At 46.9% G+C, this 53,138-nt stretch overlaps 2 protein-coding genes across 4 annotated transcripts; both read left to right on the top strand.

The window, feature by feature from the left end:
* Nucleotides 1–1,021: 1,021 nt before the first annotated feature.
* Nucleotides 1,022–13,607, top strand: IFT52 (intraflagellar transport 52). 2 transcript variants are annotated; one of them, XM_034067007.1, is made up of 13 exons: nucleotides 1,022–1,317; nucleotides 2,755–2,842; nucleotides 3,091–3,151; nucleotides 4,164–4,239; nucleotides 4,322–4,393; nucleotides 5,275–5,401; nucleotides 7,953–8,039; nucleotides 8,798–8,866; nucleotides 9,531–9,685; nucleotides 10,649–10,736; nucleotides 11,979–12,087; nucleotides 12,601–12,746; nucleotides 13,312–13,607. In XM_034067007.1, the coding sequence occupies exons 1-13, from the start codon at nucleotides 1,199–1,201 to the stop codon at nucleotides 13,393–13,395; spliced, it is 1,281 nt and encodes a 426-aa protein (XP_033922898.1). In that variant the 5' UTR covers nucleotides 1,022–1,198; the 3' UTR covers nucleotides 13,396–13,607. The 2 variants fall into 2 exon arrangements, with proteins under 2 accessions (XP_033922898.1, XP_033922897.1); XM_034067006.1 differs by having other exon boundaries at nucleotides 3,091–3,220.
* Nucleotides 13,608–19,968: 6,361 nt separating this feature from the next.
* MYBL2 (MYB proto-oncogene like 2) lies at nucleotides 19,969–35,538 on the top strand. 2 transcript variants are annotated; one of them, XM_031047660.2, is made up of 14 exons: nucleotides 19,969–20,066; nucleotides 20,698–20,791; nucleotides 21,940–22,011; nucleotides 22,378–22,470; nucleotides 24,524–24,744; nucleotides 24,904–24,952; nucleotides 25,819–26,088; nucleotides 27,300–27,683; nucleotides 29,851–29,990; nucleotides 30,966–31,065; nucleotides 31,689–31,802; nucleotides 32,355–32,471; nucleotides 32,891–33,037; nucleotides 34,802–35,538. In XM_031047660.2, the coding sequence occupies exons 1-14, from the start codon at nucleotides 20,053–20,055 to the stop codon at nucleotides 34,925–34,927; spliced, it is 1,941 nt and encodes a 646-aa protein (XP_030903520.2). In that variant the 5' UTR covers nucleotides 19,969–20,052; the 3' UTR covers nucleotides 34,928–35,538. The 2 variants fall into 2 exon arrangements, with proteins under 2 accessions (XP_030903520.2, XP_005147561.2); XM_005147504.3 differs by having other exon boundaries at nucleotides 24,904–25,060.
* The last annotated feature ends 17,600 nt before the right edge of the window (nucleotides 35,539–53,138 follow it).

Raw genomic sequence — 53,138 nt, 5'->3', positions numbered from 1 at the left:
TAAGTGGACTGTGCAGAAGCGACCATGAAGGCTGTTAAGTAGAAGCCAATTTGTGGGAGGAAAGGGCAAGCTGCTTGGAAAAAAACAAAACTAAGCTTCTGGCCAAATCTGGCTTGGGGTGGGGACTTCTTTCATGGTACACAGGCCTGAGGCACACAAACACTCCTGAAACAAGCATGACCTGAAGCACGGTGGAGCAGAGGACAGCACACGTTGATGAGGCCCTGCATTCTCTGAATGTGCCACTGATGCAGAACAGCATTCTGGGCTCAGCAACCTACGACAAATATGTTATTTTGCCTTAATTTAAATGCTGGTGTACTCACTTGGTGTCACTTTTGACTTTTTCTAAAGTTGTTCTGTTGCTGTGGGTTGGAAAAGCTCATGAGCTTCATCAGCTATAAGCTGCTCATGGCCCCATGGGTCCAAACACAGGGTTTCCTGAAAGCTATGTGATGCTTGTCCTGGAGCAGTCGTTTGTTTTACCAGTTACCTTGTACCTGCTGCAGGCATCTGCGCTATAGTGTGGTTTGTACTAAAGCGCACACATGCCCGTCCTGCCACATCTGCTCCGCGGGTAAGGGGGGCTGAGGGGAGCGGTGCATTTGCCGCTGGTTTGTAGCGCGGATGGAGCCCGACACGTGCCTGCACGCGGAGTTACTGGGACTTTTTCAGCTTAAATAACTAAAGCATTCCCCTTTCAGGCTCTCAGCACTGGGTTTGGCTGGTCCTATGGCCCAGCAGCTTGCTGCTGGAGGGGATACGAGCCGGCCCTGCGCAGCTGCCAGGGCCAGGCTGGGCGGGGGCTGGCCCCAAGCGCTGAGCGGCCAAGGCTGGGCGCTGCCCTGAGCCGGCCTCAACCTGACGGAAACGAGAGGCGGGGCGGACCTGGGACAAGTGCCCAGCCCGGTAGGACGGTGCGCGGAGCGCCGTTTCCCCCCAAGTCTGTCGCAGTGGTATCGCCCTGGCCCCCCTCCCTGCCGGCGAATGGAGCAATCCGTCGCAGCGCTTTAGCCTTCGGGGTGATACACCCCGCGCATGCGCCTCCGCTGCCTCGCGTTGCCAGGTGGTGGTGGGCGATTGCTGTGTGCGCGCTCCCTCCATCAGGAAAGTGGGCGCGGGGGCTTAGGTTCGGTTCACTTCGCGTGGTTGGAGCTGCCGTCCTTCGGTGCATCCTGTGTCAGCCCCGGATCACCACATGGAGGGGGGCCTGCGGAACTCCATCGTCTTCAATGCGTCCAAAGGGGAGGCTTTCACTCTCGCCAGCGGTTACAAATCCCTGCGGAAAAGGCTTCGCGGTAACTGGAAGGTTCAGAGGTGAGGAGCAGTGTCGTGACCAGCTCAGCTGATGGGCCGCACCTGAGGGAAGCGGCTGGGCTCCTCACCCCCACCGCCCTGGTTTACCGGCAGAGATCCTAAGATGTATGTGGTCCTTTTTGAGTGCCCAAATAGTTTTTGGGAATGGGTATCTTAAGCAAAGATCTTTTTTTGCAGTGACTGCGCTCTGTGTCATTAGCTGCAATTCCCTTGTGCATTGATGACTGAATCTGCCAGCTGTGGTATCTGGTCCTACCCCTGGATTGGGTCAGTCCCAAGCACAAACACGCTCTGGGGAAGACTGGATGGAGCCGCCCTGAGGAGCAGGACTTGGGGGTGTGGGTCAATAACAAGCTCCCCATGGCCTGGCTTCAGTGTGCTCTGGAGCCTAGAACCCCAACACCCCCCGTTCTGAGCTGCACCACCGGAGTGTGAGTAGCAGCTCAGGGTGGGGATCCTGCCCCTCTGCTGTGCCCTGGGGAGACCCCCCTGCAGCCCTGATCCAGCTCTGGGGCAGCAGCACAAGAGGGACGTGGAGCTGTTGGAGCCAATCCAGAGGAGGCCACGGGGCTGCTGTGAGGGCTGGAGCAGCTCTGCTCTGGAGCCAGGCTGAGAGAGCTGGGCTGGGGCAGCCTGGACAAGAGAAGGCTCCTGAAGGGGAGACCTCAGAGCAGCTCCAGTGCCTAAAGGGGCTGCAGGAAACCTGGAGATGGGCTTGGGACAAGGGCCTGTAGGGACAGGCCAAGGGGAATGGCTTTAACCTGCCAGAACGGGAGACTGAGATGAGCTCTTAGGCAGAAGCTCTTCCCTGTGAGGATGCTGAGGCGCTGGCACAGGGTGCCCAGAGAAGCTGTGGCTGCCCCATCCCTGGCAGTGTTTAAGGCCAGGTTGGGCACAGGGGCTTGGAGCAAACTGCTCCAGTGGAAAGTGACCCTGCCCGTGGCAGGGGTTGGAGTTGGATGAGCTTTAAGGTCCCTTCCAACCCAAAGCCCACTGGGTTTCTATGATCTGTGGAAGAGATGGAGTGTAAATTATAGGTTTTGAGCCTATCTTGACTTAAATCTTTGAGATAAAAACATAGCAGCCCTTGTACATATGATATTGCCTCTCTGTGCACTACAAAATGTGCCCAGAGCAAAAACTAAAAAATAAGAAAAGAATATGGGGAAGCTCATTAGAGGGCAAGTTTAATAGCAGATGTGGCAGTTTATGCCAGTACTGGACCTGCCACCATACTTTGTTAGAGGAGCTTTACCTTTTAGTGGGTTGAAATTTGTAAGGATTGATTTTGCTTGTCAGCTTTAAAAAAGATGCAAAGTGACTGAAATTATTTGCTTTGTGTTTGGCAGTCCTTTAAAAAAAAAACCTAACTATATAAAGAGAGAAAAACTGTAGCCCAGGATTAGATCCAAGAATAATATGTGTCTTTATTTACAGCTTAAAAGATGAGATCACATCTGAGAAACTGTTTGGGGTAAAATTGTGGATTACAGCAGGCCCAAAAGAGAAGTTCAGTGCTGCTGAGGTAAGAAGTCAGTAGTTGTCTGCAAATTAAGTATGTTTTAAGATTTGCTTAATGTGGAATAGAAAAGAACAGCCCAGAAGAATTTGCATTGTACTGCTTTAAATGAATCTACACCAATTGAAATATGAATTTCTCACAGAGTAAGTGAATTGCAAATGGTCAGAATCATTCGCGTTCCGTCCTCTCCTTATAACTTCCTGCAGTCTTTTGTGTAGCTTTTCACATGTTTGTTCTTTGTTGTTTTCCAGTTTTCCGTTCTGAAGAAATTCCTGGAGGATGGTGGAGCCATCCTGGTGATGCTGAGAGAAGGTGGCGAGTCCCAATACGGCACAAATATTAACTTTTTGCTAGAAGAGTATGGGATTGTTTTCAATAATGGTAATGGGGCTCACTGATAGCTCTTGTTCATCTGTTCTCAGCAAAATCTAAAGAGCAGGTACAGCCTTTGTAGATGTAAGCCAGGCGGATCCCTCTCACAAAGTACATATTGGTCTAAGATTTTTTTTTTTCTTGAAATCTAGATATACCTGTCAGTGTAATACTGGAGCACACTAATGGCTTTCCATGGGCAGAATGCCTTAATAACGTAGCCATCTCCCTTCCTTTGATCTAGTACTTTTAATGGTATTTACTAACAAAAATTAATTCTAGTGACATTTCTTGGATAAAAAGCCACTTATTTAAAATATTTTTCCGTATGTTTTATTGGATTCAATCACTCACACTGAAAAAACAGTGGTCCTTTTCTTTAGCAGACCAATAAAATGCCACTCATTAGTTTTTCCACTGCCAATATGGAAAAATACCCAAACAAAGCAACTATAAAATACATACAATTGTACATAAAATATTTTCAGGGTCTTTGGTGGCATCTAGACTAACCCTTTTTTGCATCAATAGTGTTTGATTCGTCATGCTTTTGTAAGATGTATAAAAAAAGAACTAACTTAGAATCGTAGAGTGGTTTGGGTTAGAAGGGACCTTCAAGATCATTTAGTTCCAGTACCCTGCCGCTTATAAAACTTGATACATACTCTTTACTGGATCCTTTTGCCTCTTCTGCTTTGCAGAAGACGCAGGAGATGTGCTTATTTTTAATATTTTTATTTGAACTTGCAGATACATTCTTAATCTAAATCTGGATGTCCAAAAGGAAACAGTAGTGAAGGCTGATTTGTGTCCTTTTGGGAGCCACATATCAACTTTCTGATGTTAGAAGCAAACACTCAGGAAATCCAAGAGCTAAACTCATTTTTCATTGCTGTATCTAGCACACTGATCAGCTAAGATGTAAATTACTTAATCTTTTTCTTTCTTCAAGATGCTGTAGTACGAAATGTGTATTACAAGTACTACCACCCAAAAGAAGCACTAATCTCTGATGGAGTTTTGAATAGGTAAATATTTGGGGTATATAAATCTTTAAACTCTTACAATCCGTATTGTTTTCAGTAAGTTTTGCTTTTCAACATCTTGTAGGGGAATCAGTGAATCTGCAAGAAAAACAGTGCTTGAGACAATAGATGAAGATGGAAGCAGACGTGACTCACAGTAAGTGTTTTCTCTTGAGGAAGCTGATGTGAAAATACTGTGAATAACTCAGAATTACCCAGTTTGTAACCTACCAGGAGTATATTGTGCTTGTGTTGAGGTTTTCCAAATGTATTTCTCTCTCAGCTTCTTGCTCCTCAAGGCTTTATCTGGAAAGGAAGATCTGTTTAGTAGCTCTTGATAACCAGCAAAGGAGCAGGAGTGACAGATTTTGAAGGGAATTCTTACTCTCACAACCGGATCTTTTTTGTCCCTATTCTGTGGAATTGAATTTGATTAAACAATGTAAATACGAGTAACCTCTCAATAAGGGTTGGTCTGGCTACAGGCATGAGCAGCCCTACATGTTTTTGAAGAGTCTTAAGCCAGAGTAAGATAAATATTTCTTGCAGTTTCTAGTTTTCCATCCCTTTGTGCTACAGAGGAGAGAAAAGGCATTGAGAAGAATACAGCTTTTCTGTAACTATAAATGTTTGTATTCTTCCTTGCTAGTTATTTCCTAGAACTAAATGATCATGTGGTTGACTACAAGGAAAAATGTAAGTGTGAAACCATTTTGGGCTGATTTTTCAGGGTTTTTTTTTTGTTTTGTTTTAAATTTTATTCCAGAATATATATTCATCTGTGAGTTAAATATCCCTCAGGGACAAGAGTGTCCTAACAGAAATCGAGAGTGTTCTTTGTTCCTTATTGAAGACAAATCATCAACCTGGAAAAACCTGTAGGAGAGACTGAAATATCATTATAATGATATAATTCTTGGAAGGCATTGACATTTCAGCACTAGCCCACAGTTACAGTTACCTGTTCAGGCAAACAGACTGAGTTTTATGCCTACCTGATCCATGCAGATACTTAAAGAGTTCCTGTATTTTCTGCAGAGCTCTCACTTTTGTGTATCCATTTGGTGCCACACTGAATGTGATGAAGCCAGCAGTGGCTATTCTGTCAACAGGATCTGTCTGCTTCCCACTCAACAGGCCTATTCTTGCTTTCTATCAGCATGAGGTATGATTCTGCATATAAAAAACCATGCATTCTCCTACCCCCCCTAGGAATTGTTAGTGTCTTCTGGGAGTACTTACAGACCAAGTTCTTGCTGGCTGAACATGAGCCTGCAGTATGACCAGGTAGCCAAGAAAGCCAGCAGTATCCTGGCCTGTATCAGCATAAGTGTGGCCAGCAGGACCAGGGCAGTGATTGTCCCCCTGTACTGGGCACTGGTGAGACCACATGCAGAATCCTGTGTTCAGCTCTGGGCCCCTCACTACAAGACAGACATTGAGGTGTTGGAGCAGGGCCAGAGAAGGGCAGTGGAGCTGGTGAAGGATCTGGAGCACAAGTGTGATGAGGACCCTGGAGGGGCATTTAGTCTGGAAAAGAGAAGCCTCGGGGGGGGGGACCTTATTGCTCTCTACAGCTGCCTGGCAGAAGGATGGAGCCAGGAGGGGGCTAGTCTCTGCTCCCAAGGCACAAGGGATGGGATGAGAGGAAATGGCCTCAAGCCATGCCAGGGGAGGTTTAGATGGAGATGAGGAGCAATTACTTCACCAAAAGGGTGCTGAGGCCTTGGAATAGGCTGCCCAGGCAGTGCTGGAGTCACTGTCCCTGGAAATGTTTACAAACTGTGTAGATGAGGCCCTCATTGGTATGGGCTGGTGGTGGCCTTGGCAGTGCTGGAGAACAACTGGACTTGATGATCTTAAAGGTCTTTTCCAATCCATCTGATTCTATGGTTCTGATGTATCTGCAAACTCCTGATGAGCCTGTCTCTTTTATGGTAAACTTCTTTGCATGGGGTTCAGAGGATAATTTGATGGCCAGCAAAGTTTATATTCTTTGGTTGATAGATGGATATTTTTAGTTCTTTGAAATTTGAGTTTTTTTGCCCACTCCTTTACCATTCAGTTATTAAGTGAGATTATAGTTAGTTTCATCAATACACCATATTATGTTAAGGAAGAGGACTGTCACCTTGGAACCAGTAGATGTTGTCCTGGTTAACTTATAAACCCAACCATAAATCTAATAGTAATTAATAAGTGCAAACAAAGGATTAATATCGTTGACAAAGGTAAATACATTAACATATTTTTACTATGTAGCTGAGTTTCTAAGGCTACTATGTTTTTTTGATATCTTTGTTATTTGGGCATGTAAGGATGCCCAAGTTCATCTCCCTCATGTTGTGACTGAATAAAGTCCATAAACAAACAAAATACAGCAGCATGAAGTGAATGTACAAGTACACTTACTGTTTGCATTTTGTTTGCAGCTGTCAGAGTAAGATATAATAAAAATCCCTCCATGCACACAGTATTTGCACATAGATCCAATGGACTCCCCAGGCTCGTGCCTAGTTTTGAAGCCATGATAGTCTGAGGTTATGTGCATTAATGATGAGGTTGTCTTTTTGCAAGATAAGTCATCTAAGTTCTGCAAAGCCTTAACTCAAGGCCAGGTTAGATGAGATTTGGCCAGATCGGATGGGTTCAAAGCCAGGTTGAATGGGGCTTTGGGCAACCTGGTCCAGTGGAAGGTGTCTCTGCCCATGGCAGAGACTGAGTAATATTTAAGGTCCATTCCAACCCAAACCATTCCATGATTCTGTATGAGAACTCTACCAGGATTATAGCCTTGCTGGTTGATGTTCTTCAAGACTGTGCCTGTTTATGTGGGGCCTCCTGTGCTCCACCTAATGTGTATGGAGAGGAGTGCTTTCTTATGAGAATTATAGCAACTACATTATGCTGCAAGTGAAATCTATGTAATGTGAAGTTCATGAGTTGGTTACTGAAGTGTTCTTCCTTTGATCTACTACTGTGACATGAATGTCAAATAGGTGGCATCATTTTTCCTGTCTACCTCAAGGAAATTTTAAGCACAAGGGTAGAAGATGAAGGCAGAGACAGAAGTTCTCAGGCAGAGCAGAGAAACTTGGTAGAAGGAAAACAAGATTTTGGAATGAAAAAGAGATACAGTAAAGAATAGCAACTGAAAGTGCTGTCATGGGTAAGGCATGTAGAACTTGGGTTAAAACTTTGCAAAACAAGGAGTACAAAACAAACATTTTTTTGAACAAACTGGAGCTTTGTTTCAGGTATCTTCAAATTTGTTATAGCAGTATGTATGGTTATATCATGTGATGAGTTTCATGGTGCAGGAGCATTACAGGGTTCCTTGTCCTCTTGAAAACTTACGGTTTCTTGTGTATGTCTTCCTGGAAGGATTAAGGGTAATCTTGGAGAAGAATTCCAAAGATGTCTCATGAGTATCCTCTTAAGGCTCGGTCAGTTCTCTGTCTACTCTTACGTAATGCAGATCAGTATTTTTAATAAATTTGTGAACCATAACAGCATAAACACTTAGAATGCTGCTGTGTCGTGCTCCTGTGAGCTTGCCAAGTTTGAAACTGCTTTGCTACTGCTTATTCCGAGATTTCCTATTTCTTTGCTTCTTTAAATCACTTTCTAATTAGGTGGCATTAACAATTTCTCCAAAACTGTGATTTGGAAGATCTGGAAGGATTTTTTGCTATTTTATTATTCTTTGTTGATAGAATCAGGGTGGAAAAATGGCAGCATTGGGCTCTTCCCACATGTTCAGTGATCAATATTTAGATAAAGAAGAAAATGGGAAGATTATGGTAAGTTTTTTGTTTGTTTTGGGTTTTTTGTTTGTTTATTTTGGTCTGAGTTTGGGAGTTTGGTTTTTTTTTATTTTTCCTTAAGGTTTTCTTTAAAAAAAAAAAAACAAACCCCAACAACACCTCCACCCCAAAAAAAAACCAAAAAACAGGCTCACTCACAAGCTTCATGTTAGAGCAAGATAGCTTTGAAATGAATTCAGTATGGAGATTCTAACCCAGAACTAACCTCCTGAGGAGGTTGTCACAGCACAACTAACAGGAAGACGCTTTTAAAGATGGAGTTTCTTATTTATCTTGTAGGACTTTGAAAAGTTTTTCCTACTTCTGTTCACTTCTTTAGTTATTAATATTAAAGTAATTTGCTGGAGTTTTTTGTTTACTGCTTTTTCTTAGCTTCTTTAGTGCTTCATTATGGCCACTCATTAATAATAAACCTTTACATATATGGCTCCTGATACCTGAAGGTTGTAATGCGCTTTCCAAAGTGGCATATGTCACCTGCTATGTAAGAAGGGGAGTTTCCTGCTGAGGTGTTTTTGGAAGTATGCACCTTGTACATGCACATTGCTGTGGCTCGTTGCTTCCATATGTAAATACAAATCAAGTTCTTATTTTCCCCATAGATATTCTTTGATATAGTACCCTTTTTTTCCCTTCTTTTTAATAGTATGTTATGGAATGGATTTAATATGAATGTTTAAGCATAATATAAGATTACTTGAAACCTCCTGAAATTAAGTTTTGCCCTTCTCCAGGATGTGCTTTTCCAATGGCTCACAACATCAGATATCCATTTGAATCAGATGAATAAGGAGGATCCTGAGGTAAGAGATCCATCGTAAGGATGTAGCAGCACCAGTTTTCACAAACTGTGTTTTTAGCAGAAAATGGTTCACAGCTGCATGGTGGCTGCTGTTGCAGACCCTTTATTCAGGGTCAAATGCTGAGTAGATAGTTTAGGCATAAAAAGTAATGGCATTGTCTCTCTTAGACTTAGGTTGCTATTCTTTATGAGATTTCATTTGTGAAAGTCTTTCCTGTGAGTCCTCAAACAAGATTGTGCATGAAGTGAAGGCAGATTTTCTGTGTATGGATAGGGATCAACTTGTTGTCAATTTTAATTGGTTTTGTTGGGGGCTTTATAACTGACATATGCAAATACTATTTTTATTTGGAAATACCATATGGGATAAAATTTTATCCTCTGTATACATAAAAAGAGCAACAGTCTTGCACAGTGGCTAGTAAGCTGCTTCTTTTAATTCCAAAGAAGTAACAGTGGCCCTGTGGCAAGCAGCTTTACAGCTGAGGGAATACTTGTGCAGATTCCTAGTCTAATAAGCTGTGCTTCGAAGGGTCCTACCTGGTGAAAAGTGAAATAATTATTTCTAAATGAGACTTTAGGTGAGAGATAAACTAGAGAGAGACTATGTAAATGGATTGGACTTCTTAAACCATAAGTGTGCGTATCTGAGTGTATGTTTTCAGATTTCAGACTATACCATGCTCCCAGATACAGCCGCACTGTCTGAGCAACTGCGAGTCTGTCTGCAGGAAGGAGATGAGAATCCAAGAGACTTCACAAAGCTGTTTGATATGTCCCTTTATCAGATGGATACAACTGCCCTTCCTTCAGTTATCAAGTCAGCAGCTGTGATTTCCTTTCCTTTCAATTCTTGTTCCTTTACCTTTCCTTTTCCATTCCATATTATGCATTTTCTGTTCGTGCTTAAAAGCAGATGGGACTGAGCTCTGGGCAGCATTCTGAATATGGACGTACCAGAAGATTGACTGTACAAGTGTGACAGTGATATTTTCTCTTGCTTCTTGTCTTAGCTGTAGTTTCTGATGTTGTTTATTTCTTTTTCTGACTACTGCTGATTTAGTGAACTGATATTTTAGGAGAATTATCTGCAGTGATGTTGAGCACTTTCTGGAGTGATAACCAAGAGCTGATTATTTTTCCATTTTTAATTACTTGGCATTTATTGAATGGCATTTTCCAATAATTATGTCTGAAGCTTGCTACTGTTTTACCAGGTCTGTATTGCTGGCAGCTTTGTCCCTCATAAATCCTTCGTTGCCCAGCTCATGTATGAACACATTAAGTAGCAGCAGCCTTAAAACAGATTCCATTAAATTCCACTCTGCTGCAGACACTCTTTCTTCTTACTCTGTATTTTTTGTATTTTCACTAGATGTGAGATCTCCTGATCCTGTAACATTTTTTAGATAGTTTTTGCTAGTGGGATTCCTCAAAAGTCTTTTTGAAGTCCCAGGCCTGCTGTTTTCGAACGGGATCACTTTGTCCTGATGCCTCTATTTAAAAGTTGTTTTAACTATAGAGGTGCAGTACCTTTATTTTTTTATCACGTTACATATCAATTTATCATTATTCTTTGTTGTAATTTTAACTAATTTGCTTGCTGTAGAAGTCAGTTATTACTCATGATAAGTTCTCTGGGGTCCTTCTAAAATCAGATACTCCTGAGGTATTATGCTGTGACTGTGCATAATGTCGTAGAGACTCTGCATCTCTCTAGCCTGCAAGTGGAAATAGATGTTGTAATTTCTTTTCTCACACTTGGTCTTTTTCTGTGCTGCAGAGCTTATGAACAGCTGAATGTGAAACATGAACCTCTCCAGCTCATTCAGCCTCAGTTTGAGACTCCACTACCTGTCCTCCAACCAGCTGTGAGTAATCTCCTGGCTAACACAGCCATGGAGAACCCTTGTTTCATGTGTTGTATACATAGTTCTTAAGAGCCCAAAAAAACAAACCACACACAAAAAAAAGGAGAACCAGCCCCCCAAAAAATCCCAACATAAAAAATAACAGTCCCTCCCCACCAAAAAAAAAAACAAACCAAAACCCAAATAGTGGGAAATGCTGTAGTAATAATTAATCACTTTGGAGTTGAATACATTGCAGGACTATTATTTTTGGGAAGTTAGGGAAGAGCACTGATTTACACTTCTAATTTTATCGATAGAACTTGAAAATGTAACACCTGGTACCAGAGCAGAATGTCTTGTGTGTATAAACCTTCAGCTTCTTCCAGTTTTGTGAGATGCTGGTTCGGCCTTTGCTGTCAGAGAAAAAAACGTTATAGTTTAGAAGGCAATGTTGGTATAAGTTGTGCTAACTGCTGCTTAGGGAGGAGCCAAGCTGGCCACTCTTCTTTCATCTCCAAATCCTCTGGGGAGGTAAAAAGTGGAGTGTTGGTCTTTTACAGCAAGGGCTGGCCAAACTTTTACCAGCAGAGATTTGGGCTGGCAACAACAACATAGTTTTGCCATCATGGCTCTGTTCTTCCTTACCTTTGCAACTGAGGAAGATAATCACTGAGATCCTTGTAGTTGCAGAGGTGCAACTAGCCTCATGTGCTGCTATTAAAAAACACAAGACCACCTTCGCGGAATTGTAGAATGGTTTGGGTTGGATGGGACCTTAAAGCTTATCCTGTCCCAACTCCCTCAAGGGAGCAGGGACACCTTCCATTAGACCAGGTTGCTCAAAGCCTCATCCAGCCTTGTGGCATATGTGGTGATTGCATGCAAAAGAAAATACTCTTACCAGAATGAATGTGATGTATGTTTCCAGATTAAGGTGTTACGGTGAGCTTAGAACCGCAGCTCCCTCAGCCATCACCTGGGTCTCATGGAGCAAAACTAGAAGCAAACTGCTGATGTAGTATGTCTAGCTGTGATGCTGGGTGATGACTGTGGCATACTTGACTATTTTGGAATATTCAGTTATTTTTACAACATATAAATGGAATTTTTGAAGAGTGGTCCCTTTGTACTGTGGGCTTTGGGGTTGCATTTGACTTTACAAAAGATTTCTTAAGTCCGTTCTAAGTCCCAAACTGTTCTTTTAGAGATGTGTAGAAAAAAAATATATGTCAATAAACCATGCAAATTCTTCTCTTCAAGGTTTTTCCACCTGCTTTCAGAGAATTACCTCCCCCCCCTCTGGAGCTGTTTGACTTAGATGAAACATTTTCTTCTGAAAAAGCTCGTCTTGCAGAGATTACAAACAGATGTAAGCAGAAAGACTGATTGTTTATACATTTCTATAGAAAGTCCAAATTTTGGGGGAAATATTGTTGTATCTGATTTTAAACATTGAGCCTCATTTATGAAAATCCACTACTATCATTCTGAACTGTAAAACTGGAAGGTCTTGGAAATTGCTAATAGGACTTTGTGTACCATGCCTTTTTACTTTGTTTCTTACATAACATTTTATTACATTTCTGCCTGCTGTCTCCCATATCATGCATGAATTGCTGTGCGCCCTTGCTAATTATTATTTTTATGCTTTGAAGTTAAAACGTGAAGATTATTCTAAATACACCTTAAGTCCAAACAAGATGAGAAAGTACTAGCTGGAGTAGTACTGATGGAGTACGTCATGGCTAGTCCACTCACCTTAGTTATAGAACTTAAGATCCCAGAATGCCAACACCAAACAGAGATTTGTAGTAAGCTTTTGCTCAGTTAATACAGAGATGTGTGATATTCAACTGCCGCCTTCTCTGGGATGCTTGTTTAGGTACTGATGATGACCTGGAGTTCTATGTACGAAAATGTGGTGATATCTTAGGAGTAACAAGTAAACTCCCAAAGGAGAAGCAAGATGCCAAGCATATCCTGGAGCACATCTTTTTCCGAGTGGTTGAGTTTAAGAAACTGAACCAGGTATTTTCAATAACAGCATTACAAGTGAATAGTTGATAGTATCAGCACTGGGCTGATGCATCTTTGTAGCAGCTATGCTTCTCACAGGCAAGAGGTACAGTGAGGTGTTAAGATGTTTGTTGTACAATAAATTAGACCAGTGAAGTGTGGACTGTTGATCTGTGTAGAATGTGTAGTGCTCAGTTTATTAATTCTGTCACTTATTTTAATTGGAGGATTAATATGTGCAAGTATAGTTGTGCAAGTATAGTTTTGATAATTTCAGCTAAATACAGTTCATCAGTAGTGCATGGAGTAAAAGCAGTGTGCCCTCATGAATGGTCACAGGGCTCCCTAGGGCTACAGTGTGGATGCAAAACCAGCAGTGTTACTCACAGGTGCTACTGTATGTAGAAATAATTCTTAATAAGTTTGCTTCAAAATTTGGAGCTTATCAGCAGATCTTCCATTTGTACTAACAAGTATTCCCTATTTCTCAAATAGTCTAATTCAGCAAAAAATCAGATCAGATCAGTTTCTACTGTATTGTTAATTATTTTTTTTTTCTCCTTTTCCCTTTCGTAAGGAACATGATACTGACATGAGTGAAGCTGGATTCCAGAATGGTAACCGAGATGTGACTTTCCTTAGTTTGAGACAGGCATTTTAGTCAAAATATACTTTTGCTTTGGGTTTTTTTTTGGTTTATTTTTTTACAACCTCCATGTTCACTACTGATTGGGACCATCTCAGTAGTTTGCTGAATATTTGAATAATTTATGTGTAGTTGGATAATTAATGCCTTTTGTGGAAGAACTTGTACTTTGAAAGCACTTCCAAGTAATTTTCTATTTTTCTACTTCTTTATTAAAACTGTAAAAAGAACTTGTACAAAGAAAATGTGGGTTGGCTCCTTCTTCCTGGGTCTGGTGTTTATTTTCTTGTAGTAAAGTTTACTGTGGATTCTGTTTGTACACATAGCCTTTAACTGGGGGAAAGATTGTTCTTCTGGTTGGTGAAATGTGCAAAAGAAAATACAGCCATAAATACAGGAGCTTCTAATAATAATGCCTGTTTGTCACCCTGAGGCATCTCCTGTTGTCTCTGCCAAACTGAACCAAGGAGAGGTGTGTTTGTTACAGAAGGGAAGAATTGAAAGTAAGCAGTAATACTATTGCAGATTGCTGTCTCACATAAGACTGTAACTACATTGTTTTGAAATAAAGTGAGACAGCATTAGGTTGGAAAAGAATTTAAGATTCAAATGATTATTATTAAGAAAATGTGGTACTTGCAGAAACTCAGGAATATTTTTGCTTACAATTACATGATCTCTAACCAGAGATAGTGAGCTAGATAATGCACAAGAGCGGAAAGTCAAGTGCAATTTACTGACCATGAAATGTTGAAGCTTCAGTGCACAGCCAAACTAGAGCCAAGTGTATGATTAACGAGAACAAAAGATTTGTCAGCATCATTAATACTGAGTGTCTTTGTTGCAATGACTTGTAGGATTGCACTTTTACACCACGTTTTGGATGTCAATTTGATAGTTGAACTGCTAAACATAAATTCCTCCCCTACACAAGTCTTCTATGTGGCCTGTGTGACACCTGGGCTTTATCTTCTTCTGCCATGGTTTTCAACATCAAAGCTGCTTTTTTGCAAGAGATTTGTTCATCATTCATCCTACATTTTACACTGCTTCATATGCCAGCTTGGTACAGGTTTTTCCAGAGGTGTCCCAAAGCACCAGCAAAATTACTGACCAGTGGAGACATGTTCAGACAAGGTTAGCAGAGGTGGTTTTATATTGTTACACTGCAGGCATGCCTTTTTCATAGCAGCATCTTTGATATTTTTCTTTTCCATTTACTTTTCTTTAAGGCCATGGTTGTTTGTCACACAGAATACTTTGCATATTGCAGCCACAGATTTACATGATACTCTTAATTTTCCCTCTGCAGTATCAATGCCAAACACTCCCCTGCCCAGGCTGTAGTTGAACTAAACAACCATGTGATGCTCTTGCTCATTATGGATCTATTTCATACTGTCCTGTGGTGTTTACAGTTGTCATGGTTTAAGCCCAGCTGGTGACTCTAACCACCCAGCTGCTCGCTCCCTCCCTCCCATCATTGCTCATCCTCCCAGAGGGATGAGGAAGAGAAGGGGAAGAATGTAAACCCCAGGGGCTGATATAAGAGCAGTCTGATAACTAGACTATAATACAAAACTAATAATGATAAGAGAAATAATGAGAGAATATGAAACTATAAAGGGAAAGGGAAAGAAACCAATAAACAGAATTAATGCCCAATAGAATTGATCAGCAGCCAAACCTAAGCAGTGATCTGGGCCTTCAAGGTGACTTTCCCCATTTCTATCCTGGACATGATGTGCTGGGGTATGGAATACAGCTTTGGTTACTTTGGGGTCAGGTGTCCTGTCTCTGCTTCCTCCCAGCTTCCCATGCTCCTCACTGGCAGGTCATGAGACTGAAAAGCACTACTGAGCAACAACTAAAACATCAGTGTGTTACCAGCATTGTTCTCAGACTGAAATTGAAAGCACAGCATTGCACCAGCTACTAGGAAGGAGAAAAATAACTTACAGCGGAACCCAGGACAGTAGTTCAAACTATAAATACTGCGCCCTCTCTCTTGAGTTGTCGCCTTTTCCTGATGTAATGTGGTTTAGAAAGAAGTCAGCTGGGCAGCCCAAGAATACAAGCAATTCCGTGTACTATTTGTCTGTAGTGCCTCTTACAGCTGAAGTAAAAGAACAGATTTTTCACTGAATAGATGTTTTTTTGGCCGGAAGTTCTAGTGTGAAATGCATGTGGAGGAAATAGCTTGCATCTCTTTCAAAGTTATCCCTTTGTCCCTTTGGAAGTATTTAAACTGTTATTTGGTAAACAGAAGTGCTGAGTTTGGTCATGTGAGTGTAATAGAAGTGACTCAGGGCCAGGCTGGACGGGGCTTGGAGCAAGCTGCTCTAGTGGAAGGTGTCACTGCCTGTGGCAGGGGTTGGACCTGGATGAGTTTTAAGGTCCCTTCAACCCAAACCATTCTATAGTTCAGTGATGATTCTGTGGCTGCTCTTCTCTTAATCTACCCCTAGAAGAAGAGGGAGCAGCATATATTGGCTCTTAAGCAAACCATAAAGGCCCTAGGCCATGGTTTTAACAAGTAATTCCCCAGGTCTGTGGCTATCGCAAGCAGCCACAGGAGAGGGAAGAACAGGCTGTGCGAGGTGGGGAGCTCTGACAGGAGAGCAAGAAACTGCGGGTCAGGGGCTGTTGGGGAAGGCTTGGTTCCTCTTCCCAGCCCGGGCTGCGGGCGATGCAGAGCGATCTCGGGCCGGCAGCTGGGGCGAGGATGAACCAGGACGGAGGCCGCGGGTGCTCCCGGGTGGCAGCAACTTTCCCCGTGCCAAGCGGCGCGGTGCTGCGGTGCCGCTGCCCGGCCGGTCCCCGACGCTCAGGATGCTTTTCTCCCCGCGTGCCAGAAGAGGGATCCCCAGCCGCGCCGCCTTCCTGCCCGAGCATCCCGTGGGCAGCGCCGCCATGGCCGGACGGCAGAGGCCAGTGCCGGGCTCCGGTCCCTGTCCTTCGCCAAGACCTCCCGGGCCTCTCCGACAGGTAACGGCGGGCGGGGCCGCGCCGCGGGAGCACAGCCGGGGGCTCCCCGCCCGGGACTCGGCCATCTTGTCGCGACGTCTGCCTTTCCTCAGCCGGGCCCGGAGGTCCGTGGCGGCCCCGCGGCAGTCTCCGGCGCAGAGAGGCCGCGGGATCAGCCCGGGCTCTCCTCACGGGTGGGGAAGGTGCTGGAGGCAGCTGTGCTTGCCGGTAGCAGGGCCCCAGCCGGCTCAGCGCCCGCATGTAGCAGAGCTCAGCCTTAGGCCGGGAGTAGTAGAGACCAGGCACGGGGTGAAGCTCATACCTTTATTGAATTCATACAGAAGTCAGTGGTCGGGGAGGAGGGGGGCGGGTCCACGGGCAGTCACCCCACAGGGGTCACCCCGCGGGCCACCACTGCAGTGAGGAGCTGGGGGAGCCTCATGGAGCCTGATGCAGAAACACAGGGACAGGGTCCAGATCCTTCAGCTGGGCATCAGGGGTGTCAGATGTGCAGGTCAATGCAGGTGGCCTCCTGAAGGCACTAGGCCAAGACAGAGAAATTCCCTGAGAGATCTCCAGAGATGGTGTGTCTGGGTTGGAGCATATCAGGAACCTCAACTCCTCGGTACTCACATCCAGGGACAGCCTGATACCCAGGGGGGCTTTTATTCCAGAGATCTTCCATGTGGCTGCTGGCAGCTTCCCAGGGGTTGAGAGGTCACTGGTGAGCTCCGTGCTCTTGGAGAGCAGGCTCCCCAGGGGTTTGGAATGCTTTTCTTTCTTGCATGGCATTGAGGTGTTGTGCAGCAGCAGCGCATCCATCAGGCAGCCAGCTCTGCTGTGGTGCTCCCCAGGCAAAGTGGACAAGTCAAAGGCAGCCTCCCTGTGGTGGGGCTGCAGAAGCAGATGAGGCTGAGGTCAGAGATGCCCTGGATCAGGCTGTGCAGGTTAGGCTTCCCACAGCTCCTCAGAGACTCTGCTTAACAACACATGGAGAACTGCCCTTTGTTATGTTGTCCAAGGCCATGGGAAGGCCCCATGTGTCTGGTTTGGAAGCACTGCTGGAGTCCATGTGATAAGTGCAGACAGCAGAATGGGTATGGCTGAGGGGTACTGCAACAAACGCATTTTCTAGGATTTCCTTTATGGTCAGGATGTTGGTACCATGCTTCTTGGTGGACAGCATGATGCAAAGTCCCACCATTGTCAGGTTTATAGAGATCAGCACATCCCTGTCAGAATAAAGAGGTTACTGTTCATTGCTGTTCACTAGCAAATTGTATGCTTGGAGTAGCAGGACCGCTCTCAGCTTGCTTTGGAGATCAAGGAGCTGAGCAGGCTCCAGGATAGGTAGGTGGTCATCTGGCCTGTTACTGTCTTGTAGAACAGGTCAGTTGCACCACAGCCAGCTTATTGCTTAAAGATCATAATTGTCCTCATTCCTCAAGTCCCTTTGGGGGGGAGGGGGGGAGGCTAAACCCAGGCTCTATTTATGATGGGAGAGGCTGAGTAGCATCTTTCATCTTATCTTAGTCCCACACATGATACTCCCCTGCTCCAGACCTGAAGGGGTCCCACAGCCCACACAGGGCACCAAGGGAGGTCCTCATGGGGAGGTCCTCCAGGCAGACCCAATGCCATACATTGCTCCCCCCTCTACCTGGGAGGGATGGAGGTTCTCACCACCAGCTCAGTCAGCAGTTGCCTTCCAGGCACCCCTAAAGGGGAGAGGGAAGGAGAAGACAGCCACTGCGGTCCAAAAACATTTTTACACTGAACACATTGAAAGAAGCAATAAAAAGCTCTTAAATTTACTGCAAAGGAGAGATGTATGGTCAGAAAGAAGGAAAGTTTTATTTAAAATCTAAAGTACTTTTTCCCTTAAAGGTAACTTAAATACATCAGTTTATGAGAAATGTTAGAGAAATGAAAGCTACATACCAAAAGAATGGACTAAAAGCACTGCTTACCCCCAGCTTCTGCAGAAACACCCCTCAAAACCTTGAGCCTTTATTACTTGTGTTACTTTAAGGGGTTTTATACTTCTGATACTTCATTAATAGGCTAATTGCCCAATAAAGTTAGTATGGGAGAGTGAGGGGCTTTTGTTTGCTTCTTTTTAAGCCTAGGGGCAATGAGGGTCAGCCATGGCCAACTGCTGGAGGTTGACAGATTCCTGCAAGGGCCTGGTTTATTGTAGCTGGTCACTGACCAGCCCTGGAGAGTAGAGGAGTGTGCCCATGGCCTGTGGTCATCTGCTACTGCCTCTGTATCAGCAGAAGAAGGAAGATGACACACAGAGCCTTCTTCCCTAGACCAGCACTCAGGCAGGGTCCACAACAAATGAGTCCACTCTGGTGAGACCCCCCACTGCTGCAGTCCTGATCCAGCTTTGGGGCCAACAACACAAAGAGGGACATGGAGCTGTTGGAGCAAGTCCACAGTGGAGGCCACGGAGATGCTGCAAGGGCTCTGCTCTGGAGAAAGGCTGAGAGAGCTGGGCTGGGTCAGTCTGGAAAGGAGAAGGCTCCTTAAGGGGAGACCTGAGAGCAGTTCCAGTGCCTAAAGGGGCTGCAGAAAATCCGGAGAGGGACTTTGGGCAAGCAACTGGAGGGACAGGCCAAAGGGAATGGCATTAACCTGCCAGAGGGGAGACTGAGATGAGCTCTTGGGCAGAAGCTCTTCCCTGTGAGGGTGCTGAGGCACCAGCACAGGGTACCCAGAGAAGCTGTGGCTGCCCCATCCCTGGCAGTGCTCAAGGCCAGGTTGGACACAGGGGCTTGGAGCAAGCTGCTCCAGTGGAAGATGTCCCTGTCCGTGGCAGGGGTTGGAAATGGAGGAGCTTTAAGAACCCTTCCAACACAAACCAGTCTGTGACTGTATGATCTCTCTTCGGTTTTGTTGTGTTTGCTGTTAAGTATTGGCAGAGGAGCATCCATGCATGCAGGCTGAACACGGATGTTGGCTATGGTGTGTGCTTTCTGTGCACAGGCAGCATGCGAGCAGCAGGGCTCCAAAATGCAGGTGTGTGAAGGCGTGGGGTGTTCAGGGCTGGCTGTCTCCGGGGAGCTGCTCCTACACTGCATGCCAGGATGACAGTGACAGGGTGGCAGTGCCGCTGCCGGCTGCTGGACCAGAGCAGAGCTGAGCTTTTCTGCACTGACTGCCTCTCCTCTCTTCTAGAACGTGCCAGGCCTGTGCTGAGCCCGGAGCGCATCCCCGGAGCGAGCGGTACTGCCGAAGCAGTGCGTAGGAGGTATTTGATTCTTATTTTTCTGTCCGATTTGAGGCAGGCAGTGGCTGCCGGGGGTCCCGCGGTGGGGGCATGGGGTGGCCATGGGGAAGCAAACCCCTTCCCGGAGCTAAGCCAGGCCACGTCCTTAGGGGTTCCCTTTGCACCCCAAACCGCATTCCCGGAGGCCTGCTGAGGATATTGTCGGAGGGGAGGGGGGGGGGGGGTACGGAATCCTGCCCTGCGCCCAGGGCTGCCTGCTGGAAGAGGCACTGGGATGTTCGGAGACGGGACGGACGGGCTCTAGGACTGCCGGGAGCTCCTCGGGACGGGGTGGGCAGGCGCTCTTCCGGGCGCGCGTCTTTGTGCGGGCGGGCTGTGGCAGTACACATGCGCGGCCCGGCCCCGCGCGGCGGGGGACGCCGTTGGCGCGAGATAGGAAAGCGCCGTCGTCGCCGCCGCCCGGTCCCGCCATGTCGCGCCGCGGGTGAGTGCCGCTGTCCCGGAACCCAGCCTGCCGCCTCCTGCCCCGCTCCGAGCAGCCATCCGCCCCGGGAGGGCCGTTCCCGCTCTCCGGCGGGCTGCGGAAGGGCCGCGGCCTCGCACCCCGGCCTCCGTGTTCTTCAGGCCCCGCTCTAAAGGCTCTGCTTGGCTCTATCTGTGAGCGGGATGTGGGCCTGGCGTTAACTCCCCGGGAGCAGGGCAGCGGTAGGGCACGTCTGAGCCGCTACTGCAGGCAATGGGCAGAGCTGGAGGGAGGGGTGGTGTGTGCACTGCTCCTATCCATTTTCTTTAGTCCAGCAGGCCGGGAGGTCGGTGAGCTGTAAGGAGGGGAAATGGTGCCAGTCCCTAGCCTTTCCAGAGAGGCAGAAGGGGAAGGAAATCAAGATAAATGTGCCTTCCCCTGCTCCCAGCAGCATAAAAATTGCTGGTTTGCACTGAGAGTCCAAAGCTGAGGGAGTGCTTTAAACTTGGGGTGTCAATGTGAGGTTTTCGGGGCACAGTGCTGGAATAGAATAGAACCAAGGCTCTGCTTTTGGGAAGTGCATGTTGCTTTTGGAGCTCTGCTGTCTTTTTACTAGAGGTGATAATTATAATTCTCATTTATTTATCTCTAGTGAGGACCAGGATGAGCTGCATTACCAGGACACTGACCAGGATGTACCAGAGCAGCGGGATGGCAGGTGCAAAGTCAAGTGGACACAAGAAGAGGTGAATGGCACTAGCTTGGCACTAGAGGCTTGGCACTAGCTGAGAGCAGGTACCTTGAGGTAGGCCTCTGGCATGGCATCTGGGGCTTGGGTGCCTCCACCCCAGTCCTCACCTGCCAGCCATGACGCCACCTCCTGGTGTCTTGCTACTGGAGAAGACCTTTTGTCTGTTCTGCTGGTGTGAGCCGAGGTCTTGATGAGGTCAGGGGACTCGGGGGGGGTCTGAAGTGTAGCCTGGAGAACAAGAGCAGCACCAACCTCTTTAGCTTAAGCTTGTGAGCCCTGAGGAAAGGAGCTGGTGCCTGCAGCACTCTGGTCAGCAGAGAGGTTCCAGAGGATGGCTGAGACCTCCAGCAAGCTGAGTGTGAAAATGTTCTCCTTTTTTTTCTAGCAAAAGAAGGGGGTGTTGAGACTACTGGGATCATGGCGTAGGCATCCTGGCTGAGAGACTGAAATTAGTTGGAATATGTTATCTTCTGGCCTCCCAGATCCTCCATGTTTGTTCTATGTGAAAACTGAAAGATGTCCTGTTTCCTCTGGGGTATGAACACCAGCTAAGGTGGTCTTATGCAGGGATCAAAGCCTTGGGCTCGTGTGGGACAGGGAGTAATTTAATGCTTCTGTTTGTCCAGCTGGAGCACACAGGCAAGGCTTTTTGTGAGCTGTACCCCACACCTGGACTATTAACTAGGTTTGTAAGAGAAATGCTGTGGAGCCTCATAGTGCTGAAAGACAGTAAACCACTGGACTGGTGCTGGTACACTTAAACCATTTAGCTGTCTTGGGCATTCAAGAGCAGTGGCTGAGCTGGGAAATAGATTGTCTGGTCAGGGTTGTACTGGGGCTGGATAAGAGGTAGTCTTGGCCACAGGATTTGGACCAGACTGTACTGGAACAGAGTTGAGCTTGTTTTACTCCCTGTATGAGCTCACCCTAGTACAGAGTCCAGAAACAGACAGTGTATTCCAGTTGGGTTCCATGTACTGGAGCACTGCTAAAGGATGGTGCGAGCTATCTTTGTCATCCGAATGCAGAATGCCAGAAAAATCCCTTCTTGACAGTTTAAAAGATCTAGCTCATTCTCGATGCTGTCAGCCTAGGGGTGCCTCCGGTGGGTGTTGCCTTAGTGGATGTCTTTGTTCTTTGCAGGATGAGCAACTGAAGATGTTAGTAAGACATTATGGGCAGAATGACTGGAAGTTCCTGGCCAGTCACTTTCCTGTAAGTGACCCCTTTCTCAGATGGGAATGTCAGTATTTGCATGTTGTTTCTTGTGCTCATTGCTGGTTCTCTGTGTCTGTGGAGCACCTTACACAGTGGAACTCTGCTCTGTGACTGAAGCCCCAGGCTGTGAATTGGTGCCCCTGCAGAGCAGGGAGGCATCTTTCTTGTAAAGAGGCCTTTCAAAGGCAAGTTTGTTTGAGGTGGGGTGAGAAATTGACGCTTCTGTGCCCTAGTCATAGTATGTGTTCTCCATGTGCTTCTGCAGGCTTCCTGTGGGCCAGTCTGTGTGTGTAGTCTGTAAGTGCTATAGGTGTTGTTGGAGCCTCCAGTCAAACACGTGGCTATTCTTGTGTCTTTTCCTAGAACCGCAGTGATCAGCAATGTCAGTACCGGTGGTTGCGAGTGTTGAATCCAGACTTGGTTAAGGGCCCTTGGACCAAAGAGGAGGACCAAAAGGTAGGTCAGGGCTGAGAGGATTTAAGTGTTGGACTGTGACTGTCTGGGAAGAGGAAGAAGGTGAAAGACCCTTGGGTCTTTTAGTAAACTGTACATAGTTTTTTCCAAAGGTGGATAATGGTTAAAGTGGCAGTCTGACTTGTTCTGGGCAGCCTAATGCAACCATGGCTGCAGTGTGCAAGAGCAGGTCTAGACCTCTTCAGCTAAGCATCATTCCCTTTCACACACGGTGCTGGTACAGTAGGCTACCAAGTGAGGGAGCAGAAAAGGGAATTCATCTGTCTGCTGGCAGATGTCCACTGGCCGTGTTGGATCTAAGAGAAAAGAAAACTGTTATTTCCCGTGCCTGCTAGGTGAACTGATTTCTGTGAGCCTCTTTCTCTGCTGATTCCAGAATGAACTGAGAAGGGGCCAGCTCAGGCTCATCTTGATGGACTTAAGAGAAACTGGAATGAATTCTAACTTCTACCAAGTTTTTTTGCTGCTAAATGTCCTACTTTGGCAGATTCTCTGTAACACTTCTGCTCCCCTCTTTCTTTCCCTTTTGATCCCATTACAGGCTGTTGCAGTCCTCCTTGCCTCTCATGTGTTTTATGTTAAGCACACCATAGAGAAGCTTCTCATTATGTCCTTCTGCCTTCCTACAACAGAGCTGTCGCTGCCTGCTTTGCTCTTCCCTTTGCATGTCTTGACTCTGCCACCCATCCTGGCCAGGCCAGGCTTCAACTTTCCCTTGACTCAGCATATTGCTTTGCCCTGCAAGCACTCCAGCTCCTTTGCCTGTGCCTCAGTTTGGTGTCTTTGGTCCATCTTTCTGTGCTTGATAATCAAGAGTCTGAAGTAGGAACATTTGTTATGAGCTAAAAGCTCTGTGGTATCACCTATCTACCAGCACCTTTCAGTTGAGCACAGCTGGCCAGAGTACAAATGCTCTTTGAGAGTTTTTCAGCCTCTTCTCTAAGATTTGGGGAAACCTTATAACAGTCCTTCAGTGCCCAAAGGGCCCACAGGACATCTGGAAAGGGATTTTTGACAAGGGGTGGTAATGACAGGACAAGGGGGAATGGCTTCAAACTGACAGAGGGGAGATTTAGATTAGACATTAAGAAGATCTTCTCTGTGAATGTGGTAAGACAGTGGCATAGGTTGCCTGAAGAACCTGTGGCTGCCCCATCCCTGGCAGTGTTTAAGGCCAGGTTGGACACACAGGCTTGGGGCAACCTGCTCTAGTGGAAGGTGTTGGAACTGAATGCACCATGTAAGTACTGGACCGTGGCAGGCATTGGAATTGGATGAGCTTTAAGGTCCCTTCCAACCCAAACCATTCTATAGTTCTATGATTTTTGTGGGCAGAACACTACAGGCAGTAAATTGTTTCATCCTGACTGTGCTGTGGACATATTGCAGGGGCTCAGAACAGATTCCGTGCTCAGAAGCATTTGCACTTGAGCCTCAAGCAGAAGTGATGAAGTGTATGGCTCTTATGTGAATGTGGCTTGTTTATGCTTTGGAGTTCTTACTGTGCATCCTGATGCTAGCAGGGCATGGAGCTGGAGCCCTGGCATGTCCTTGCTGTAGCACACTATTAGAGAGAGGCTGCACCCAGTGGGCAGACCAGTGCAGAGCTGGTGGGGGACTGTTTTCATGTGGCCTTGTCCTTGGAAAGAGGGAAGGCAGAGGAGCCTTGGAGCATGTGGGACTTGGCCCTCACTCAGAAATGGGCTTGTGTTTCTCCATCTGGGGCCCTCTGCCCCTAGTGCCCCATCTGCACCCCAGCTTCTGTGGGCAGTCCTCTGCCTTCACACATGCCATGTGGCAAAATGTCTGCATGGAAACAGCCTCTCTTAGAAATCTGGCTGAACCGTTGCTCTCTCAAGTGTTGGTACATCTGATTGTCAGTGCTGGTTCCCTGCAGCTTTTTCTCCGAAGGGGCCTTTCTCTTGAGTGGCTCTACCTGATCCCAAGAGAGGTGAAGAGCAAAGCTTGAAGATGGCTGTATTGAAGTTCCCTTCCTTTGTTCTATTTCCTTATTTTCCTCCTGCTCTCTTCAAAGGTAATTGAGCTGGTTAAAAAGTACGGCACCAAACAATGGACCCTGATAGCCAAGCACCTGAAAGGGCGGTTAGGCAAGCAGTGCCGGGAACGGTGGCATAACCACCTAAACCCTGAGGTGAAGAAGTCCTCGTGGACAGAGGAGGAGGATCGCATCATTTTTGAGGCCCACAAGGTGCTGGGGAATCGTTGGGCGGAGATTGCCAAGCTGCTGCCTGGGAGGTAGGACTTCTTTGCTCACTGGTGCCTTCACAGCTGGGTGGCCTGTGGAAATCCATGTGTTGAGCTCAAGGATGGTGCTGGAGAGCATGTAGGAGCTATTAGATGTGCTTTAAAGTTGCTGTAAATGGTGACTTCTTTTTCCTTCTGATCTCTTGGCAGGACTGACAATGCTGTGAAGAATCACTGGAACTCCACCATCAAGCGAAAGGTAGACACAGGAGGCTTCCTCAATGAAACTAAGGAGTCCAGGTCACTCTACTTACTTGTGGAGGTGGATGAGAAGGAGAGCCAAAGTCAGACAAAATCTGGGAGCCAGGTACTGCACCAGCACATTTGCAGCATGCACCTGGGCCAGTCCCCTGTTCTGCCAGGTCAGAGCTGTTTATCCACCCTCCTGCATCTCACATTGCCTTTGGCACAGCCTGGTGTCTTCAGAAAGAGTCTGTGCCTTCTCCCAGCCTTTTCCAAGAGACTGGCTCTTGGGAGATCTCTCCCTCTAGGAGCCAGAGGTGTAATGTGAGCCTGAGTGTGTTATCCAGGCGGAGAACAGCAGTGTGCTAGTGCTGGTATCTTGCCAACTCCAGTATCAGATCTATCTCAGAGACAGATTATTTTTGTTTTGGCCATGTAGTGCTGTCGCTGGTGGAAGGAGGCTGCTCCAGACAATGGGGGAGGTATGATGAAGAGTTGTTTTTTTCCTTTCTGATAAGAAAAATGAAGCAGGGAAAGTACACCTTTTTCATGAAGGAAAAATGTAGTTTTCCGAGGCAGGCTCTTGGGAATTAGGAAGTGCAGAATTAGTGCTGCCTGCTTAGCCTATGTTTAACTTTCTCCTGGGATACTGTTAAGTAAAACCTTTAATTAAACATGTTTATCCTTTATGGACTTCTGTTTGAATGGTGTGTGGGACAGAGCAGTGAGGAAGAATAGGAATGGGAAACAAACTGAATGGCTGGTGGGAAAGCAGGTGGAGCAGAATGTGTCCAGGGATGTCCAGGAATGCTCTTTGTCTCTAGGATACTTATTCCCTTAGTTTGTACTAAAGGTTGGACTTCCTTTGTTGTATGTGCAAAGAGCATCCTGCCCAAATGGCCTGTCAATATCTCTGAAATAAAGGAAGAGGACGCCAGTGATGATGAAGTGGCAGGTGTACAGGAGCTGCACTCAGAGCTGCCAGCCACGGAACTGGCAGAGCATAATGCTGAAGGGACTCCAGATGATGTGGTACCTGAGGATACCTCTTCGCTTGTCACATCACCATACAAATGGGTTGTTGAAGCTGCCAACTATTTGTACCCAGCATCTGGACCAGCCTTCAGTGAAGCTCTGGACATGATTGAATCTGTAAGTAACAATCAGTGCTTTTCCAGGCAATGTTGAGAGACTGAATCTCATCCTTTCCCCTTGCTCACGACTAGGCATCCTGAGGAGGACTGGGTCTGTCACTGGCTTGTGGCCTTCCCACTGTGTGCTGTGAAACCTGTCTCTTTGCTAGGGCTAGATTAGGCCTTGCCAACTCTGTGAATATTGCTCTGGACTTGCAAATTCTCCTAGGTTGATGTCCTTGTGCGTGGGCTCTGCTGGTGTCAGAGGCTGTAGATGCTCGTAAACCTGATCTCAACCCTCCTTTATCAGGCAGTGTCACCAGCTCTCCCTTTCCTAAGGGTTCAGGCCTGTGCTTCTTGACTTTCCTTTTCCTCCTATTATGGGATGAGATAGAACAGGACAGACGGGGAGTAGGCCAGGCCCACTTGTAGTGTGCAGGACAGACTCCTTCACACTGGGATGATGACACGGTTTGATTTCAATGGATGTGGCTTTACTGAAACTAGTAATTTTGGGCCAGTCAGGCAGTGCTGGAGGTCCCTAGGGTGACAGGTATGCCAGTTCAGGAGGCTGTCTTTGCTGCCCTCAGAGGGAAGATGTCTTTGAAGCACCCAGCCTGCCTGAGGAGCTTATGAGCTGATTATCTCTGAAAGATCCACTTTGCATTTGTACAGGAGGACAGAGTCCTTTCCCAAGGCTTAATGGCCCATCTGGGGGTCCTTAAGGGCCTGCTTGAATGGTACTTTGGCTGTTGGTAGGGTTGAGCTTTGAAGCAGATGATCTCTAAACTGGTCTGGTTATTTTTAGTCTGCTTTCAGCTGAGCCCTGTGTCCAGCTGTGCTGATGTGCCAAAGACTATGGTTTGGTGTTAGGTGACAGTCACTTCATTCAGCCCCTGTCCCCAGAGCTATTCCCAGCTTCTTTGTCCCCTCTGTGTGTGGGAGCAGCTCTTTGTGCAGCTGTGCTATGAACTGAACTGGGAAACCAACCTTCTGTAAATAGAAGAAATCTGCCCTATGCACAGGCAACAGCTTTCAGTTGCGTCAGTTCCCTGCTCATGTTCTCAGCTGTGCTGGCAGTAGAGAGGAGGGCTTGAGCTTTCCACTAGCCAGGCTTATTGCGAAAGCTGGTGCAATCTCGCATCACTCCCCCCACCTCACTTATTTCACCTCCCAGTTCACATCTGCTTTCCTTCCTGGGCTGCTTCTGATGGTTTCCCTTGTGAGCAGGACCCAGATGGGTGGTGTGATCTGACCCAGTTTGACCTGCCTGAGGAGCCCTCTGCCAGCAGCAGCAGCAACAGCAGCCCGGTGAGGCAAACCCCCAGCAAACCAGCATCGTCCCTGCCCAATGTGACCGAATACCGCCTGGATGGCCACACCATCTCTGATCTCAGCAAGAGCAGCAAAGGAGAGCTCATCCCCATCTCGCCACATGCAGAGATGAGCTTTGGCACACCACCCTCGGTGCTGAAGAGACAGAAGAAGAGGAAGATCACGCTCTCCCCAGTCACAGAGAACGTCACCAGCACCAGCCTTTCCTTCATTGATTCCTGCAACAGTATGACGCCAAAGAGCACCCCTGTCAAGACACTGCCCTTCTCTCCATCTCAGGTATGGAGCAATGGCAGAGCCCAGTCCAGCCGCTCCTCTGCATGGGCTTGGTTGTGAGCTAATAAGCATGTTGATGCTCTATCTACTAGCCTTAATACTACATGTTCCCAGCAGCTCTGTCAGTTTCGTGCTTCTCCTCCCTTGAACTGAGCCAGTGCCAGTGTGCAGCGTATGTCTCTTTGCTAAAACAAGATGTAGAGCCTGCGTACTGGCACTGCTTGTCTTAAGTGCTGCCCTTCCTGTGGAGCAGCAGCTTCTGCCTGCCTCTGGGAGTGCTTGCAGCATCAGGAAGTCTCAGCCACCCTGAGTGGTGGGCAGGGCATGTGCTCACTATGATAAAGAAGCACCACTGTGCAGATGTACATGCCCGCCCACTGCGGGATTGCTTCTGTCCCAGGGCTGCTTTTGTCCCAGGGCATTGCTGCTAGCTGTGGGTAGTAGAGTGGCAACAGTGACAAGTGGCTTTCCCTGTTTGGTTCCAGTTAAGTCACACAGGCAGACTCAGCACCATGTGCCTTGTGCAGATCTTTTGATTGCTGTGGTCAGGAAAATGCTCCTGGTCTTGTGTTCACTGCAAAAGGGACTCTGTTCACCACGTTTGTGGACACTGTAGGAGTCATGACAAAGGCTGAAAGATCAGTCACGGAATCAGCCAGGTTGAAAAAGACCTTCAGGATCACTGCGTCCAACCGTTCTCCCAGCATACATCATCTCTGAGCACTGTGGTGTTCAAACCCACTAGTGTTTCACATATTGATATAGTGGAGTTCTGTCTATAGAATAGAATAAAGGCTGTTGTGCTCTCCAGCACGGTTCCCACAGCTGCTCTGTTGTTCAGACCCTGCCTAGCTGTGCCTTTATTTCTGCCATTTCTGCAGCCCAGGGCAGTACAGGGAAAAGTACTACAGGGAGTTCTGATACCTGTGTTGAGGGTGAGGCCCCCTGCAGTCTGGTGTCCAGCTCTGCGGCCCCCCCCAACAGGAGAGGCATGTGGAGCTGGCTGGAGCAGCTCTGCTCTGGAGCCAGGCTGAGAGAGCTGGGCTGGGGCAGCCTGGACAAGAGAAGGCTCCTGAAGGGGAGACCTTAGAGCAGCTCCAGTGCCTAAAGGGGCTGCAGGAAACCTGGAGAGGGGCTTGGGACAAGGGCCTGTAGGGACAGGCCAAGGGGAATGGCTTGAACCTGCCAGAACGGGAGACTGAGATGAGCTCTTAGGCAGAAGCTCTTCCCTGTGAAGGTGCTGAGGCGCTTGCACAGGGTGCCCAGAGCAGCTGTGGCTGCCCCATCCCTGGCAGTGTTCAAGGCCAGGTTGGACACAGGGGCTTGGAGCAAGCTGCTCTAGTGGAAGGTGTCCCTGCCTGTGGCAGGGGTTAGAGCTGGATGAGTTTTAAGGTTCCTTCCAACCTAAATGAGTCTGAGATACTATGACCTCAAATGCAAAGCCAGCAAGAACTGAGATACCATAGCAGGACCTGAAATGTGCAGCTCTGTAGAGTGTGAAAGGCCTCGAGTGAAACTGAGAAGGCAAACAGCATGTCCTGCCTCATAGGCTGAGCTTCTGCCATCAATGAATGTAACACAGAGCTCTTCTCTCCTGATGGGTTCTTGGGTATAAGCCTCATCCCTTATGGGAGTAAAATTGTCACTTTTTAGCTTTCATGAAGTAAAATCCCAGCTGAGATGAGATAGTTTGTAGTTTTCTCACAGTTCAGGCTGAAGATGGCTCAATGCAAAATCTGTTATCTTGAATGCTGTTTTATGTCCACACTTGTGTCTTCCTTCACATTTATCAGCCTGAGCCAGAATAGACCTTTGGTGGGCTGGGTTTACTCCTCCTTTACCATTTTCCTTGGCCTTATCTGGACTAGTGTAAGGAGAGACTTCTCTTCCACTTTATAGATGCTTGTAGTAGTGTCAGTTCATCTCTTATGGGAAGTAAATAACCTTTAGAGGTGTGAGGCACCTTCTGGCAACTTTCACATGTGTATCCATGCACAGGACTGTGAAAGTCATCAAGGTTTATACTGGGACTGATCAGTCTTGTGCTACTCAGTGTAGGAGGATTGTCCGTATTTCAGGTTTTCCCCCTGTATTTAAGAAAAAGTAATGACTGGTGATACTATGCTGAAATGCTTAAGACTGTCTTCTCTTTCTTTCCTGTGCTTTGCAGTTCTTAAACTTTTGGACCAAACAGGATACACTTGAACTGGAGAACCCATCTCTGACTTCCACACCTGTGTGTAGCCAGAAGGTGATTGTCACCACTCCTCTGCACAGGGACAAGACCCCTCTGCTCCAGAAGAACTCAGCGTAAGTCCTTTCCTCCTCCGCTCCCGAGCATTGTCCTTTTCCACAGAGGAGTTTGGTCCAGTTCAAGCAGACTTGTACTGGCACAGCTGAGAGAGGGCCAGGGGACTTCCTTAAAGCAGCATTTCCCCCAAAGACTGCTCTTCTCTGAGCTGCAGGGATCGAGTGTCCAGGCTGATTGGAGCAATAGCCCAGTAACCATCATTGTGCTTGGCTGCTGGGTGGATTGTTGCCTTCTGTGTTGCCTTTGTTTGCGTAATGCTGCTGTGCTGTGAGCCCTGCTTCCTTCTGTGTGTGCCAGCAGGGAAGGGATTTGATTTCTTTAACAAGAGCTGTTAAGATCCATCCCTTGAGCTCTGTACCCTCTGATTTGCCTGACCTGAGGGGCACTCTAGGTCGATGGTTACCCAGGGCACTGTACCAGGTGGGTGAGAAGGGATGGTCTGCACAGGTGGTGCTTTGCTGGTGGACTGAAGCAGCAGTGTTAGGGGGTTCTGGGTGTGTTAGCAAAACCGCTCTGCTGTTGGCATGGCCCAGAGCAGCTTCTCCACCCAGGTGATGTGAGCTGGCTGGGCTGCTCTCAGTGCATTTACACCCAGGAATTCTGCTCTTCCAGCTCTGTCACAAGCCCAGGCTGTGCCTGAGCAGATCCACCAGCAGAAGCAGTGCAAAATAAGGCTGGGCTACTGAGCTGTGTGTTGCCTGTGTCAGGGTGTTTACTGATTTCTGACAAGTGTGCTTCATAGCTGGTAGGATGGAGCAGTAGAGCTGACATGTCTGGAGGATTATTTTCCCTGCTAAAAGCTCCTATTTTGCCCTGTTTGCACCCTAGGGACAGTCCAGGCAGCAGAGGATGGCTTCTGCTGCTCCTTCCACATGAAACTCTGCAGGTGGCTCATATTATGCAGGGCTTGGAAGGACGGATTTATTTTGTGTGGGTTACAGCAAATCTGATCCTTTGTTTTTTTCTGCTTCCAGGTTTGTCACACCAGATCAGAAGTATGTGGTGGACAACACACCTCACACCCCCACACCTTTCAAAAATGCCCTGGAGAAATATGGACCAATCAGGCCTCTGGTAATTATTGGGCAGGTCTGCCACTTGCTGATGGCAGAAGCAGAATGAATACAAAGGGGATACGGGGTCGATTGCAGCAGAGCTGGGAGCTTGCTATTAACTGCTGAACAGAGCAGTTTTGTAGTGGCAGGCTGAGGTAGGAGGGATGATGGGGACCTTGTCATGGTGAACGTGTCATGGTAAGTAGCCACAGGACTTTCAGCTCCTCCATAAACCAGCTAAAAATGCCAAAACCTGCCCTTGAATCAGGCTGCAGTGCTTGACTACTGATGAGCTTAAGGGAAATCAAGGAAACAATCTACCTAGGCATCCCAGAGGAACTGGGTCTCCTAATGTGGGTGTTGTAGGGATGGCAGTTTCCAGCATCTCAGGCCTTTTGTGCACACTGGTCTCTTGGTGGCGCTTTGGGGTTCAGCTGAGAAGAGCCTCTCATGCTTGGAGAGCCTGTAAATCTGTCAGGCTAGCAGAAATCTCGTTGTTCCAGCTGGGGAGTAAATAAGTTGTGTTTGTCCTCCCACTGTGTGCTCCTGTCACCCTATTATACCTTGAGGGAAATACCTGTGGGTCTGCCCAGCATACAGATTTTGACTGTCTTATGTTCTCTCTCTGCCTTTTCACACCAGCCCCAGACTCCTCACTTGGAAGAAGACTTGAAAGAGGTGCTCCGAAGTGAAGCTGGCATCGAACTTATCATAGAGGATGATGTGAAGCCTGAGAAACAGAGGAGGAAACAAGGAGTGAGCTGGTTTTACATCGAGTACCTGTGGCTGAGCTGCTCTGTGCTGTTTAGGGGTGTCTTGCTGGCTTTGTTCAGACTGCTGTTGATGCCCAAACTTTTTGGCCTGTGGCTGCTGTCTTTTAATCAGCAAGAGGTGCTTGAGGCTAAGGCCTGCTTAAAATCCTGCCAGCTTTGTTCTTGTTTACGCTGAGCTTGGGGCATGCTAGGAGAGACCCATGTCCCTAACCCATAGGAGACACCACAGCACACTTAGAGCATCTGTGAAAAGTTGGCTTGCAGAAGGCTGTGGGCATGTATGCAGTGTCTTTTGGTTCAGTTCTGATGGCCTTTCTTTCCTACTGGAAGAGGCTTCCTCTTATAAATCAGTGTCTCTTGGTGCCAGGAGGCACTCTGGAAGTTGCTGTGCCATGTGGTGGGAAGATGTTAGAGCAGTGCAGATCTGGGCTGACATGAGCTTGGTGTGCACCCTGGGCTGTGAAGATGGCAGCTCACAGGTTGATTCATGCTGACATTTGCTTCACGCTGACACTTGCTTCACTGTGCCCCCCAGTTGCGCAGGAGTCCCATCAAGAAGGTCCGGAAATCTCTGGCGCTAGATATTGTGGATGAAGATATGACACAAAATACACCTGCCCTCCCCAAGACTGTCTGCTTCAAAAGAGCTCAGGTGAGGGGTGCTGTGCTCAGAGCAGGGGCAGAGTAAGCTTCTGCTCCAAAGAATCACAGAATCCCAGACTGGTTTGAGGTGGAAGGGACCCTAAAGCTAAAGGGACCCTCCAGTTCCAACCCCTGCCACGGGCAGGAACACCTTCCACTAGAGCAGCTTGCTCCAAGCCCCTGTGTCCAACATGGCCTTGAACACTGCCAGGGATGGGGCAGCCACAGCTTCTCTGGGCACCCTGTGCCAGTGCCTCAGCACCCTCACAGTGAAACCCTGTGCAAGGGAGTGATGGGAGTTTTGCCACCTAGAGCTGCCTTTGAGCAGCCCATGTGAATGTGGATGAAGGGCTGGAGTTGTTAGCTGGTCTTCTGGCCAGGCCATATAGCAGCACTGTTCAGACAAATTAACTTCTTTCCTTTTTGCAGCCTGTGAATTTCTTGGCAAGGTCCCTAAACCTTTCCTCCTCGAGCAGGAAGAACGACAGTGGTTTGCTCAACAGAGCCTTTGTGCAAGTGCAGCCAGAGAAAATGTCCTGCAGGAAAATGCCCAGCCATTTCAGACCACCAGCACCGGTAAGCCCTGCAACTATTCCTCCCTCAGTCAGAGGTGAGCTGCTAGGGCAACCCTTGTTCCCCCTCCTCAGGAGGAGGAGCAAGGGGTTGAAGCTCCAGAATGTGTTTCTCACCCCTGTAATTTTTAGGGTGTTTCTAGGTTGCAGTGCTGCATACTATAGGCAGCAGAAGTTGGCTTTATCCTGCCGTTTACTTGAACCGGTGATGAGTACAGTGTGCCACCTTGTGGCTTATGCTGGCATTGGTAGTGTTACTGCTGCCGTGTTCCACACAGTTTTATCTGGGTTGAGCTAGACTCACCGCAACCTATAAATGCCCTCTGGGGCATAAACAGTTTCTCGTGCTCTCCTTACAATCTTTGCCACTTGAAGTATTTTCAGGTAGGGTGCATAAGTGTGTGTGGGGTATCCTTGCTTTGCTAGCCAGTGTAGAAGGGGATTTGGACCATGATCGTGCTGGTGTTTGCTTGGGCCAAGTCATCAAGGCTCTCTTGTAGCTTGAATGAGGGTGGAAATATGTGCTCTGCTTGGGGTGTGTGTGTGTGTGTGTGTGTTTGTGAAACTGTAACTAGGGACTAGAGTGGGCGGTTTTCACATCCCAGGAAGATCTAATGTAGTGTTGTCTTCACTGAAAAACATTGGCTCAGTCCTAATGAAACACTGCAGTAAGGGGGTTGCATCTGTCCCTGGATTTGAGCTGTTGTGAAAGCTCTTTCTTCTGACAAATAAGTACTCCTCAGCCAGAGTAAATCCTTCCCCTTCTCAAACCCTACTTAAACACTTCCATGTCTTCTCCTGTCCTGTGTAGGGTCATTGCTCTCAGAGCTAATATATCTGCATAAATAAAGCTTTGGGTCTGACTTGATGGTGACAGTAAGGCAGTTTGTGTGGTTACAGTACAGATATGCAGTGAAACTCCATTGCCCAAGAGCAGCAGAGCTGTCTATGGTATTGCAGGGCTCTTGAGTTTTATTGTACCGGACTGGTGTTGCCAGCAGTGGCATTTTTTTATTTATTAAGCTTATCTAGCCCTGGCTGAACCCAAAGCCATGCTGTTGGCTGCGCAGGCTGTTCTTACTGCAAGCGCTGAAGCTCAAACTCTGGTACCTTGCAGTGCATGTCAGTGAGTATTTCCAGATGAGGACCTTGTGGCTCTTGGCTGCATTTATCAGATACTTTGCAGGTTTTTCCTGGAGTGCAAAACCGTGTCATGGGTGCCCTTTCTGCATGCAGTGACTGAAGCACACCTGGGTTTTCAGATGTTCCTTTGTGCTGAAACTGAAGGCACTAAACTGCAGTTAAGGATGGTCTTTGACTAATCTAGACCTGGGCTGACCATGTCCTGTAGGAATTTAACTGGTTAGGAATAACCCCCAAAGTTGTTATTGGATTCCTTATATCCCTCTGGAATCTCTTCCATACAAGGAGCATTAGCTAGGTTGTGCTTTGTGGGTTTTGTCTCAAGTCAGGTAGGGACAAGCCCCAAAAGGGCACGAGACTTGTTCTGAAATGGAGCATTTTGCTGGGAAGCTCCTGAATGTAACCTTCCTTTGCTTGAAATCACCACCTCAGCTGAGATCAGGAACTGGCAGTGTGCAAGTTCCTCCTGGTTGAAAGATGGGTGTTCCTAAGGCAAATATTTTATTTCTCTTGCATAGCAGATAATAGTTTATTTATCTTTGCAGTCTTTAAAGAAAGGAAGTTGACATAATGTTTGTCCTCTCCCCTCACTGTGTTGTACACTTGCTTTCTTTTCTCTCTGTAGATGACCAGGGCTTGGAAAGTGGTAGCCTGTGGTGGAACCAGAGACCAACTCTTCATGCAGGAGAAAGCTCGACAGTTTTTGGGCATGTTGAAACAGACTCACACATCAAGGACCTTAATCTTATAATGAAGGATTGTTTTACTTTTTTTATTTTATTTTTTTTTTCTATAAGTGGAGGAGGAACCATGGGGAAAAGCTCTCCTGTGCCAGGCCTTAGTGTGGGGTGGATTTTTTCCTTTCTGTTCCCAGGTAGCTCTATATTATAATAAATTGGGCTAACTGCTGGCTGATGTGTGGAATGCAAGTTTGGGGAGCAAGGAGGCAGGGTTGGAGAGCAAACCACAAGACCTCTGTCTGCAAGACCTCGGCAGAAGCAGCAGCAGACAACGGCGTTCCACCTCAGAGCAGTGTGTGCAGCAGGCAGTGGAGGCCGGCCTGGCCTCACCTCTCAGCCTGCCTGGATCTCGTGCCAGTACCTTGGGAATGGCTTCTGTGAAGGTTCCTGCATGTCTGGTGTCTCCTGACTTTCCCTAGGAGATGGAGTGGTCCCCCTTCCCTCTGGGAGGAGGGGGAGGGTGTTGTGTGCTTGTGGAAGATGTGCTTTGGGGTGACCTGTATTGGGAGGTGGCCCCTTGCTTTCTGTGGGGCTGTTATGTCCTAGCATGCTGCAGAATGGGAGTATCAGTTGCTTCTCCTCAGAGCTGTGCTCCCTCTTCAAATAAATGATGGTGCTGACATCACCCTGTCACTCAGACTCTGACTCTACCAGGGCCCTGGAGTGCTCGGAGGAAGAGGCAGTGTTGTGCTGGGTGGTGCTGAGATGCAGCAGAGCACTGTTCTACAGGTGCAATCACTTGCCTGGCATGTTGCTGAATTTGTGTTAGCCTCTTTGTATAGGGAAAAAGGGATGGTTCCCCCCAGCCTTAGTGGATTAATCATCTGTTTAGAAATTGTTTGGTTATTTTATGGGGAGCTGCCACTGTGTTTGAGCTTAGTGTGGCTGAGATTTCTGCACAGCTACAGGAGTGGATGGAGGCTGCAGAGACCGAGAGGCTGGAAAGAACACTGAATATGGGATGTAGCAGAACCTCTTCTGTTACCCTTACTTTGGAAGTCAGAACTGCATTCATGTACTGTTCCAGAGTTGCAGCTGTAGTGCGGTGTCCTCTTTTGACAAAGCCAAGGATGAAAAGGGGTGATTGTAGCAATATGTTGAACATCTGCAATTGGAAAGGTGCTGGGGAAACTGACTCTCTGATGAGATGCTTCAGGTTGTTGGACCTGACAGCGTGTGCTTGCAGCCCAGAACCCCCCTGTGTGCTGCTCCTGCATCCCTGGAGCATGAGCAGCAGGCCGAGGAAGAGGATTCTGCCACTCTGCTGCACTCTGGGGAGATGACATCCTCCCCCGCCCCCACAGTCCTGATCCAGCTCTGGGGCAACAGCACAAGAGGGCTATGAAAATGTTGGAGGGAGTCTGGAGGACGCCATGGAGATGCTGCGAGGGCTGAAGCAGCTCTGCTCTGGAGCCAGGCTGAGCTGGGCTGGGGCAGCCTGGACAAGAGAAAGCTCCTGAAGGGGAGACCTGAGAGCAGCTCCAGTGCCTAAAGGAGCTACAAGAAATCTGGAGAGGGGCATGGGACAAGGGCCTGTAGGGACAGGCCAAGGGGAATGGCTTGAACCTGCCAGAACAGGGGAGACTGAGATGAGCTCTTAGGCAGAAGCTCTTCCCTGGGAGGATGCTGAGGCACTGGCACAGGGTGCCCAGAGAAGCTGTGGCTGCCCCATCTCTGGCAGTGTTCAAGGCCAGGTTGGACACAGGGGCTTGGAGCAAGCTGCTCTAGTGGAAGGTGTCCCTGCCCGTGGCAGGGGTTGGAACTGGATGAGCTTTAAGGTCCCTTCCAACCAAACCAATTCTGCAATCAGCACAGAACAGGTCTCCACGTGAGCTGTGTTTGCAGCTGGGCTGTGCTATGCTGTTGTTTGAAAGCAGGCATGGCAAGTCTGCTGCTGGTGGGGGTGCCTGTTCAAGGTTTTTACTGGGGCTGCTGTCCCCAGTCCTTTTGAGGGTGGGAAAAGAACAGGGCTATATGAACATAACTTCAAGTTGTGGCTTATGTTGGATGTCGAGTAAAACAAATCCTTGCTAAGAAACTTGTCAATGAACTTGTGATCCTGGGAAATGAGGAAGTTTTGGAAGCCCAGCTAATTTTAAATTTCTACAAACTTAGGGCCATGGCAAATCCATGAACTAATTTACATTTCTGTTTCTTGGTGCTGTAATGTTTGCTTTGGGAAAAGGTCTGGTACCAGTGGGCTGAAAGCCTGGCTTCAGCAGCTCCCATCTGGTTATTTTAGGAGAAATCATCATAAAATCATGCCCTGTTTGAGCTTTAGCAGGCTGGGCCATTCTTGCCCTGGGTGACTTTACAAAACTAAGCCCAGAATTGCATCTTCTGCCTGGAGCTTACAGGAGCTGGGAGCCCTGAGCAGGCCAGGTCTGCTGGAGAAGTTGATGTGTGAGACCAGCACAGATGTTTGGAAGCTGCCCCTAAAGGGTTGAGTCTGGGAAGCATTAACTGCTGCTCTAATGGTGTAAACACAGCGCTCACTGTCCTGTGGTGCAGAGCATTTCTTGAAGATTTAGGGGCAGCCAAATACCAAGGAAACTGAACAAGCCCTAGCAGAGTTAATGAGTAAAAGGACAATTAGCTTATAATTGGAAATGGAGCTCCTGGTGTTGGAGTTACCAGCCCAGCCTGGCTGTCCTGGGACTCATGAATAATAGGCACCACAAGGTGGGGAAAAGCCCCACTTCATTTTCATGTTCATTTGAATTCTCTGCTTTGTTTCCATATAAGTGTCTCAGAGGCCAAACTTCCTGCTGGCTGTAGAGCCCATGGTCTGGAGCTGGAGACCCCAGGAGGGAGTTTTGCTGGAGCCTCCTCTCCATATGGATCTCCATGTCCCTGGCTGTGCCCTGGCTGTGGTCCCTTTGAAGCTTCTGCAGTAGCAGCCGTCTTGAGCTGTACAACTTTTGTTCAGAAGGAGAAATCTGGAAAATTAACGGACATGGATTCAAGAATCCCAAGACCGAATGCCACTTGGGAGAGGAACCCCCTCCCAATGCCGTGGGTTCCTGAGAAGCTGCAGAAACTCTGGGTTGTTGTTCTATTTTACACTTTATTTGCTTCCATTCCCTTGCATTCCTCCAACAGAGGTGTTCCCTTGCCTGAATCGAGACAGGGAAAAGGATTGATTTTATTTATTTTATTATGTTTAATCAGGCATGAAAGTGGAACAACAGACCTGGAGCTCCTGGGTCATGTCAGTGCCCCAGCCGCTGGCAAGGATGTTGATCCCTGGGGTCCTTCTCACATTATTGATCTGTGATGCCAAATCAATATTTGTGATTGCTCTGACGCAGGTGCAGGAGCTTGCATTTGGCTTGGTTGGACTTCATGAGGTTGGCATTGGCCACCTCTCAGGAGTGTCAGGGTCCCTCTGGATGGCATTCCTTCTCTCCAGCGTATCGACTGAACCACACAGCTTGGTGTTGCTAGAAGCTCTCCCTGCCCCTATTTTTTTTTACCCACTCGTTTTTTCTCTACCCACCACGTCTTTTGATGATCTCTGTCAATCCCGTAGTCCTTACTTCTCTCTGCCTTGCTCCCTCCCACTGTTTGCCTCTTCCTCTTTCCCTGCTGTGTCTTTCTCCATCTCTGTGCAGATCCCTACCCTTTTATTCTTCTCATGTCCTTTCCCTTTTTCTTGTCTTTCTTTCTTTCTCTGGCCCATTCCCTGTCCCATCGTTTCTTGCTCAGCCTCTCTGTCCAGCTGGCTGTGCCTTCTTTCCCTCTGGCTCTGGAATTTTTCTTTCTCCCACTCTTGACCTGATGCCCAGCAGTTGGTTTTGTCCTCCAGTGCTGCCTTGCTCTCTCTTGCTTCTCTCTCTGTCATTCTGGCCTGCTCTCCCCATTTTTTTCATTCTTTCATCTTGAGCCTGAAGCCCATCAGGATTTTCTGTTTCATTACTTTGTCTTGCATTCTGTCCCTGCTCTTTTCTCTCTTTCCCTTAGTTCTGCTGCCTTTCTCTTCTTTCCCTTCTTTCTCCACCTCTGCCCTGCTCCATCCCTCTGATTTTCTCTCTGTTTCTGTCCTGCTCCCTGTCTTTGCCCTGTCTCCCCATTTTTCTGTCATACTTCCTCTTAGGGCTCCTCACCACCACTACCCTGTCCTGCTCTCTGTTGCTCCTATTTCTCAGTCGCAGCACAGTGTGGTTTTTTCCTTCCATCTCTCTGTCCTCCTGCCCAGCCCTGGCTTTCTTACCTCCAGTTCTGTCCTGCGGCCCATCTCTTATTTTTGCCTGTCTTTGCCTTTGTCCTGCCTTCCTGTCCCATTTTCCCTCTCTCTCACCTGTCCTGCTGCCTTTGCTTTTCTAGGAGAATTGGTGTCCTGCTCCCTTTCCTCATCTTTCCCTCTCTGTCCCCTGCCCAGGGGTGGCATTGGGATCTGGAGGGTTGCCTGGGACCTGCTGTGAATTGCAGTGAATGTGAAATTGAACGTGCCTGAGCTTGAACGAAATCGGACTGATTGCATCTGGTTTTCTTCCTGTCTTCAATTCCAACTGACTTTGCTGGTGCTGATGATCATGAGACCCTGAGCTGCAAGTATACTGACGGCATCACTCGCTTTGGTAATGGGGCAAGTGGTCTGTGATGAGGATGTGTACTTGCGTGCTGGTGCTTTCGTGAACGTTCTCTGGTCTTGCCATGGGCTAAAGCTCGGAGGATGTGACAGAATGAAAACCATCTTTGTAGGGGACCCCAAACATCAAAGGTGTGGATGTGCTGGTGATATCCCACCAGCCTGGAGATGTGGGGGACTTTCAGTGAGAGCCCAGTAAGGATCCCGTTTTATGCTCCGGTAGAGGCTTTTTTTGCACACTGTCCCAGGAGGCATATTAGCTATGGGTGCTTCTTTGAGATCTCAGAAAAGACACTGCATGATGCAGAGACCATGGTGGCATTGCTTGTTTAAGGAGTTCGGTGTTACCTTTTGCCCCTTGCCTTCCGGTCCCACAGTACAATGTGCCCTTTCATGCCAGTGCAACTACCTGGAGCAGCACAGTGAGCAGTGAATGTCTTAATCAGGGTGTTAACACATTCCCATTGCCCTCTGTGGGCTTTTCTGTGGCTCAGGGTGTAAGTGGAGGAGGTTTGTAGTTGCACAGTTTTCTAAAACCTGGATCGGGGTAGTGAGCTGCCTTAGAGCATTTGCAACATGCACTGAAAATAGGTGGCTAGGTGCACAGGTCAGAAGTTCTTGGGCTTGTTGCTGAAGCCTCTGTCTCCTTAAATCATGCATCTAAGGATGCAGTTGATTTTTCTGGGGAGAAGCCAGAGGGTTCCCTTGTGCACGTGGATGCTTTTGTTAACTGTGTTTTTCTGCTTTAGGCCTCATCACGCAGCCAGATGTTTGGCTGCATGTAGCCTTCTGACCAGCAGTGGCAACTCAAGAAACCCTGATGTCTATCAGCAGCACTGGTGAGCAGCTGGGAATTTGTGTGTGTGTCCTGCAGCCTGCTGAGCCCCAGCACTGGTAACTGGCTACCCTCGACTTCCCCCTGCTGTCTCCAGTTCACCACAGAATGGCTTGCCCAGTCCCCATAGCCAACCTGACCCACATCCCACAGCAGTCCTATTCAAGTTATGTTTTCAGTGAGAGTCCTTCCTTAGTGATCATTTCCTGAGAGGACAGTGTGATGATGGAGGTAAAGTTTCCCCCCATGAACAGAAGGCTTTTGTGGACCTTGACAGGGGCAATGCCTTGGAGGACGCCTTCAGAATGGGGAGAGGAGTAAGAGTCTAAAAATTCTTGAGCTGGCATGTGCTATTCAAGGAGAGAGGCTAGGACACAAAATAGAGAAATTTGAGAGTAATCCTCTGTTCATGGCCATGAGTTGTACCAGTGAAACTGGGGCATCCTGAATGTGGTTTTACAGAATCATGGAGTTGTTAGGGTTGGAAGTGAAGTCTGGAGATTTTCCAGTTGAACCCCTTGCCAAGGCAGGGCCACCCAGAGCAAGTTACACAGGAATGTGTCTGGGTGGTTTTGGAATGTCTCCACAGAGGGGGACTCCTCAGCGCCCCTGTGCAGCCTGTTTCTGTGTTCTGACACCCTCAGTGTAAAGAAGTTCTTCCTCATGTTGAGATGAAACTTGTGCTTTAGTTCATGGGCATTGCTCCTCGTCCTGTCACTGGGTAGCACTGAAAAGAGTCTGGCACCATCCTCTTGGCACCTGTCTTTCAGATATTTCTGTGCATTAATGACAATCCCTTCTCAGTCTCCTCTTCTCTAGACTAAACAGGCTGTGATTCTTACACATGATTCTTACACCTTTCAAGTCTTCAGTGGTTTGACCAACGCCTACTCAACACACACATATACTGCTGTTTTGCAAAGCAGCTCTAATTGTGTGGCGTTGTTATCCATCTGCTTCTTTCTTGAGCAAGATATCCCTGCAACTGGTCTTGCTGCCATACCTTATCTCTGCTGCAAGGTGAGGGGAGAGTTTCAGTGGGATGTGGGAGGGGCTGGGCTGCTGCTCTGTTCTGGGTAGTGCAGAGGTATCCTTTCTTCTTCAGAGCTGGGGCTGTTCTTCCCCTTGCAGTGAGCTGGTGTTCTTTAGTTGTGCTGACTGAACCACAGCTATGCAGTTTACAGTGTCAACTGTATAGACCTGAAGAAAGTTCGTACAGCTTCATACTCTAAAGACCAATTGCTACAATAGTTAGGGAAAGAGATTTTCCTGACAGTCCCTCCTTTTCTTTTAATCATCAGGGTCACACTGTACTGTTCACTGTTCAAGGCCTAAGTTGAGTTCATAAGGTCACACAACAGTGAGAAGAGACATACATCGTCAGAAAGCAGAACAAGAGAGGGAGTATGACAACTCAGGTCCTTTTAGTTCACAGTCTTCTACCTTTGTCTGGGAGTCAGGAAGTTTGTCACCAAATAGATTTAGTGGAAATCCCTGCCTTACTTCATGTAAGGTGCCCTGATTCCTAAAAACTCATTGGTAATCGTTAAAAGAATTCCTGTTGGAGGGGTTAAAGCTACCAGCAAAACACGTTATGTAAGTGTCCACACAGCATTGCATTCTTTGCTGTTGGTTTCAGTGTGTGAACTGTTTCAGCGCATATGAGGCATTCAGATTGTATCTTTCTTGCTAAAGCTTCTGTTAATTTTTGTAGTCACTGGGTGGATTTTCATGTATCGGTCCCGAAGCAGACTTACGTTTTTAGGCCTGCTGGGATATGGGGTTCAAACTGCAACAATGGAAACTTTTAAAATGATTCCATGGAGTTGGTTCTTGGGGTTAATTTTTCTGAGAGCCAAGTTGTAGATCCTGTTTTGTCTGCATGAAGAGATTCCTTGTTATATGTGTTTGCTTTTATGGCTTTTATAGCGAAGACAGTTCTGCAGTGTAGTGTAAACTTAAAATTTGCTCCTGTCTCAGAAGAGTCTGATTCTTAGTGTTTGACTTTTTCTTGCATTTGGGGGAGAGGGACAGGATATGTCAGGTATTCTTATGCCCCAAATGCGTGGGGCTTGCATACTGGCTATGATGCTTGCCAGCTGGCAAACCATGCAAACAAGAAGTTCCATTCAAAAGTGATTCCTATTAGTTTCCTAAATTCAGTGTCTGTTTTGGGCAAGAGGAAAAGAACAGTGTCATAAAGTGTATTGCCTCTTGTGCAAGTGCAGTGAAAGAATAGTTAATCCTTTTCAAACCTGAAACTCAGTAAGCAACTTAGCACATTACCAAAAGTTGGTGGCTATCCTCCTGATGCTGTTTTACCTGTATGTGGGGCTAAGGAAAGAATGGCACTGATCTTCTAGCATCGAAAATTTATCAATAATCAGCTTTCTATTCCTGCAGCTGGAAACATTGCAGAAACAGGGGGTAGAGTGCTTAATGTTTGGTCAGTGAGTATGTGGAATCGCAGTAAGTTTTCAGATGGAATAAGTATTTCTTAAAATACTGCAGCATTATCGTAAAACAAATTCTGGCAATTAAGACTTTTTTTTTTTTTTGTCCCAGGGCTCCTCAGTCACGCAAAATCCCAGGAGCAGCTTCTTTCAGGTGACATTTCTACTACTAGTTTTAGTCAGTACAGTGTATGTAACATGGCTAATATTTTGGCACTTTCACGGCTAAGTATGGTAGATACCTGAACACAGTACTGGGGCTTCCACAAGGAAACACTGTTCTAAAGACTAAGATGCTGACAGTTTTGTTATTTCTTTGTCAGATGACTGACTTTTTTTTTTTCACTGAAGTAAACTTGGCCTTTGAGGTGTTGGGACTATCACTGTTCTGCCATAGAAACTAAAGTACTGTATGTGACACCTGTTTGTAATACTAGGGATGTACAGATTGCCTGAAGTTACCTTAATAGTTTGAGGGTTGATTATTTAAGAACACGAAACTGTAGTACAGACTTGATATATTTGATACTTAGGTGGCAGAGAAAATATCTGAGGGCTTTCTATTGCACAGTTGTGTTCTGTATCTGTAAGTCTGACTTACGACAAAGTAGAAATGGGATTTTGGAGGTTTTCTTAGTTGTGCTGAATGACCAAGAGATAACAGTTTGTGTATACAAATAAATGTCCATATTCAGTAGACTATCAGAACGTAATGTTTTGATGTTCGGGTTTTATAATTGATTTTCGGTGCTTTCTGTTGGGTACAAGTGCTTTATTTTAAGTTCTGATCACCTTTCTGCCTCCTCCTAGAAGTCGAACTGAGCCAGTGAGCAGAACATCAGAAGCAGTACGTTAAAACCCAATCTCACCCTTTTTTTCTACACGCTGCACTGAATTCTGAACAATGTAGCCTTGTATTAATTTTCCAAACATTAACTTCATCTGTCTCCCAGTAAAACATAGTACAGATTGTAATTCAAATGTACTGTTTCATCATAGTGAAAACTGAGTCACGCCATCAATTTGCCCAGTTCTGATGTGAATGTTGGGATTTATGCCTAGTAATGCATGGTATTTCCTGCTGCATATGCTAGAATATGTCCTGTGTGACTTTGTGTTGTGCAGATAGTGCCCGATCATCTTTAGTTCATGGTGGTTCCAGATGTGCACAATTGAAGTTGGTGCCATGTTCGAGATCTGTCTGCCTATAGTTAGTAATGTGAATTTGTACAGCTGTTTCTGTGCTTTTTGTAAAAGCTGCACGTCACTAGTAGCTGTCTGCAAACACTGTGGCCCATTCCTGACTAGTGGCCTGAGGACTTCCTTGTGGCAGCTACACGCATAAGCAGCTGTTTCTCTTGAGGTGAAATACAGAGGTTACATGGCAATGCTGAAAAGCCCCTCAAAGTTCAAGGGAAAGCCGGGATTATAAATGTAATGTTTTCTTTTTTCTAAGCCACAGAAATGAAATAAGTCCATAGATCTTTTAATCTGTAAATTTACATGCATATTTTTGTGTATTTCAATATTACTGGAAATGTTTCTGTTTTAACTCTTTTTAATGACAGCTGGCATTTTCAGTATTTTGCATGAAACCAAGACGTTTCTGTTGATCCCATCTATTGAATATTTGTGTGTTTTACTGACACAAGTCTCTGGCTGAGTGTTTGTCGTGGTTTAAACCAAGTCCCCCAACTCCCTGAGAGTTAGGAAGGAAAATCCAAAGAATGTAGCCCTCACAGATTGAGATAAGAACGGTTTAATAGCTAAGGCATAACACAATAATAATGATACAGCCAATAAAAAGCGAAAAGAATACAACACCCCACCAGCCACCGATCCATAACTCACTCCACCCTGCCCGGCCAAGCACCGCACGCTCCCTCCTCCATTTTCCTCCAGAACTCTCCCCCTCCTGCTCTCTCTCTCTCCCGGTATGCATCCTGGGCATCACGTGCTATGGTATGGAATACCTCATCGGCTAGCCTGGGTCAGGTGTCCTGTCTCTCCTCCCTTCTGGCCTCCCCTCCTCCCTGGCAGAACACGTGCCTTGAACAAAAGGCACTTGAACAAAAACAAAGGCCTTGAACATAAACACCCCCAAAACATGCTCACTATCAAGCAACTGTTCCCAGCCCAGAAGTCAAAACACAGCACTGCACCAGCTACAAGAAGGAGAAAAATGACTGCCACGGCTGAACCCATGACATACTTGTAAGAAATATAGTTATGATTCGTGCCAACAGCTTAGAAACCCTTGTAGCCATTGCGCTCGATATGAGGAAAAGACAGTAGAATAAACATTTTATTTTGTATATTTAGAGCTATCACGGTGTAGAATGTAGGACGATATCTAAATATAATCCATCTGTAACCAATATTAACTTGCCTATAACCATTGCACTTGATATAAAAAAAAAATGGAAGAAGAAATAATGGAATAATCCTTTTTTTTTCATGAGTTAAGTGCCATAAGAACTATATAGTAGAATTCAGAACACTTTTGTAAACTTTAGAATATTGTTTAAAAGAAAACCCACTGTAACCACCCAATATTTGCGTACGCAGATATTGTAACCTCAGGCATGTGATATTCAAACAAGGACGAGTAGATATCTTGAAACTAGGTGAAGGTTCAAGGGGGGAAGGTAGCTTGCCAGGATGTGTCAAGAAGATACCTTGAAACTAGATAAAGTTTCAAGGGGGGAAGGTAGCTTGCCAGGATGTGTCAAGTAGATAGGCCGAAACTAAAACAAAAGTCAGAAGGAAGATAGCTTATCTTCATCCCCATGACCACTGGGACAGCCTCCGGCAGCAAGCACCACATGCGAAGATAAGAACAAGAAGGACACGTACATCGGAGGAAAAAGGATATAAAAGGACAGAACCTGTGGGAGGGGGTGTGCATTGCTGGTGGAGCGGAGACTCCCCTGCACACCCAGCGCTGCTTGCTTATTGTCTCTCTTAAATTCCTCATCAGTTGCGAATAAAATCAGTTTGGACAAAACCTGGTTTGCGGTAAATTTTTATGACATACTGTACAAGAATTGGGAAAAAAACCCCAAAACCGAAACAAACAACCCCCCCCAACAAAGCAAAACGACAAACCCCCAAAGTGTAAGACAATGAAGAAATAATAAAAGCTTTTGTGCATCCTTTATAAAAATATCTGAACTCTTTAAGTTGGTGACTAGGATGCAGAAAAAGAACTGTGAGAGCTGAACCCAGGACAACTGTGCAGCAATAGTTGGCAAGCTTTCCAGGAATTTACTCTCACCACACTAAGATCCAGATTCTGCTCTGAAACACATCTAGAAATATATGTATTAGAAAAAAAACAAAAACCAAACCCCCCACTTCAGACCAGATGTAAGTTGGCTTTAAGAATCACGCCAAGTGTGGCTCCACCACCAGAAGCACCTGAGGCTGCAGTGCTTTTACGATGAGACAGACAACACTTGTAAAGAGAGATGCGAGGCGTCCACCTATGGTTACCCAGAGCCCAAACTAGGTACAGTCAGAGCAGACAGGAAGGGGATGGTTTTGCTCTATGTTTCATTTACTTTAACCAGTTCTAAGGGTATCTTCCCTCAGACTTGAGAGTTTTTTCATTTTTTTCAGGGTTTTTTTTTTTGGAGACATTTCTGTCACCTTATGGCAAGATGTTACTTAGAAATGTAATCCAGGCATGCCAGGGAATCCACAAGGCTAAATGAATGCATACTTGCTTTGTTTATGAACACTGGTTTGAGTTTACACTCATGCTGGTAAACAAAGAGAAGCAGAACTGTTGTCAGGAACTAAAATCCCAGGGAGGTGCTCATCTCTTCTCCCTGGGATCCAGGGACAGGACACCTGGGAGTCAGGGGAGGTTCACACATAATAGAAGGAAGCATTTCTTCACACAGAGGGTGTTCAGGGAGCACAGGCTTCCTAGAGAGGTGGTTGATGCCCCGATGCTCTCAGCGTTGAAGAGGCATTTGGACAATGCTTTAACTTTTGGTCAGCCTTGAATTAGTCAGGCAGTTGGACTAGGTGGATGTTGTAGGTCCCTTCCTAATGAACTATTCTATGCTATGCTGGTCTGTGCTCTGCTGTGCTGTACTATGCCATGTTGTGTTATGCCATGCTATGCCATCCCATGCAATGCTATGCTGTGCTGTTCTGACCTCGTGGTTCTATGATATGTTTGTGAGAGAAGCATCAGTGACAGTATCCCATTTGTGACAGCAAATAACCCTGTGCTGGCCCTCCCTGTTGCTCGGGGATGGGCCTGTTTGCAGGGAGCTGTGATGTGAAGTGGTAGAGAAGTTCAGCCCGGGAGTGGACACGTGGTGCAAATGGTGGCATGCTTTGTTTGCTTCCTCATTTGTAAGCCCTGTACTTGAGTTCCTCCTTAGGGATGGTAATTTTGGTCACAGCAAGAAGTGCAGAACAAGGTTCTTGTTCTGGAGGTGAAGTAAAGTCGGTAAGGGCCCCAGCTGAGGAGTCTTCCTGGCGATGTCTCCCCCTCTTTCTCAGTATGGAGTTATCCATGGAATTTGCCAGGAAAGTTCTGAGTAATTTTTCTTCAATCTAAAGTGTTTTGATGTGAAAATTCTCAAAGTGCATCTTAGCTCTGTATCCTGACTGTGCTGCTGTTCTCTGTTCCCTTTGCTTCAGTTATACAAAGGAAGTTGCCTTTGCTTCAGAATTGTAAACAAAAGTGGAGAAAGCAGTTAACAAAAGAGCACTGCATTCCAGTTTGGAGTTGAAACCTACTTACATCTGAAGTAGCTGTCACTGGCTAGGTTTTAGTTAGAGTCGCATCTCTGGTTTCTCTCACAGTGGGTTTTAGCTTTCTATTGCAACTGAAATGCAAAGAGCTTGGCAAAGATCAGGTTGGCAGCAGGCCTATTTGCAGCCAGCTGCTTGTGATCGCTACTGCCGTAAAAAGTGTTTTTCTTGTCTGGAACAGGATTTCTAGTGTGATTTTCAAGCACTTGGTGAAGTTGGGCACTAAGATGTGTGGGTGCATCCTTCTGAGATGTCACTTCATGGAGTTCCTGGCCATCTATGTGAGCAGTTTTCACTGAGAAGTAACCTTAGAGAGCTCTGTGTTTATCTGCTGCTGGACAAAACAGCCATGTGAATAACCTCTCCTCTTGCCTGCCTGCTTTCAGCATACACACTGCCTTGAGTGTCTTGTTTCTGGGCAGACCTGGCTGCTGACCTGCCAGCTCCTGACTGCTCAGTGGTTTTTGGGTGTCAGTGCCATACTGCCTCCTCCCTGGCTCCTGATGCTGGCTGTCATGGGCTGCACTTGAGCAAAAACACTGCTGTCAGTGAGCTGTCTGGAATGAGGAAGAGAGCGAGAGGGAAGAGAGGCTTAAATAACAAAGCTGATTCTGGTCCTCTTGTTTGTGGAGCAAGGGAGTACAAATACATTGCTGGAGGTGGCATGTTCCAGCTCTCCAGTGTGTTGACAATGCTTCTGAATGCATCCTTTCTCAACATGTTACAAACAACTGCCCCTGGTACCAGTGTCTGCAGTAACAGGCAGCTCTGAAGGGGCCCTGCAGCAATGTGGGGGCTGCCTGTCGCTTTTTGTGTCTAAAGGATGAGAAGAGTCCAGGCAAGCAGTTACCCTTCTTAGTGCTTAGTGGAGCAGAGTTCTGACACCGGTGCTTTTGTGCATCATTTCAGCAGACATATTTTCCACCACAGGTTCGATGCAGAGGTTCATGTACGTGTAAAAGTATGTTCTGACAGCAAAGGCAGTGCAACCTTTCCAAATTGTGTGTGCTCATGACTACCAGTACCATCTCTTCCTGCTCCTATGTCGGGTGTGCAGCACTGTTTAACGTATGTACGTGTGCAGAGCAGGTCAGAATTTGATTTCACAGCACAGGCTGCTTTGCAAGGGACTAGTAGAGGTAAAATTTAGCTGTGGTATCAAGGGCATTGTTTTTATTTTTTAAGCCACATGTGTACCGATGGTTCCCAGAACCATCCGTAAGAGCAGGCAATTCGGTTGGGGAGCAGTTTTCTGACACTGATGCTTTTGTGCAGCCTGTCAGCAGACCTGTTTTCCAGAACAGGTTCAATCCAGGTTCTCAAGTAGATGTAAAAGTTTGTTGTGACAGCAAAGGCAGTGCCACCATTGCAAATAGTGTGTGCTCATGCCGCCAACCACCGTCTCTCCGGGCTGCTATGTCGCGTGTGCAGCACTGTTATGACACTGATGCTTTTGTGCAGTATGTCAGCAGACTTGTTTTCTAGAACAGGTTCTATCCAGGTTTTCATGTAGGTGTAAAAGTTGGTTGTGACAGCAAAGGCAGTGCCACCTTTGCAAATAGTGTGCGTTCATGACGCCCAGCACCATCTATCTGTGCTGTTATGTTGGGAGTGCAGCACTGTTTATGTGTCCGTACATGTGCAGAGCTGGTCAGGATATGATTTCACAGCACAGGCTGCTTTGCAATGAACGAATAGGGGTAAAATTTAGCTGTGGCATCAAGGGCAGTGTCTTAATTTCAAAGCTTACATGTGTACTGATGAATCCCAGCATCATCTGTGAGTGCAGACAATTCAATTGTGGAGCAGAGTTCTGACACCGATGCTTTTGTGCAGTATGTCAGCAGACTTGTTTTCCAGTACGATTTCTATCCAGAGGCTCATGTAGGTGTAAAAGTTAATTGTGACATCAAAGGCTGTGCGACCTTTGCAAATAGTGTGTGCTCATGCCGCCAACCACCGTGTCTCCGTGCTGCTATGTCGCGTGTGCAGCACTGTTATGACACTGATGCTTTTGTGCAGTATGTCAGCAGACTTGTTTTCTAGAACAGGTTCTATCCAGGTTCTCATGTAGATGTAAAAATTGGTTGTGACAGCAAAGGCAGTGCCACCTTTGCAAATAGTGTGTGCTCATGCCGCCAACCACAGTCTCTCCGTGCTGCTATGTCGGGTGTGCAGCACTGTTATGACACTGATGCTTTTGTGCAGTATGTCAGCAGACTTGTTTTCCAGCACAGAGGCTCATGTGGCTGTAAAACATGGTTGTGACAGCAAAGGCTGTGCCACCTTTGCAAATAGTGTGTGCTCATGTCTCCCAGCACATTCTCTCCGTGCTGCCATGTTGGGAATGCAGAACTGTTTAAGTGTCCGTACAATGTGCAGAGCTGGTCAGGATATGATTTCACAGCACAGGCTGCTTAGCCATGAACGATTAGGGGTAAAATTTAGCTGTGTCATCAAGGGCAGTGTCTTTATTTCAAAGCATACATCTGTACTGATGGATCCCAACAGCATTTGTGAGTGCAGACAATTCAATTGTGGAGGAGAGTTCTGACACCCGTGCTTTTGTGCAGCATGTCAGCAGACATGTTTTTCACCACAGGTTCGATGCAGAGGTTCATGTCCCTGTAAAAGTAAGTTCTGACAGCAAAGGCATTGCCACCTTTCCAAATTGTGTGTGCTCATGACTACCAGCACCATCACTCCGTGCTCCTATGTCGGGTGTGCAGCACTGTTTAACGTATGTACATGTGCAGAGCTGGTCAGGATTTGATTTTACAGCACAGGCTGCTTTTCAACGGACTAGTAGAGGTAAAATTTAGCTGTGGCATCAAAGGCAGTGTCTTTATTTCAAACCACACATGTGTACTGATGGTTCCCAGAACCATCCGTGAGAGCAGGCATTTCGGTTGGGGAGCAGTGTTCTGACACTGATGCTTTTGTGCAGCCTGTCAGCAGACGTGTTTTCCAGAGCAGGTTCTATCCAGGTTGTCATGTAGGTGTAAAAGTTGGTTGTGATAGCAAAGGCAGTGCCACCTTTACAAATAGTGTGCGCTCATGACTCCCTGCAAAATCTATCTGTGCTGTTATGTTGGGAGTGCAGCACTGTTTATGTGTCCGTACATGTGCAGAGCTTGTCAGGATATGATTTCACAGCACAGGCTGCTTTGCAATGAACGAATAGGGGTAAAATTTAGCTGTGGCATCAAGGGCAGTGTCTTAACTTCAAAGCTTACATGTGTACTGATGAATCCCAGCATCATCTGTGAGTGCAGACAATTCAATTGTGGAGCAGAGTTCTGACACCGATGCTTTTGTGCAGTATGTCAGCAGACTTGTTTTCCAGTACGATTTCTATCCAGAGGCTCATGTAGGTGTAAAAGTTAATTGTGACATCAAAGGCTGTGCGACCTTTGCAAATAATGTGTGCTCATGCCGCCAACCACCGTGTCTCCGTGCTGCTATGTCGCGTGTGCAGCACTGTTATGACACTGATGCTTTTGTGCAGTATGTCAGCAGACTTGTTTTCTAGAACAGGTTCTATCCAGGTTTTCATGTAGGTGTAAAAGTAGGTTGTGACAGCAAAGGCAGTGCCACCTTTGCAAATAGTGTGCGTTCATGACGCCCAGCACCATCTATCTGTGCTGTTATGTTGGGAGTGCAGCACTGTTTATGTGTCCGTACATGTGCAGAGCTGGTCAGGATATGATTTCACAGCACAGGCTGCTTTGCAATGAACGAACAGGGGTAAAATTTAGCTGTGGCATCAAGGGCAGTGTCTTTATTTCAAAGCACACATGTGTACTGGTGGTTCCCAAAACCATCCGTCAGAGCAGGCAATTCGGTTGGGGAGCAGTGATCTGACACTGAGGCTTTTGTGCAGCCTGTCAGCAGACGTGTTTTCCAGAACAGGTTCTATCCAGGTTCTCATGTAGATGAAAAAGTTGGTTGTGACAGCAAAGGCAGTGCCACCTTTGCAAATAGTGTGTGCTCATGCCGCCAACCACAGTCTCTCCGTGCTGCTATGTCGGGTGTGCAGCACTGTTATGACACTGATGCTTTTGTGCAGTATGTCAGCAGACTTGTTTTCCAGCACAGAGGCTCATGTGGCTGTAAAACATGGTTGTGACAGCAAAGGCTGTGCCACCTTTGCAAATAGTGTGTGCTCATGTCTCCCAGCACATTCTCTCCGTGCTGCCATGTTGGGAATGCAGAACTGTTTAAGTGTCCGTACAATGTGCAGAGCTGGTCAGGATATGATTTCACAGCACAGGCTGCTTAGCCATGAACGATTAGGGGTAAAATTTAGCTGTGTCATCAAGGGCAGTGTCTTTATTTCAAAGCATACATCTGTACTGATGGATCCCAACAGCATTTGTGAGTGCAGACAATTCAATTGTGGAGGAGAGTTCTGACACCCGTGCTTTTGTGCAGCATGTCAGCAGACATGTTTTTCACCACAGGTTCGATGCAGAGGTTCATGTCCCTGTAAAAGTAAGTTCTGACAGCAAAGGCATTGCCACCTTTCCAAATTGTGTGTGCTCATGACTACCAGCACCATCACTCCGTGCTCCTATGTCGGGTGTGCAGCACTGTTTAACGTATGTACATGTGCAGAGCTGGTCAGGATTTGATTTTACAGCACAGGCTGCTTTTCAACGGACTAGTAGAGGTAAAATTTAGCTGTGGCATCAAAGGCAGTGTCTTTATTTCAAACCACACATGTGTACTGATGGTTCCCAGAACCATCCGTGAGAGCAGGCATTTCGGTTGGGGAGCAGTGTTCTGACACTGATGCTTTTGTGCAGCCTGTCAGCAGACGTGTTTTCCAGAGCAGGTTCTATCCAGGTTGTCATGTAGGTGTAAAAGTTGGTTGTGATAGCAAAGGCAGTGCCACCTTTACAAATAGTGTGCGCTCATGACTCCCTGCAAAATCTATCTGTGCTGTTATGTTGGGAGTGCAGCACTGTTTATGTGTCCGTACATGTGCAGAGCTTGTCAGGATATGATTTCACAGCACAGGCTGCTTTGCAATGAACGAATAGGGGTAAAATTTAGCTGTGGCATCAAGGGCAGTGTCTTAATTTCAAAGCTTACATGTGTACTGATGAATCCCAGCATCATCTGTGAGTGCAGACAATTCAATTGTGGAGCAGAGTTCTGACACCGATGCTTTTGTGCAGTATGTCAGCAGACTTGTTTTCCAGTACGATTTCTATCCAGAGGCTCATGTAGGTGTAAAAGTTAATTGTGACATCAAAGGCTGTGCGACCTTTGCAAATAATGTGTGCTCATGCCGCCAACCACCGTGTCTCCGTGCTGCTATGTCGCGTGTGCAGCACTGTTATGACACTGATGCTTTTGTGCAGTATGTCAGCAGACTTGTTTTCTAGAACAGGTTCTATCCAGGTTTTCATGTAGGTGTAAAAGTAGGTTGTGACAGCAAAGGCAGTGCCACCTTTGCAAATAGTGTGCGTTCATGACGCCCAGCACCATCTATCTGTGCTGTTATGTTGGGAGTGCAGCACTGTTTATGTGTCCGTACATGTGCAGAGCTGGTCAGGATA

The sequence above is a fragment of the Melopsittacus undulatus genome, chromosome 10 (assembly GCF_012275295.1).
Source record: "Melopsittacus undulatus isolate bMelUnd1 chromosome 10, bMelUnd1.mat.Z, whole genome shotgun sequence".
Classification (NCBI taxonomy): domain Eukaryota; kingdom Metazoa; phylum Chordata; class Aves; order Psittaciformes; family Psittaculidae; genus Melopsittacus; species Melopsittacus undulatus.
Note: the sequence above shows the minus strand (reverse complement) of the source record. Positions and strands in the feature narration are given on the sequence as shown.

Bases quoted from the DNA above. Each gene is read 5' to 3' on its own strand.
- IFT52 (XM_034067006.1), top strand. From the start codon at position 1,199: ATGGAGGGGGGCCTGCGGAACTCCATCGTCTTCAATGCGTCCAAAGGG. The intron at 4,240-4,321 runs GTAAATATTTGG...AACATCTTGTAG, and splicing joins TCTGATGGAGTTTTGAATAG to GGGAATCAGTGAATCTGCAA. The intron at 12,747-13,311 runs GTATTTTCAATA...CCCTTTCGTAAG, and splicing joins AGTTTAAGAAACTGAACCAG to GAACATGATACTGACATGAG.
- MYBL2 (XM_005147504.3), top strand. The intron at 25,061-25,818 runs GTACTGCACCAG...GTATGTGCAAAG, and splicing joins AGACAAAATCTGGGAGCCAG to AGCATCCTGCCCAAATGGCC. The intron at 29,991-30,965 runs GTAAGTCCTTTC...TTCTGCTTCCAG, and splicing joins CTGCTCCAGAAGAACTCAGC to GTTTGTCACACCAGATCAGA.